The sequence below is a fragment of the Neofelis nebulosa genome, chromosome 3, assembly GCF_028018385.1.
Source record: "Neofelis nebulosa isolate mNeoNeb1 chromosome 3, mNeoNeb1.pri, whole genome shotgun sequence".
Taxonomy (NCBI): Eukaryota; Metazoa; Chordata; class Mammalia; order Carnivora; family Felidae; genus Neofelis; species Neofelis nebulosa.
Window position 1 is genome coordinate 73,758,489 of NC_080784.1, and position 72,089 is coordinate 73,830,577.

The 72,089-nt window shown below is 37.4% G+C and overlaps 1 protein-coding gene across 1 annotated transcript; it reads right to left on the minus strand.

The window, feature by feature from the left end:
• Positions 1 to 21,253: 21,253 nt before the first annotated feature.
• On the minus strand, positions 21,254 to 29,572 carry NPY2R (neuropeptide Y receptor Y2). Its single transcript, XM_058721092.1, has 2 exons — positions 29,463 to 29,572; positions 21,254 to 24,408 (listed from the first exon to the last, which is right to left on the minus strand). Exon 2 carries the CDS (start codon positions 24,397 to 24,399, stop codon positions 23,251 to 23,253), a length of 1,149 nt encoding a protein of 382 aa, XP_058577075.1. The 5' UTR covers positions 24,400 to 24,408; positions 29,463 to 29,572; the 3' UTR covers positions 21,254 to 23,250.
• Between the last annotated feature and the right edge of the window lie 42,517 nt (positions 29,573 to 72,089).

Sequence of the window (72,089 nt, forward strand, 5' to 3'; positions counted from 1 at the left end):
AACTTAATAGTAAATGGTTAACTTTGAAGGCATGGTTTCTAGCAATTTCTTTTTTTTTAATTTTTTTTTTTTTTTTTTTATGTTTGAGAGAGAGACAGAGTATGAGCGGGGGAGGGTCAGAGAGAGAGGGAGACAGAGAATCCTGAGCAGGCTCCAGACTATCAGCACAGAGCCCACGTGGGGCTCAAATTCACAAACCGTCATGATCTGAGGTCATGATCTGAGCTGAAATCAAGACTCAGACGCTCAACCGAATGAGCCACCCAGCTACCCCCTAGCAATTTCATGTATGAAAATTTCTTTATATGATCTTAAAAAAATTGCACATCCCACTGGAGTAAAAGTATGCTTTTACGATTTGTTGATAAAATGCCTAATGGCAAAATGTTACCTGGAACCTCTATTAATCAAAACACAGTCTCATGCATTTAAAATAGACTACAATTGTCTATGCATTCATTATTTATTATTTATTCAATCAACAGTGATTAGTGTACATATGGAGTTACAGACCTCTTGAAATAACTCCAACTTCCAAGAGGCCCCAGCACACCATGTGGTGCTTGATTGTTTTGGTTTAATTGTCACATCATAGAAATAAAAGCAGGAAAATCTTAGAAAGTCAGATAGAACCATCTAACTTCTGATAATTGAAATGCTCTATAAACTTCAAAATCCAATCCATTTAAATTTTTTTTAATCAATGTAATTTTGACATTTCATTGGGAAGAATGTTGCTCCTTATAAAAACCCATATAAGTGGCGTCTGGGTGGCTCAGTTGGTTGGGTGTCCGACTTCGGCTCAGGTCATGATCTCGCGGTCTATGAGTTTGAGCCCCGCATCAGGCTCTGTGCTGATAGCTCGGAGCCTGGAGCCTGTTTCGGATTCTGTGTCTCCCTCTCTCTCTGACCCTCCCCTGCTCATGCTCTGTCTCTCTCTGTCTCAAAAATAAATAAATGTTAAAAAAAATTTTTTTTAAAACCCATATAAGAAATCCTGATAATCCAGAGTTTTCTTGGCTCCAGGATAAATCACAATTATGGTGATCTTCTCATTTTATTAATCTCTGGGTTTACTTGCTTTCAGTGTCTTACATTACAAGACAGTCTTAACACTATGCTCAATCTGAGCTACATATATTTCCATGCAATTTTAATTTTCTTTCATTATTAAAAGCATAAAAATTTTAAATCCTTGACACTATTTATGGAAGTTTCCCCTTCTCATTAGCAAATCCTTATTAATCCTATGAACTGGTGCTGATATTTATTTAGTACATAAAATATTCATTCTCCAACTTAACAGTTAATTGCAGCTTCCTAAAATGTGTTTTTAGATTGTGTTAAAGAGATATCTGGATTAATAGATAGCAGAGCTGAGAATAACAGTGATTTCTAAGTCAGCTGCTAGGTACACATATTAACCTGCCCCCCCCCCCGTGCTATTTAATATTTAAATTCACTGCTTATAACAAATTTTGAATAAAATACTTTTTAAAATCTCACCTTATTTGATGATCTATAGTTCGAACATACACGAAGTCAGGCATACATGATTTGTAATTTTTTTAATGTTTATTTTTGAGAGAGGGAGAGAGAGAGTGTGTGTGAGCAGAGGAGGGGCAGAGAAGAGAGGGAGACACAGAATCCGAAGAAGGCTCCAGGCTCAGAGCTGTCAACACAGAGCCCTACGTGGGGTTCAAACCCATGAACTGTGAGATCATGACCTGAGCTGAAGTCAGATGCTTAACCTACTGAGCCACCCAGGCACCCCAGGCATATGTGATTTATAAAGCCAAAGGAATTATATAAGCAAATGTCTTCTAATGGTTATCATTGGATTAATTTCACCAAAATAATTAATTTGTATTGCTTCATATACTCTCTAAAAGGAACCTGATATTTGTAAACATTTCCTCAAATATAAGCACATGCTTTGCTAATAGAATTTCTTGCAGAATGAAGACAGCAACTTGGATTATAAAGGTCAATGACAGTGCAAGACTTGAACTTTACAGATCATCAAGATGCTGTCTTGTTTGGCCAATATCCCCAGCAGCTTTTGCCCAGGTTAGGACTCTGAGCATCCAAAGAAATGCTGAATATGTTCCTGTCCTGCTCCATCTTTAGCTAAATAAGTTCGTAATGTAGTATCTATGTATGTATGTCTCCTTCCCAGAAGTCTATAACCTACTGAAAAGCCAAATTATCCCTACACTATTTGTTGCAAAATTATTTCCCTATCACTGATTTGAAATCTCACACTTATCAAATGTTGAATGTAATAAGGTCCTTCACTGAACCCTCTACCAGTTCCATTGATACCTCAACCTAGTAATTAGACAATGTGTAATAGTTCTAAATGGTATTGTTTCATACAATGGTTAATATCTGATAGAAAAAGGGTTTGTCATTCTTTTCCATAACATTTCAGGTTATAGATATTTTGTTTTCCAAATGAAATTTAAAATTGTTATCAAGATTCTCCAATCTAATTGGAATTTAAGGAGAATCAATTTTGATTTTGAGTATTTTTCTCTGTGAGTAAAATATATCTTCATTTTAAAATTCATTCAATTCATTCTGTAGAATTTTAAAATGTTCTTCATATAGTTCCTGTGTATTGTCATTTAACATATTAATAGGCTATTTACTTTTCATGCTGTTTTTTTTCTTTTATATTTTAGTTATATATTAATTACATTATTATTGCTAGCCAAGCTACTGATTTTTTTGTCTTAAATCTGTACCAAACAATTGTTTGCCTCTTCCTCTTTTATGTTAAATGTCTGGGGTTTATGCGTATAATTATATTGTCTACAAATCAAACTGTTTTGGCCCTATTTTTCATTGTCTACTTGGTTTTACCTTTCCTTGGCTAATTTCATAGCTAGCACATACAGAATAATATTAAAATTACTGTTCTTCCATGTCTTGTTCCTAACCATAATGAAAATATTTCTAGCATCACATGGTTAAGCCTGATCCCCGAATTTTATTTAAAATATTTTTAAATTTTTTAATGTAAGTATTCTAAATCCTAAAATCTGTTCAAATCCTACAGTACATTAAAATAATAATGCACCATGACCAAATGGCATTTTTTCCAGACATGTTTCCAAATTGGAAAACTTTAATAATTAACTTTGTAAAACACTAATATCCCAGGAGAATAGCCATGATAATATCATAGCTGATGCTGGAAAAGAACTGACAAAATTGCCCAGGTATTTTTCATTTTAAAAACTTTCAAATACTTGTAACCATGTTGTGCTAGCTTTGAAAAAAGAGAAAAATATGAAGGCTCTTCTTTTGTTCATTGTATCATGAAGCCTTGTCTGAATCCATTTATGAAACCATCTGGGACCTAGGCAGGAATGGGATTCACAATATGAACAATTAATAGGGCAAGCACACTGGTGAATCAGAATGGACACAGTCTTTACTATGTAATTTTGGGGACACATCTAGTGGATAAGACCTTTTCTGGGAAGGTAGAGGGTACAGAATGGCTCTTGTTAACTTTCTCAATTTTTTTCCCCGTTTGGCCTATTGATGTCTGTTTGGATTCTATATCATTATTGAGGCAAATGTTGGCAATGAGTATTTGCTAGAGTACCACTTATTTCATTTTTTCGAGTTTACTGTGTGTAAAGTATTGCATGAAAATTATTTGGAAAATTAATTCAAACTTGTAGGTGGCTATTGGCCCAACTGTTATAATTTTGCTTAGTTGAAATTTACCTTTTTTTCGTGATTAGGATATCTATTATCCATCCTAATTGAGGTTTTAGCCAAATATAATATTTGGCTTGATATTATTTGTTGTTTTGCCTTTTTTGTATTAATTTTATTCTGTTATTATTATCATCATCATTATCTCCTTGGTTCTGGTAACTTAGGTTTAGTTTTTTCTGATTTCTTGGGTTGAATTCTTAGATTACTTATCTTCTGTGTTCTTTCCTTTTTTTCTATTTTCTGTTATTATATATATTTAGACATTCTTTAATTTTAGTTAATTCAGAAAAATCTAGAAAATACCCATGAGATAAATGACTAAAACATTCAGCAATTATAGATAGTTACCTTTAATATTTTGAGGTATACTACCCAGATAAGTTTTTATAGTCATCTAAGCTTGTAAGTAGATGAGATTATATCATAATACTTTCTGTTACCAGCGATTTTCCTAAACAATTAAATAATAAACAGTTTATGTTCAGATGTGCACACACACACACACACACACCATAATAATAATCATCATTATCATTATTTTTAATGACTCCAGATAATTTTATTTAACCTACATCCCGTATGTGAACTAATAATTACTTTCAAATTTTTACCTTCATTAAAAAAATACACAGATCTTTATGATCAAATTATTTTCTTTCTCCCCATTACCTCTTTCCCATCAGGTAAACAATCTTAATAATCTAGTATATATTGAAATCCATATTTGAATATATTTGTGTGTATTTTGCTTTAGACATCTCTCAGTTAATAACACATCATGGAAATTCTTATAGTTCATCAGTTATATATAAAACACATTTTATTTAATAGCTGCATAATACACCTGAATATATTCAACCATATTCCTAATTATGGATTTTAGATTTGTTTCCAGTTCTTGGCCACTTCAAAAATATTTTTATGTAGCCTTCTGTAATGCTGTTTTTTTCCCCATAAACAGATTCTCAAAAGTGGGTTGCTGGTTCAAATTTTGTATTTATGTTACATTTTAATAGCAATTGCTAGGTTGCTTTCTAAAATTATTGTAGCAATTGGCATTTCCTTCATCAATGTAAGAAGAGCCTACCACATGGCTTTCCAGGGGAATTCTACCAAACATTTAAGGAAGAGTTAACACCTATTCTCTTGAAACTGTTCCAAAAAATAGAAATGGAAAGAAAATGTCCAAACTCTTTCTATGAAGCCAGCATTACCTTGATTCCAAAACCAGACAGAGACCCAGACACTAAAAAGGAGAACTATAGACCAATTTCCCTGATGAACATGGATGCAAAAATCCTCAACAAGATATTAGCCAACCAGATCCAACAATACATTAAAAAAATTATTCACCACGACCAAGTGGGATTTATACCTGGGATGCAGGGCTGGCTCAATATCCACAAAACAATTTATGTGATTCATCACATCAACAAAAGAAAGGACAAGAACCATATGATACTCTCAATAGATGCAGAGAAAGCAATTTACAAAATACAGCAAACTTTCTTCATAAAAACCCTCAAGAAAGTAGGGATAGAAGGATCATACCTAGAGATCATAAAAGCCAAATATGAACGACCCAACGCTAATATCATCCTCAATGGGGAAAAACTGAGAGCTTTTCCCCTAAGGTCAGGAACAAGACAGGGATGTCCATTCTCGCCACTGTTATTCAGCATAGTATTGGAAGTCTTAGCCTCTGCAATCAGACAACACAAAGAAATAAAAGGCATCTAAATCGGCCAGGAGGAGGTCAAACTTTCACTCTTTGCAGATGACATGATATTCTACATGGAAAACCCAAAAGATTCCACCAAAAAACTGCTAGAACTGATCCATGAATTCAGCAAAGTTGCAGGATATAAAATCAATGCACAAAAATTGGTTGCATTCCTATACACCAGCAATGAAGCGACAGAAAGAGAAATCAAGGAATTGACCCCATTTACAGTTGCATCAAAAACCATAAAATACCTAGGAATAAATCTAACCAAAGAGGTTAAAAATCTATACACTGAAAACTATAGAAAGCTTATGAACGAAATTGAAGAAGACACAAAGAAATGGAAAAGATTCCATTTTCCTGGATAGGAAGAACAAATATTGTTAAAATGTCGATACTACCCAAAGCAGTCTACATATTCAACGCAATCCCTATCAAAGTAACACCAGCATTCTTCACAGAGCTAGAACAAATAATCCTAAAATTTGTATGGAACCAGAAATGACCCCAAATAGCCAAAGCAATCTTGAAAAAGAAAACCATAGCAGGAGGCATCACAATCCCAGACTTCAAGCTATACTACGAAGCTGTAATCATCAAGACAGTATGGTACTGGCACAAGAACAGACACTCAGATGAATGGAATAGAATAGAGAACCCAGAAAGGGACCCACAAACGTATGGCCAACTAATCTTTGACAAAGCAGGAAAGAATATCCAATGGAATAAAGAGAGTCTCTTCAGCAAGTGGTGCTGGGAAAACTGGACAGCAACATGCAGAAGAATGAACCTGGACCACTTTCTTACACCAGACACAAAAATAAACTCAAAATGGATGAAAGACCTCAATGTAAGACAGGAAGCCATCAAAATCGTCGATGAGAAAGCAAGCAAAAACCTTTGATCTTGGTTGCAGCAACTTCTTACCCAACACATCTCTGGAGGCAAGGGAAACAAAAGCAAAAATGAACTACTGGGACCTCATCAGAATAAAAAGCGTGTGCACAGTGAAGGAAACAATCAGCAAAACTAAAAGGCAACTGACAGAATGGGAGAAGGTATTTGCAAATGACATATCAGATAAAGGGTTAGTATCCAAAATCTACAAAGAACTTATCAAACTCAACATGAAAAAACAAACAATCCAGTGAAGAAATGGGCAAAAGACATGAATAGACACTTCTCCAAAGAAGACATCCAGATGGCCAACCGACACATGAAAAAATGCTCAACATCACTCATTACCAGGGAAATACAAATCAAAACCACAATGAGATACCACCTTACACCTGTCAGAATGGCTAATATTAACAACTCAGGCAACAACAGATGTTGGTGAGGATGCGGAGAAAGAGGATCTCTTTTGCATTGTTGGTGGGAATGCAAGCTGGTGCAGCCACTCTGGAAAACAGTATGGAGGTTCCTCAAGAAATTAAAAATAGAACTACCCTATGACCAGCAATTGCACTACTAGGCATTTATCCACGGGCTATAGGTGTGCTGTTTCGAGGGGACACATGTACCCCCATGTTTATAGCAGCACTATCAACAATAGCCAAAGTATGGAAAGAGCCCAAATGTCCATCGATGGATGAATGGATAAAGAAGATGTGGGATATATATATATATATATATATATATATATATATATATATAGTGGAGTATTACTCATCAATCAAAAAGAATGAAATCTTGCCATTTGCATCTATGTGGATGGAACTGGAGGGTATTATGCTAAGTGAAATTAGTCAGAGAAAGACAAAAATCATATGACTTCACTCATGAGGACTTTAAGAGACAAAACAGATGAACATAAGGGAAGGGAAACAAAAATAATATAAAAACAGGAAGGGGAACAAAACAGAAGAGACTCGTAAATGTGGAGAACAAACTGAGGGTTGCTGGAGGGGCTGTGGGAAGCAGGATGGGCTAAATGGGTAAGGAATCTACTCCTGAAATCATTGTTTCACTATATGCTAACTAATTTGGATGTAAATTTTAAAAAATAAAAAATAAAGTTAAAAAAAAAGAACCACCTCAAAAAAAATAAACATTAAAAATTTTTTTAAATAAATAAATTAATTAATTGGGCATGAAGACAAAATTTAATGCACATTTTATTAAACGTCATATGAAGAAAGAATGTATAAAAGTTATAAGAGCTAGAACACAGGATAGAACTGAAAGAAATAAAATTAAATTAACTCAATGTGTTCACCTCCATTTTGTCATCCATTTTGGATAAACTGGCCTATTATTTGATTCCATAAATTAACCTCAACAACTCCTTAAAATCAGGGATCACGTAAACAAATGAAGTGGCCATAAGGCTTTGGAGAGATCTGGTAGATTACTTGTAGCAATAATTTCTCACCAACTGTACTTTTGAAGCATGGCTTTGTGTTTGAATAGTCACAATTTGAAGCTGATCATCACCTCTGTATGTCATTTCTTTATGCTATTCACCTCTGTCACCCTGACTAAGAGAAGACAGCATTTTTTTTTGTCTCCTCTTAAAAACAAAAAAAGAAAAAGAAAAAGAAAAGCTTAGTACTCCTGATCTCACCAGCACTGAATGTTGGTAGCTTTGAAACATTTTTCCTGCTTAGTGAAGCTTACCCATGTATGCACATCCAATCAAGAAACAGAACATTAAAAACATTTCAGAACCTTCCCTTTTGCCTGCTTCCAAAAAACTACCTCACCACCAAGGTAGCCATTATCTTGACTTCTAACAAGATAGATTCATTCTGAGTACTTATTAGCTTTATACAAAAATACTCATATGGTATATAATCCATTGTGTTTGGTTTCTTATGCTTTCATGATGTTTTTGAAATTCATTCCCATTGTTGCATGTGGCAAGAGTTTATTCCTTCCGACAGAAGGAAACTTTTGCAGATGACAGGTATGTTTACTACTTTGATTGTAGTGATGGTAGCATGAGTATGTGCATATGTTATAACTCATCAAATTGTATACATTAAATATAAGCAGATTTGTGTATCAGTAATAATAACTCAACAAAGCTGAAAAATTACTCCCCAGTACTTAATTCCATGAATATACAACTATTTATCTAATCCACTGTTAGGGCACATTGAGGTTACATTTCAGCTTTCGGCTGTTACAAATGGTGCATGTGAACACATGAATATTCTTGTCATGTGTATTGGTGAACATATACATGCATTTCTTTTGGGTATGTAAGTAGAAATGGAATTGCTTAGTAATAGGGTAGGACTATGGAGCTATGGCAGCTAAACAGTATTTTTTTAGTGACTTGACCAATTTATATGCCCATTCATGCATAAGATTTCTAGTTGCTTTAAATCCTCCTTAAAACCAATCTTAATATTAGTGTTTTCTTCCTTTTCTTCTTAACCATTTGGTATGTGTAGTTGTACCACACCATTTAAAATTGATGTCCTTAATCTTTCACGGTGGGGAGTCAATAGATATGCTCTAAAATTGGTAGATCAAGAGATAGTGATTTAAAACACTGGAAAACTTAAAAACAGAATAGAAATCTTAGAAAATATCAAAAATATAGCACATGCATTACCACCACTGTCACCATCACTGCGACTTCAACCAACAAATAAGGAAAGCACAGACCATATAGTTATAGTTAAAAAAAAAAGGTACATTCAATGTCGCAAAACGTATAACATACAGACTTAGTGAGTTAGCATGTCTGCAAATCAATTGATACAAGAAGGATAAACTGAATTGAAAAATAATGAGACTTATATATGAGTAAATTCAAAGCCCAATCATATTCTATACAAAATAAACATGTTTCAAAAAGCAAAATCAAGATATTAAAAGTAAAAAAAAGATGGACAAATATGTAACAAAAAGATGCAAATTAAATTTAAATGAGTTTTGTGTTAGTATGACCAAAGAAAGCAAATTCAAGGTAAAAATAGAGATTCAACTCTCATACTGGGTTTTCTTTTCTTTTTTTTTGTTTTCACAAAGTAATATCAAAATTAATTTTGAAAAATCTATAAAATATTCAAGAGATCTAGACAAAAATTAGTCATAAAATATTTATAGGAAAATTTTAATTTAATTCTCTCAATAGGTGAGATATAAAGTTGGTAAATAATAAATAGAAGATGAAAATTATATACTTCATAATATTGATTTTTTTATCAGAAATGAATATTTTGTTTTGTTACGTGTTTTATGTGTGTCTATTAAAATGATTTTCTTTTTTAGTTTGTTAATATAATAAATAATGTATATTGATTATCTAATGTGAACTCAAATAAACCCCACTAGATCATTAAGTATTTTCTTTTTTATACATTATCGGATACTATTGCTAAAGTTTTGTTTAGGATGATTTCACCTATCCTCATAAAGGACATTAATCTGTGGTTTTCTTTTAAAGGACTTACCCTTACTCCCACCTTCCATCTTTCCCCACTATCACATTTTGGCTTGAGTTTAATTATTTTTAAATCTGCATATTACTTTTTAACGTGACACAAACACACCACTTATATACCAATTATACCCAAGATAATTGCTTAAAAGCCATACTTCTGAGTCCAGACCAAAAGCCTGAAACAGAATCTGTGGAAATAAGATCTGAGAATTTAAAAGCATTTAAAAAAGCATCAGAGAGGGTGCCTGGGTGTCTCAGTTAGTTGAACATCAAACTCTTGATTTTAGCTCAGGGCTCAGTCTCACAGTCCTGAGATTGAGCCCAAGTTGAACTCCACATTGGGCGTGGAGCCTTCTTAAGATTCTCCATCTCCTTCTGCCCCTCTCTGGCTTGCTCTCTCTTTCTCTCTCTCTCAAAAATAAATAAACAAACAAGCAAATTAATAAATAAACATCAGACACTTATACACACTAATATTTGGCCATACTTACATTTTTATTTATATGTTTAATTATTATATTTGAACTTTTATAGATTGATCTAGTAGCTTTTAAAAACATCAGTTGAGATACTAATGAAATTAATCTGTGTGTCCAGTTTTTCCTACCTTGCCTTCACATCCTCTCCCAGCTACTGCATAATAGCATTATTCCTATATTAACAAGAGTTATAATATTTGCATTCTGGGCTCTAATGAGAGCTTTCATATTTTGTTGAATTCCTTCTGTATTTAAAATAGTTTAATATCGTACAGTTAGGTCTTGCTTTTATATCCAATATGTCAATCTCTGCCTTTTAAATTATAGTGTTCAGACTATTTACATTTAACATGATTGCTGATAAGATTAGATAGAAGTTATTTTGCCATTTGTTTTCTGTTCTTCCCAATGGTTTTGTTCCTCTTCTATCTTTGTCATCTTTTGGATTCTTGAGTATTTTTGTGAATTCATATTAACTCTTTTGTTGGGTTATTATCTATCTATAACTTATGAAAACTTTTCAGCCATTACATCAAATATGTTGTCGCTACTTCATTCCTTTGTTGACTCCAATTACACACATTTAAGGTAGCTTGAAGTTATCTCACTGATCACTGATGTTCTTTACATGTTTATAATTTTTTCTTTGTGTGTTTCCTTTTGGATAATTTTTATTGCTATGCCTTCAAGTTCACTAATTTGTTCTACTGCAATTCCTAATTGTCCTTCCATTATCTCAGACATAATTTTCATTTCCAGAAATTTGGTTTGGATAATTTTTTATACTTTCCAGTCTATAAATAAAAATATTGAATATATTGAATAGTTATAATAAGAGTTTCAGTGTTCTTATCTGCTGATTCTAACATCTATGTCAGTTCTTGGTCAGTTTAGTTTGATTTATTTTTCCTCTTATTATGGGTCATATTTTCTTGATTTTTGTGTACCTGAAAATCTTGATCAGAAGAAGGAATTTCTCACTTTTACTTAATGGAGATCTGTATATATTTTTTATAGCTACAAACATTTTTGAGCTGCATCTTGTAATACAGTTAAGCTATTTGGAAACAGTTTAGTCCTTTCAGGTCTCGCTTTTGAGATTTCTTGAGAAGAACAAGAGAAGAATTTTGTCAGGTCTAATGATTCCTCACTACTGAGGCAAGAACATTTTAGGTACTCTGCCCAACCCCCAGTGAATTACAAGGTTTTTCAGTATATTAAATTTTCTACCCTTGCATGTTCTCTGGATACTATAACTCTAACATTCTAAGGTAGCTTCTTTCTATAATCAGGAATATTTTTTTTAATTTTATTTAAATCCAAGCTAGTCAACATATAGTGTAGTAATGGTTTCAGGAATAGAATTTAGTGATTCATCACTTACATATAACACTCAGTGCTCCTCTCAATAAGTGCTGTCCTTAATGCCCATCGCTCATTTAGCCCAACACCCCTCTATCAACCCTCAGTTTGTTCTCTTTATTTAAGACTCTCTTATGGTTTGCCTCCCTCTCTGTCTTTATCTTATTTTTCCTTTCCTTTCCCTATGTTCATTTGTTTTGTTTCTTAAATTCCACATATAAGTGAAATAATATAATATTTATCTTTCTCTGACAGACTTATTTCACTTACACTCCAGTTCCAACCACGTAGTTGCAAATGGCAGGATTTCATTCATTTTGATTACTGAATAATATTCCACTGTGTATATATACCACACTTTCTTCATCCATTCTTCAGTCAATGGACATTTGGATTTTTGCATAATTTGACTATTGCTGATAGTGCTACTATAAACATTGGGTGCATGTGTGACTTTGAATCAGCATTTTTGCATACTTTGGATAAATGCCTAGTAATGCTGGGTTGTATGCTAGTTCCATTTTTAATTTTTTGAGAAAACTTCATTCTGTTTTCCAGAGTGGCTTCACCATTTTTCATGCCCACCAGCAGTGCAAAAGTGTTCTCCTTTCTCCACATCCTCACCAACATCTCTTGTTCCCTGATAATGAGTGATGTTGAAAAATTTTTAACGTGTTTGTTAGCCATCTGGATGTCTTCTTTGGAAGAGTGTCTGTTCATGTCTTTTGCCCATTTCTTCACTGGATTACTTGTTCTTTTGGGTGTTGAGTTTGATAAATTCTTTATAGATTTTGGATACTAACCCTTTATCTGATATGTCATTTGCAAATATCTTCTCCCATTCTATCAGTTGCCTTATAATCTTGGATATATTCTTAACATATAGGTAGCTCTACACTTTGATGAATACTCAAAGGAAATGCCCTGTGGTTCTCTGTAGATCATTATCCTTGAAGTTTTCTTTTTTTTGGACTCTGACTTGCAAATTCTATCCTCCTTTTTCTTCTCCAACTTCCAACTTTATTTCCTGAACTCAAGGATTTTGCTGGACTCTATCTGTGTTCCCTCTCTATGTGCTGAATGCTGAGGATTCTCTAAGTAAAACAATTTGGGAAAATTTTAGTACTAATCTTAAGGTTTTTTCCCCTCTCAGAGATCATTATTTAATGTGTGGTGTAAATAATTGAAATCATACAGAATATGTTTTCTGATAACTAAGGTATTAAATTAGAAATCAATATCAATAATATGTCTAGAAAAGTCCCAAATATTTGAAGATTAACACACTCTCCAAGTCCACAGATCAAGAAGAAATCATAAAAGAAAACAGGAGATAATCTAAGTGAGTAACAGTGAAAATACTATACACCAGAATTTAGGAGGGGAATATAGCTGAAAAAGATTTAAAGGAAAATTTACACATCTAAAAGCTTACATTACAAATAAGAAATTTAAAAAAATAAGCTTCAGTTTTGAGAAGGTAGAAAAATTGCCAATTAAACCCAAAGTATATAAGAAAAAAAACAGCATAAATCAGTGAAATAGAAACATGAAAACAATAGAAAAATTATCAAAGCCAAAGGTTAGGTTTTTTTAAAAGATTAATAAAATTGGTAAACCTTGACAGAAATAATCAAGGAGAAGGAAAAGAGAAATCTAATTATCAAAATCAAGAATTAAAGAAAAGATATCAATATACCTCTAACAGAAACTGAAAGGTTAAGGGAATATTACAATAAATTTATTTTATTTTATTTTATATTTTATTTTATTTATTTGATTTAATGTTTATTTTTGAGAAAGAGAGAGAGACAGACAGACAGACAGAACAAGAGTGGGGGAGGGGCAGAGACAGAGAGAGACACACACACAGAATCCAAAGCTGGCTCCAAGCTCTGAGCTATCAGCACAGAGCCCTGACGTGGGGCTCCAACTTACGAACCATGAGATCATGACCTGAGCTGAAGTCAGGTGCTCTATTGACTGAGCCACCTAGGTGCTCCTACAATCAATTTAATGTAAAAAAATTTCAATAGCTTGGATGAAAGGAACAAATTCCTTCGGAGATATCATATACCAATACCAATCTAAGGGAAAAAAAGAGAAAATCCGTAGAGTCCAGTATTTACTATACACATTGAATTTGAAATTTGAAGAAAACCTTCCCACAAGGAAAACTCTAAGCCCAGATGATTCCCATTGGTGAATTTTAGCAAACACTTAAGAAAGAAATAATATTAATCCCATGCAAACTCATTCATAAAATATAAGAGAAAGAAATACTACCTAAAATGTTTTATGAGGCCAACTTAATACTGATATGCAAACTTGATAGAGTTTGCAAGAAAATAATTATATAGACCAATATTCCTTATGAGCATAGATGCAAAAATCTTCAACAAAGTATTAACAAAGTGGTTTTAAGAATATATTTTTAAAAAGACAATACATCAAACTTATGTGTGAGTTATACCAGGAACCTAAGGTTTGTTTCCCATTAAAAATTCAATCAGCACCTGGGTGGCTCAGTCAGTTAAACTTCTGACTTCAGCTCAGGTCATGATCTCATGGTTCTGCAAGTTCAAGCCCCATGTCAGGCTCTGTGCTGTCAGTGCAGATCAGATCCTCGTAGATCAGATCCTTGTTCTCCCTCTCTGCTCCTCCCCTATGTGCACTCTCTCTCACTCTGTCTCTCTTTCTTTCAAAAATAAATAAACTTAAAAAATCAATATAATTCAAATTCATACATTACAAAGGTATTTCATAGTTGCAGAAAAATTGAGAAAATGCAAAACTCATACGTAATTTTTAAAAAAGAACTTCAGCAAACTAAAACAAGAAGATAACTTCCTTAATCTGATAAAAGTTATCCACAAAAAAACCTATGGTTATCATACTTAATGGGCAAATATCAAATGTTCCACCTAATCATCCCCAGAGGTTAAAAACAAACCAAAGATATCATCCCTTCTATTCACCACTTTACTAGAAGTCCTAGCCAGTGCAAATAATTCAAGAAAATGAAATAATAGGATTCAGATTTGGCAAGAAGGATGAAAACTATCTTCATTCACAAAAGGCATAATTGTTTACACAGAAAACCTTAAGGAACTTGCAACACATTGCTAGAATTAATAAGTGAAGTTTCAAAGTTTAGAAAAAAATTAACTGTATATAACAATACCTAGTTGGGACATGATATTAAAAAACAATTCCAATTTTAATAGCATCTAAAAGCATAAAATACTTGATTAATTTAACAAAAGATATATTAGACAGCTATGCTGAGAAGAACAGAATATTAAGACAAATTAAAGAATACAAATAAATGAAGAGATATACCGTGTTTGGGTATTAAAAGAAAATGTTGTTAGGATGACAATCCTCCTTAAATTGATCTATATAATTAATATAACCTCAATCATAATGCCAGAGTATTTTTCTACAGAAATTGACAAGCTAGTTCTAAATTTTATATGGAAATACAAAGACCTGAGAATAGTCAAATTAATATTGCAAAACAAGACCAATCTGACAGACATAATTACGATATTTTTAAGATATTGGTATAGGTATAAGGATAAACAAATAGAGCAAACAGATAAAATAGCCAGAAATAGTTCTAAACAGTCAACTAAATTTTAGCAAAGATGTCAGGGCAATGCACTGTGGCAAAGTAAAGCCTTTCAAATGATAGGTGTCGGGAGAATTGAATAAATATATGAAAAGTAAATAAACCCAAATACAAACATTAATTGAGACAAATCATAGATGTGAAAGCTAAAACTCTAAAGCTTCTTGGAAAACACACAATATCTTTCTGGCCCATGGGTAACGGCCAATTGATATAAACAGACACTTCTCTACAGAAGACATATGAATGATGAATAAGCATATCAAGAAGTGATCGACATCATTAGTCATCAGAGGAATGCAAATCAAAGGCACAATAGGATTTCCACTGCAACGGAAAAAAACAGAAACACTAACAACACCAAGTGTTACAAAAGTGTGGAACAACTAGATCTATCAAACGTTTCAAGTGGGAGAGTCACCATTTGGGAAATGCACTGGCTATTTCTCAATAAGTTCACGATATATCTATGCTATGACCTAGTAATTCATCTGTTTTTTTTAAATTTTCTTGAGGAATATAAAAATATAGATCTACAAAAAGACTTAGGGAAGAATATTTACAGCAAATTTAGCCATAAAGGCCAAAAACTTGAAATAATCCAAACATATATTAAAAGAATGGATAAATATGGGGCGCCTGGGTGGCGCAGTCGGTTAAGCGTCCGACTTCAGCCAGGTCACGATCTCGCGGTCCGTGAGTTCGAGCCCCGCGTCAGGCTCTGGGCTGATGGCTCGGAGCCTGGAGCCTGTTTCCGATTCTGTGTCTCCCTCTCTCTCTGCCCCTCCCCCGTTCATGCTCTGTCTCTCTCTGTCCCAAAAATAAATAAAAAAACGTTGAAAAAAAAATTAAAAAAAAAAAAAAAAGAATGGATAAATAAATTGTGGTGTATTCACACAAATGAATGTGACCCAGCAATAAAATAAGAATGAATTAATGATATACACAGCAACATGGATGAATCTCCCAATCATTGTATTATGTAAAAGGCACCACATACCAAACGATACATATTCTATGGCTCCAAGAGTATAAAGTTGAAGAAGAGACAAACTGAATCTATGACAACAAAAATCAGCACAATGGTTGCTATGAGGATGGGGCAGAGACTGACTGGAAGTGGACATAAAGTGATGAAAAGCCTGCTTCTTGACTGAGGTAAGTGATCACATGTGTATATACCGGTCGAAACTCATAAAATCATATACATAAATCTGTGCATAGAACTGTTAATTTTATTTTAATTAAAATATAAAATATAAAAATAGAGGATTTATTCCGAGTGCAGGGGCTGGTTGGGATCTCAGCAATGCTGCAGACATTCAGGGAATCTTCCAGTGAGTCGGTACCCATTTGATCTACTCAATGCAGACAAACAGAACTGGTGGTCTTCTGCCCCATTTCTTTAAAATGTTGCTGCTCTTTCCCCACCATTCTTACTTTCCCCTCCATATCTCCCTCTCCCCACAGGAAAAACAGCAAAAACAACAACAACAACAACAACAACAACAACAACAAACCACTTGCTAGAGCACGCTCTCACATACATTTCATCCCTAGCTGGTAAAAAGCAGGAACCAATTATCACAAGAATTTGCTATGTTAAGGCTCAAAAAACTTATGTAATTATTTATTGAATGAATGAACTTCCAGCTATTAAAAAAAATCAATGACTAAATTAAAATGTGTTTCCTTCCAGAGAATGATGAAAGCTTGCAGGTGATTTTAATTAAAAAGAGTCAGTGTTGGTCTCACAAGTACACACAATCCAGGTAAGGAGATGCTTGTCGAAGATTTTCCACCTTGCTCCAGGACACTTTGCTCAGCATTACAGACCCTGTGGTGCAGCCATTACTTTGCTCCTGCCTCCCTCTCTTTTCAGCATTCCTTGTTTCTGGTTCAATCCAATCCCTGCCCAGATGCGGCCACTTAGTTCCATGGCACTGCTCCCTTGGACTTGGCTGTTGCTCTGACCTTCCTAGATTCAGTTCTAAGCTTTGTCTGATGTAGACTGACTTGTGGGCCTCTCCTGCATTATGGAATTCATTACCTGCTCCTGGGATTTCCATTGCATTGCCTGTTCTTGTAGCCAGTCTCTGGCAATGGAAAACAGAACTAGGGAGGAGGATGATAGGAGAGAGAAGCTATGAGAAGGACATGGGCTTGGGAGTAACAGAACCTATGATAAGAAATAATGAATTCTCTGCAAGAATGACATAATTGCACATTCATGCAACTGTCTTTAAGAATGTGCTGGTGGGCAAAGTGTATTTAGTAAGACATGGTGAATATATTAGTACAAACGATTAGTACCAGTAGCACAACTGTTCAAGATATATGCTCAACTATGCTTTGCACAAAAGTAGCAACACATCACAATATTTACAGTTTCATAATTCCACTTGTACTCTCTAATTATATCCACTAAAAAAGTAGCTGTTGGGACCTGTTTTTTTTTTAAGTATAAAACTCATGACTCTAATTATCTGTTTCATGTCTGAGAATATAATGACAAAAACTATTCACTTGGGTTTTTTTTCCTTTATTTTTTGAGAAGATAATGCAGCATTTTAAAATTTTAATGTTATAACATATGCCTGTATCATGACAAGCTATGTGGTGTTTGGCAAGTAATTTGTTAAAGTGTTAAGTCTTGGCAGTGATAGGGCATCTGGATGACTCAGTAGGTTGAGCATCTGACTCTTGATTACAGCCCAGGTCACGATCTCACGGTTGTGGGATCAAGCCCCACATTGTACTCAGCACGGAGCCTGCTTGGGATTCTCTCTCTCTCTCTGCCCTTCCCCTGCTCATTCTCTCTTTCTCTCTCTCTTTCAAATTAAATAAATAAACATTAAAGAAAAAACTTTGACAATGATTTATTCATAAAGGACAGTAGATTCAGAGTTAGTCATTTTCACTTACTTCCATTCAGTTACATATTCATGGACTAACAAGAAAGAGTTGGAGTTACAGATAACATGTGAATTGTCTAACCCACATTCCATCTTTCCTGTAAGTTCACCCATATCCAGAACTTGTGAAGTCTGTGAACATCTGACTAGTGGACCACTGCAGAAAAAAGGTCAATGATCTAACAGATGTCTTTTACAAATCCTCACAAGTCGATCTTTAGTGACCCTTTGTTTAAAAAAATTCCTACCTTTGATGTCATAAAACATAATCATGAAGATGTCTGCATTCTTTACTCTTGTGTTGTTTCTTTAGGCTCTCTGTTTTCCTATGGAAAAGTAAATGCATTGTTTTTTTGCAGCCATATATATTAATATTTCATCCCTTTATCAACTTGAAAATGTCAAAGATTATTTTCTCTGTAAGGCATCACGTCTTTTGCTCATCCCAGGAAGTTAATCGAGAATTTATATTCTTCTGTGGACTTTAGATCATTAAATCTTGATATAATTCTTTACTCCTCCATTCCAATCAACATACCACAGGAAGAAAATGGTCCTTCCTTATACTTTCCTCCTCAGTCCATCTGTACTAATGGGGAAGTTTTAAAGAGAATCTTTAACACACTGGCCTTGATTACAGAAAAAAAAAAAAGAAAATATACAGTCAACATGCATCATTGTAACTCTGAAGAACCTGGGATGAGGCTGAAACTAGAAATTTCACCATTTGGGCAATTCTTAAGATTGCCAGATTGTCTGATAGCAATTAGGCACCATATTTTCCCTTCCATGCTCTCCCTATATCTTAGGGGCTGGAAACCTAAGAACTACATTTTCCCCAAATCCCCGACAGCAAGGCTAGAGTTATAGTCCACAAATGAGAGATACTCACATGAATTCTGAGATGCAAAAGAGAAGCAAAAGACATTATTGATTCTATGGCAGGGGTGGGCAGGACTGTGGGCTTATCCGGAAGCAATAAGATTTTTTTTTAATTGAAATATAGTGGACACACATTACATTAGTTTCAGGCTCAAAACATAGAGATTTGACAAGTCTATATGTTATGCTGTGCTCTCCACAAGTGTAGCTACTATCTGTCATTGTACAGTCCTATTACAAAACCATTGACCATATTTCTTATACTATACATTTTATCCTCTTGACTTACTCATTCCATAACTGGAAGCCTGTACCTTTCACTCCCCTTCACCCATTTTGTCCATTCCCCTACCCATACCCCTTCTGGGAACCATCAGTTTTTCCCTGTAGTTATGGGTTTGCTCCTGCTTTTTGTTTGTTCATTTGTTTTGTTTTCTAGATTCCATATATAAGTAAAATCATATGGTATTTGTCTTTCTTTGTCTGACTTATTTCACTTAACATAATAATACCCTCCAGGTCCATCCATGTTGTCACAAGTGGCAAAAATCTCATTATTTTTTATGGCTGAATAATATTCCATTGTGTGTTTGTGTGTGTTTGTGCGTGTGTGTCCATTCATCTATCAATAGATATTAACAGGCAATATGATAATAAACCCGAACTCTTTCCTGTGTATCATCCACTCTCTGTTGCAGGCATTAGCAGTGGTTTCATACAATTATGTGCTTCCTGGTTTCTTCAATGCCGGTGGAAGCTTTTCTTAACCTTCACTTCTCCAGTTCTTCCAGTGATTTTCCAAGACTTTAATTTCCTGTATTAAATGACTTTTTGCTTTAAATACTAGCATGGCTTCTCTTTAGCTATCTGAATCATGACTAGTACAGTTTACTGGCCCTTCCATGCTTCCCTTGTGCAATGTTCTAGATAATTTTTAGTGAACCCTAAATTATGTGTATGTATAGAGCCCTTTCCAATTATGCAAGTGTCTATACTTAATGGTCTTCAAAAAAAACTTAATCCTGAACAAATATACATCTTTACTTGACTCCTGTATGGCTAAAACTCTACTTTCCTGCAAGTTGTATAATAAAACTGGGAAAAGTTTATGGTTTACAATCTTAAAAATCTTTCTTCAAATCTTGGCTTTAGTATTTCCTTGACTCATTGACTTAGTTTCCTTTTATTGATCACAGACTTGATGCCAGAAGCTGCAAGTACCTGTGATACCACAATGATTAAACCAGTCCCTGTCCCCTGCCCTCATATGCTTAAAATCTAGCAGCAAAGATTAGAGAAACAGAATTTGCAAGGGATAAAACATAGAGGTAGAGTCAGGTACTAAATAGCCTTCCAAGTCATAAAAAGATTTTGACTTTATCATAACTATGATTAGGAGACATTGAAGAGTTTTTATCAGGAAAGTGATGTGATAAAATTTCAGGTTCTGAAAAATCACGCTGGCTAGTGGGTAAAAGTTGGATTTGATAGGAAAATGACTGGATATAGAGACCAATTAGGAAGCTGCAACATTAAACCAGAGGAGAGATAATACAGGTCTGAGAAGATAATCACAACTTGTACTATGGTGGGGAGCATAGGGATGAAGAAAAATGAATTGATTCAAGGAACATCTAGAAATTAGAACAAAATGTGGGAATTGTTTGGACATGTGTACTGAAGAGACCCAAGAGTCAAGGGTGACCCCAAAGTATAAGACCTTGGGGAACTAGGTGAGTAGCAGTGTCATGATTAGGACAGAAATACAGGAAAACAAAGTGGAGGTGAGGTGGGGTGTGGATCAAAATGGCAGGTTCTGTTGTAGACATGTTGGATTTAATTTGCTGATGAGATACCCATGTAGATGTGTCAAGTCAGCTGATAGGGATACAGGTTTGAAGTTAGTTTAGGAGAAAGGTCTGGTCTTAAAGATTCAAACATTGTCAAAATACGGACTATAACTGCAGCCACAGGAGTGAATCCATTCACTCACGTTCAGGTACAGGAAAGAAGGAAAGCTAAACTGCCTAAAAGCCACCATTATTTTCCTTCTTTTGGTTGTGTCAGAGGCTTACGATTTCGCTTTGGACAGAAACTTCGATATAAAATATGACGCAATTTCTCTAATTTCCCAATGTCTTTTATTTCAACAGATAAAATCACAACATAAAAAGATCAATTACATCACAAGTATTAACTGGATCATTAAATGATTCTGATAATTTACTACTACAACCGGTAATACAGTGGCATACACATACTTTACAGGGTAAGAATTCTCCAAGAGGGAAAACAAAACAAAACATTGTAACCACGATTATCTATTAGCATCTTCAGCAAACTAACTGCTTTTTACAGGACAAAAAGTTTTTTCTTGAACAGTTATGTAGAGTCCCACAAAAAAAAACGAATTTGTCCGTTACATGGTACATTACATATATATATATTATTTTTTGTTTGCTTCTTAATTAGTCTTCCGCTGTTTTCATTCTCTTTCAGTATTCCAGAAGTACTTCAAGATCTTTACTTCTACATCGGAAATAATTCAACAAGAGCCACAGTATGACTTTTAAATATATCCGTAAAGTTGAACTCTCTCCGTTCATGAAGCTCACGTTTGTACCTAAACGTAATATTCATGCTGAAGTTTTTTAAACTTTAAGAAATCTATTCCCAAATCCAGTCATACTGACAAAAATATGATTGCAATGAAACTTCTTTAACAGAATCCAAAGAAGTACAACTATTTTCACATCTCAGTGTGTTTTCATAAACATACTAGGGTTTTAAGCATCTTTGACTGGGTACTATTGAAATAAAAATAGTATTCACAAAATCATTCAATGAAGAGTACTATAGCGTCTACACTACACTATTTATAGGTAAAATTTTATTATGTATATATTCATGAGTTATCCAAAAATACATAGCTAATTATTTTGAGAAGAGGATAATTTATGTTGAAATTGGTCCAAATAGAACATTTGCAAAGTGGAATGCATGCAGTGTTTTTAATATTTCTTACCAGATGGGTTCCATTTTGATGAAATTATATTGTTTTATTAATCATGAACCATGGAAAATGAATTCCACGTCCATGGAAGATGAATTTCAAAAAAATAACACTACAGTGTTCTGTAAACACAATAGAGCTATGTATCTGTGCAAAAACTTTACCAATAACCACAAAATGTGGCAAAATGCCACAAAAATTATTTTTTAATCTGAACCAATTTTAGTGAAGACAAATTCAACTCCAACATAGGAATAATACATGTTCAGAAAGTTATAACAGTTAGCAATGGTTAAAAGTATTGAGCTGTATGTTCATTTGTTGTCACATAAATAGTATTTACAAAGCAGCAACAACTTGAAATGAGAAGCTAAATGATGGGTTACATTTCTAAAACTGAGAATTTCAGCTTTCAATTTTGAGTTGCAGAAACTTTTCACTAAATGTGTATTTGGTTTTAAGAACACCTGGTGAACTCAGTGGTAAAGATTTCCCTCATCACTCGCCAAAATACTAATTATACAGCAAATTTCAGTTTATCACCTGGAAGTCATTCAAATAGCTGGTAACGTTCCCTGAAGGACTGGTCCATTGGAGGAATAATTAAAAAAAAAACAAAAACAAAAACAAAAAACAATACAAAAGAGCCTGCAGCTCCCTAGGGAAATTGGTGTTGGGTAGTCTTTTCATCAGATGAGGGGGCAGTGAGCAGCACATCACCCCCAGTCCATGCCCTAATATGATTTGAAAGGCAATTTATTTAGCCAACCACTTCTAGCAATGCTGATGTCATGTTGATTCCTTGTTCAGGTTTCCTTCACTCTGAGAAATAGTCAAAAGCATTCCTCTGCTTTTACTCATAATTTGACCTAGCATCCAAGCAACTATAAGCAAACTGTTCACTGCCCTATCTTTGAAAAGGAGTATTTTCACGGAGGCTCTGCCAACCAGGTTTCTTTCCACAGATCACACTGCAATTGCTTCCACTCGGATCCTCTTCTCCTGCCTTAAAATGGGAAATCAGGATGCACCTGGGAGCCCTTCTCAACCGATTTATAGCTCTGGTCGGAATTCATCTACATATTTTCACACCAGAGCTTACTTACACGTTGGTAGCCTCTGTGAAAGAGTCATTGGGGCCATTGTTCTTTTTTACCTCCAGGTTCTTTTTAGTCTTGAACGTCACAGACACCTCAGAGTGAATGGCATCCAACCTCTGCTCACAGCGGAAGGCTGCTAGGAAAGCCTTTCTATAGTTGCTGTTCATCCAGCCATAGAGAAAGGGGTTGGCAAAGGTGGAGCACATGGCGATAATGTGGAACACGGTGAAGATGAGTTTGTACTCCTTCAGGTCTAGGACTTGGTTGTCAATGTCAACAGCAAGTTGGAAGGCATGGAGAGGCAACCAGCTGACTGCAAATACCACTACCACGCACACCAGCATTTTGGTCGTTTTTTGCCTTCGCTGATGGTAGTGATCATTAGCAGCTCCAGGGCTGACATGGTTCTTAAGTTTACTCCAGATACGAGTGTAGGAAAAAGATATGATGCCCAGAGGCAAAACGTATAGGATCAACAAGGAAGAAAGACTGTAAATGGTGCCATAGATGTTCTTCTCCTCACCAGGCCACTTCTCAGTGCAGACCACAATCTCAAAGTCGGGAATAATCTCAATCAGCGAGTACTCGCGGAAGATGGCCAGGGGGCTTGCAAGCAAGGCACTGATGCCCCAGGCCAGGCCAATAATCAGGAAGCTGATTCTCTTGGAGATCTTGCTTTCCAGGTGGTAGACAATGCAACGATGCCGGTCCAGGGCAATTACCGTCAAAGTGATCGTGGACACTTGCACTGCCAGGCCCTGGGCATAGGGTACCAGGTGGCACAGGACAGGACCCATTTTCCACTCCCCCATTAAGGTGTAGGTAAGAGTGAATGGCAAGCACAGGGTGTTCACCAGAAGATCTGCTACAGCCAGATTGGCAATGAAAAAGTTGGTTACTGTGCGCATGCTCTTGAATTTGATCACCACGTGAATCACCAGAGAGTTTCCAATTACCCCGAGCAAGATGATAGAGCAATAAGCTAATATGAGGATAATCTGCACCTCAATCAGCATGGTGCTGTCTAGAAGCTCTGGCTCAGGGTCAGGGGCCAGCTCACCTCTAGGAGTGGTTTGCCGTGGATGGTACTTCTCCACCTTCATTTCTTCCACTGTCTGGTTCTCATCAGCCTCTGCACCTACTGGGCCCATTTTCAGCACCTAGCACAAGAATATACAATTTGAGGAAGAAGAAGAAGAAGAAGAAGAAGAAGAAGAAGAAGAAGAAGAAGAAGGAGGAGGAGGGGGAGGGGGAGAGGGAAGGGGAGGAAGAGGAGGAGGAGGAGGAAGAAGGGAAGGAGAAGAAATAACATGGAGCAAGGAAAACACAAGGGTGACGCAAAGGAATATCACAAATGGATTGGTTTCATTTTGGTTAGGGCTCAAAATACATGTCCCCTGATCCCTGTAACTGCGCATAGTGTAACATTTTAATAAAGCAGGACCATTATAATAGTTTATTCACAAATATGGATGAATTAAACCAGGTCCCTGAAATGTATATTACAACAGTAAAGTGTAATACCTATAGTGTAGACATAAATCCAGTGTGAATGCTACCAAATTGAGTCAATCTATTTTGAGTGGGATAAATGTTACAAACTTTACCGATTAATTTTATAACTTCTATTAACTCTTCAAATTTATTTTAAGGTAGACAAAGAAAATTACCCTCAATATCTTAACTACTTCAAATTTCTAAATACAGCAACAAATTTCACAGAAAAGAGAAAAATATTAAAGCCCTTTGAGTGGGGCCTGGACTTTGGAAGTATAACATGGAACACATAAATATAAACTGAGCATATTCATTTTATAGCCATTTTTTCTAGTGTTTGGGTTAGTGTTAAAACTAGGTAGCCTGTGTAAAACGGTTGCTTTTTTTGAAGATCTGAAATAAACTTCCTACTGACACACAGCAGAATCCCACACGGGATCTACATGAAAAAAAAATATGTCCAAATCTGAAGCATCTCTCTCTCTAACCTCTAAATATAAAAGTTTTGACGCTTTTCTTCTCCAATCACACGCCCTCAAGACTTTTCTTTCTGCATGCCCTACTTCAGTCAATGTTATCTCCAATGATTACACCATGGGGAAGGTTAAAAAGCAGGTAACCATTCTAGACTTTGTCAACTCATTTAGTCTCCACATTTTTTTTTAATTTTTTTTTTAACGTTTATTTATTTTTGAGACAGAGAGAGACAGAGCATGAACGGGGGAGGGGCAGAGAGAGAGGGAGACACAGAATCGGAAGCATGCTCCAGGCTCTGAGCCATCAGCCCAGAGCCCGACGCGGGGCTCGAACTCACGGACCGTGAGATCGTGACCTGAGCTGAAGTCGGACGCTTAACCGACTGAGCCACCCAGGCGCTCCTAGTCTCCACATTTAAGAGAACCCTCAGACTGACTTTTTTTTAAGTTTATCTATTTATTTTGAGAGAGAAAGAGAGTGCAAGTAGGGGAGGGGCAGAAAGAGATAGGTGGGGAGAGAGAGAATCCCAAACAAATTAATGAAATCATGTATGCATGGTATCCGCAGATCGTGCAAAACAGAACCTATTCAAGAATGTAAGGGAGGGAAAATTAAATGCAGAGTACCTAGTGACTAGGGCTATCCACTGGAAATAGAATCACTATGGACTAGTCCTGTGGGAACGAGATCCAGAGAGAGGCTACTGAGGCACTGCCCAGAAGAGAAAGGGAAGGAGAAGAATACAGGGGATTTTCCATTCCTCTGCCTTCTAATTACCTGCCAATGCCTCCTATGACCAAACTCAGCCAAGTGCCCGGTGACTTGGGAGCCTGAAAATCTAGTCTGCAGGAGTCAGCCCTCTAGAGGAAGGGTAAGGAATGGAGCTGAGGGCCCAACTAGGCATTGTCTGTGGGCTGAATAAATATGACTCACCTACCAACGTAGGTAGATGCTATTATGATTAATAAAAACCAAATTTATTTAAAAGAGGTTCAGAATTAATGACAGCAGCCTTTTGTCATTGTGAATACATTCAAAAATTACTAAGATGTTGGGCTCTGGATGTTTTTACAAACTTGAAAAAAGAATTTCACATTAGAAACCAACATATATTGTTTTCAGCAATCTGGAGACATGGGGGAAATGATATGATGACATTCGAATTTCAGAAAGACCATTTTAATGTCAGAGTAGGCTCTTTCTAGTAAAAGGCAAGAGCCTGAGAGTGGAGGCACTACCCCGTTGTTATTCCTCCCCTCTCCCTGCACAAATCCTGGTTCCTGGCATAGGTTTTTAAATGCTTGCTAAATGCATGTTATAATAAGTGTAAACATCACGAGGGTGAAGCCATGCCTGGCATTTTGCACATGCTCAATTATTATTGCTAAGAGAATGAATGAATGAATGAATGAGAAGAGGAAGTGACATAAGTCACAAGACTATTAGAGTAATTGTGGTAAGAAATCGAGGACAAAGCCAATGTGGTAGGAATGATGAGGACCCGTGAGAAAGGTGTATAAAATCAGTCTAAGGGGCACCTGGGTGGCTCAGTCAGTTAAGCATCAGACTTGGTTTCAGCTCAGGTCATGATATCACAGTTCGTGAGTTCGAGCCCCACACTGGGCTCTGTGCCATCCTAGTGATTCTATTTCCAGTGGATGGCCCTGGTCCCTGGGCTTTGGTCACACCACCTACTCCCTGTGTCTGTCTGGCTGGAGGTACTAATGACTGTGTTCTTGCTAATCCTTGAGTGGCTTCAATATCCTCTGTTTGGCTTCCATCACTTGTGTAATCAATTCTCTGCATTTAATTTTCCCTCCCTCACATTCCTGAATAGGTTCTGTTCTGCATGATCTGCTGATACCAGGCATACATGATTTCATTAATTTGCTCTCCCACTAATGGTTCTGCACCAGCCTACAGAAGATAATCCAACTCCATTATATGACATTCAAAGCTCTTCTTGAACCCATTCCTGCCTATCTACCCTCTGGCTTCATCTCTCCTGACACGCCAATAGGTATCTTATGCTTCTGTCATACTAAACTACTTCGGATTCCTTCAATACATCAGCTTTTCTCATGCCTCTCTGCTTTCCCATTCTGACCTGGGAAGCCTCTCGGTTACCCAACAATCTGTGCTGACTTCTAATACTACAAGAAGCACAAGCCCCAATGCAATCATTCCCCCACCACAGCAATCTCTTTAAGGACAGAAACTGGATCTTTTCCATCCATTGTGTAATCCTTAGCACGCTAACATGTTAACAGCACCCAGTAATTTGGCAAAACAAATAAGAAGCTACAGGAAAGCATAATTCCTTGTTCTGATATGACATCCTTGAGCTTATTTTCTTGTTCTTAGGTAACCGCCCCTGCAAGAAAATTGTTCCAAGATCCCTCTTAAATCAATCCCTGATTAGAGCATTAAAAACTGCCAGTCAGTATAGACCATAAGGAAACTTTCTGAGGGGCCTACCACACACACACACACACACACACACACACACACACACACACACAACCTTTCAAGGAGCCTTACTGCAGAGAGAGAGAGAATTCCATATACTCATATTTTGCTTTACTGATATTTTCTAGTTCTGTCTGCATAAATTTCAAATAGCATGTTCCAAGGAGCCTTGACTCTCTTTTGTATTTGCCTCCATTCTTTAGAAATTAGGGGGAAAAGTGCAACTAATTATCTAAATCTTGGAGTGTATATTTAATAGGCTACACCTTCTCCCTTAAACTAAAAGAGACTTTACAGAGTACAATTAATCAATGCTGACAAGTCATTAACAGGATTAACAAGACTCCATGAGGTCTGAGTTTGAGGTTTGCCACAAGCTAAATTGAGAGTAAGCCTGAGATAGAAGGATATGAGTTTGTTTATTAACTCTTTTTGCTTTTCCTGTTCAGTTCCATTTTCTTCATTTCAAAGCCCCTTTATTTAAAACTTCTCTGCAGGAATGGTTATTGATCTACAGGCAATTAGCGTATGGATACTAATCACAGTTCTCAAGCACACTGCTGGCCCTCAGCCAGGGCAGAGCATTGCCCAGAGAATGCATCATTTCATGTTTAGGCTTCTGGAAAAGTGGAAGAGGAAAAGAGATACATAGAGGGAGCTGACTGATTTAAACTCAAAAGCACAAACATTAAAAGATAAGTAGGTGAGGGAAAAACCCTTTCTTTGAAACAAGACAATATGAAGCATTCACATCAGTTGGGTCTTTTAAGAACTGTGAATGGTGCAGTTTTCTTGAACAAGTGAATCTTTAGAGATTCTGTTACAGAAATATTTTCCTGTTTGTAGAATAGGAAAATGACTTCAAGTTTCTTTTTTTTTTTTCTTCCAGAGATAAAGAACTTCAAATCACCTGAGTGACAAACCAGTTTATACTTTCACTACATGTTTAAATTTGTGGGGCTTTTCTTTTTTTTTTTTTTTTTTTTTTTTTTTGCTACAGTACCTTAATTGCCACAGATTGGCTTTAGTAAAACTTAACATCTGATCAATCACAACACCTTCCAGGCATTTGTCCCGGGGAAAAATCCCAGAAATCATGCTACATACTCTATACTGGTTAGTCCTGGGGGAGGGGAGTGGACTCCAAGAATGCTGCATATAAGACAAGGATGTTTGGTTCACAAGCAGAAAGTTGAAAATATTCACTGAAGAGTCTGGTAATAAATCACTTTCCCTATGTTTGAACTTCTGGCCTTTCCTTGCAAATAGCATGGTCTATTTCATGTGATTGCGTGTAAATGACATGCCCCTATTGCAAAACGTCTTAAAGCTTTTACTTTTGCCTCCTCCCTGTGCACCATATGCTCCTACCCAGTGGGTGAGCCCTTCTGGTGCAAAACCAGTCAGTGCTTAAATAAATGTATTCATTCTCGACCAGCTTTGGAGAATTCAAGATGACCTCCTGCTTTAGACAGGTGTTTGATTTTTTTTTTTAAGAGAAACAATAACAACTTGCTGCTCTGGAAAGATGATAACTTCTCTCTAAGAAGGGTCAAGGAAATAGTGAAGAACCTCCAGCAGAAAGGGAAAATTCTAGCGAAAGTAGAAAATGGGGATGGTTATCACCCCAACCCCCACCTTCAGCCTAAATGAGAGAAAAAAAGTCCCCACATTCATGAGGACCTCCCCCATACCCTCTTCTCAGGACCAGAGCTCTTTGGGGGTATTCTCGTTCGCCAGTGTGAATCCGAGTTAGGACTTACTTACTTACCCGGTCTTGGCGTTTCTGCTGAGACGTGGAAGCAAGACGTGTACGGCCCGTCCGTGCAACGACTATCTAGCCCTCGGAGCTGAAGACGGCACTGGAAGGTCCCCAGACGCAAGCCCAGTTCCGTCCGTTCCGATGGTGCAGGACCGCCAGCGGCGCGCGGAAGCGCGGCGGAGCGCGGCGTCCGCCGGTCAGTCGAGCCGCTGCGAGCTGGCGCTGCTCCGCTCTACCGCCGACCTCCGGGGCCAAGCGCGCTGGGGCACCGCGCTGCGCGGCACAGAGCAGTCGGCTGCGCTGGTGAGGATGCGAGGCTGGTGGGGGGCGGGGGCACGTGGGTGCGGGGAGAGGCAGCCCTTCCCTGGGAGAAACAACAACAACAACGACAACAACAGGTACAGAAGGGCGGGGGGCGGGGGTCCCGCCGCGCAGAAAGCTGGACGGGAAGTTTCCGTGGCGAGGGAGGGGGACAGCGTCCACGGTGTCGCCGCTGTCTCCAGGTTTCGAAGCCCGCGCAGCGGGACCCTACTCAGCGCGGCGCCCCCTAGCGGATCCCAACTATCGCCTGCAACTGCTAGTTTCACCCCAGTCTCCGGCGACCCCCAATTGTGATATTCTGGCGGTTTGCACCACTCCAACCTCCTTTCCCTTCCACGAACCCCTTCCTTTGCTCTCCGCTTCTCCGTTCCGCGAGAGATGGCCCTGCAAAAAGCTCCTAGATTCGGGGTTCACCAAATCAGCCAGGGAAAGTCGAAGGCGAAGGCGGAGCGGGGGGACTCAGGTTCGGGCGAGGGTGCTGAGGTCACGGCGCAGCGAGCAACGGGAGACCTCGAGCTGGAGGGAGGCGGACGTGGAGGCAGAGGGCCGTGCCTTGGAAGGGCTGAGAAAACCCCACAACTTCCAGCCAGGAGTTGCTTCTTGTTTTGCTTGTTTGTTTTTGTTTGTTTGTTTGCTCATAGGAACAGAGTGGGGACCCGGACCCTCGCAGAACCACAGAAGAGCGTCGCACAACTGCGCCAAGGACAAACCCAGGGCATTCACACCAGGGGCTGGAGCCGTCGCCGCGCTCCCACGGGAAGGTAAAACGAGTTCAGATGCCTGTTGCCCACCACTGACAATTCCCCTAACGGGTGTCTGCTGACAGACAGTTGGGTATTGCGAGTTCAGATTCAAAATCCGGCGGGCAGCGTGTGTGATGTGCACTCTTCCTGCAAAAGGTAAAATAGAGAAAACAATGGGTGACAAACAATCTTTCTGCAGTTAGTTGACTTCCTGATCCTTCGCTCTTTGATCGTGACCCAAGCCACTAATGCCAGGATGAGTGAGTGCCTGTGGAATACTCTAATCTTTTTGTGGCGAAGCCCTTGTTAATGCCTTGAGCCATCAAGCTGAGTTAGTGGATCAGAGCAAAACAGGGTTGTGGCATCAGTCCACGACGCTGAGGGGTCTGTTTCCTCGGGATTCCTCCCAGAAACTCTAGTTAGAACCATTCCTTATAGAAATTTGCAACCAGCTTCTCTGTCCCTTGTTCAGTTTTAGAGGGGGAAGCAGATCCTGCCAAGTTAGGAAAACAAAGGCCTGAAATTGGAAACCAAAGTCTTTCCTAACTAGCCCATGTTGAGGTTTTGCACACATTACTTTCCCTCTATTCATTAGTGTCTTTATTTCTGAAGTGACGATGGCCATACTCAGTTCACTTGGAATTTCTCTTAAGTAGAAAAAAAAAACAGTTTAAACAACTCAAAATAATATTCTTTCCAAAAATATTAGTTATGGCTTCCCCTAAAGAAGATTGGATTTTCAGTCTTTTCTGGGCTTGCCCACACCTTCATAATATTGCATGTATAAGTATCTTTATACAGCTTAATCTGAAATTGATTATCTGGTTAATGTAAAATTATGCCTACAGGAGCATAGACGTTATTTATAAAACAAAGCAGCTTGGGCTTCTCAGTTACCATGAAAGAAAAGTAAACTGAACTGGAAATATACAAGATGTTCCATATAATTCTACTTAAAATATTTTTGTAAATATTTCTTAACTTGGGGAAATATTCCTTGTCACGCCTGTGTTTTGTGCAACAGGTTCCATGCTTCCTAATATATTTGCACCTGTGAATAGTGAACTCTGTACCCAGGAGTTGTAATTTTAGAAGAGTAGGAGTGGCTTGAAACAACAACCACAAAAACATATAGAAAGCACAGAAGAGCAATCAGATTAATTGCTTTGGAGGGTTTGACTGACTTCGATGACATTGATTCTACAAACATTTTTGCCTCCCATACAACTGCCTTTTAAAAGCAGCCTAGCAGTCTTATACAAATATTTATCTTATTCCCTTACAGACATGCGTGTCTTAGGAAACACCCATAGTTCCACAGACATCTCGTCAACAACTTTGAGAAGACTAAATGACCTCTCTCTCTCCCAATAAAGTACAGAATTGGATGAAAAAATGGATTTATTGAAATTAAAGTTGCTTTAGTGTGTGTCATATTATCAAGGATAGCTTTGGCAATGAACTCATGACATTTTTGTGCATTCAAGTCTGACTGATACCTTTTGATGTGCATACACTGTGTGCTATCATAACAATGAACCACTCTGATGAATGCCAATAAAACCTATCAAGACAATAGTAGAAGTTTGTGGAAGGAGTGATGAAATATGGATTGATCCATAGGGAGACAGGACAGGATTATTGCTGCCTGATTTCTCTTGTGTCAAATCACGGAATTTCTCAGGCAAGTTCCACAGCTAAGAAGAATATACGTTGGTTGTTCCTCAGACGACCAACAGGGAACAGGGAACAGACTCAAACTCAGATGCCTACCTGGCCTGGGCCAGTGACATAAATGCCCAGCTAAGTTGTGGGAGACGGTGGGGAGTGGTGGGCACTGCCACACCCGTGAAAGCCCAAAAGTACAAGCCTTTTCTGAAGGAGGAGGCTGCTGATTCCACTGAGCTGCCCTGCAAAAATCTCAATTCAGTATTGTCAGATCTGACATTTTAAGAGAACAAAAATGCATATTCTTAAAAATCTTTCCAATTTTAAATGAAGGAAACTAATTTTTAAAAAAGTCAAACCCCTTGGATGCCTGGATGGCTCAGTAGGTTGAACGTCCAACTCTTGATTTTGGCTCAGGTCATGATCCCAAGGTTGTGGGGTTGAGCCTCTCTCTCTCTCTCTCTCTCTCTCTCTCTCTCTCTCTCTCCCTCTCCCTCTCCCTCTGCCACTCTCCTCTCTTCATGTTCTTTCTCTCTAAAATTAAAAAATTGAAAAAAAAAGCTTTTTTAAAAATAAAAGTCAAACCCCCAGGTGGGCCAAAATAAATAGACACGGATAGATAGAGCAAAACCTGTAGCCTGGCCTGTGGGCCTCCAATATCTGATATTAGTATGTGAGGTTTGATAAACCTCCTAAAATACCTAAAACATAACTCTATTATCATTTCCCCTACCTCACAGACCATTCCTCAGTGCACATGAATATAAAAGGAATACAACCAAAGATTAATTGCCAAGTAAGTGTTTTTCTTTTCCACTTCTGGTTGAATAGATATTCCCAATGAGACTCTGAAGTAAAGGACCTGGTCAATAACTGAACAATCAGTATTTATATAGTTACAGTGAAGAAATTTCAGACAAACTCTTTGTCAAAAAAGACAAAGTTAGATCACATCAGTAGAGAAAACCACTTGTGATGCACTTACTTTAGATAAAGTACATGATGATATGGATTTCCTTCCATCTAAATTTATTTTGAAAGCAAGGAAGCTTCCCCCAAGTTGTAAATAATTTCATTGTTTACACTATAAAAACAAAAAACAGAAAAAAAAAGCGAAGAAACGAACACACATGATCTAAAACATCACTGTCCGATAGAACTTTCTGCAGTGATGGTAATGTTCTATCTCTGCATTGCCCAGTAAGGTAGCCACCCAATCACACGTGGCTATTGGGCACTTGAAATGTGGCTAGTACAACTTAGAGAGTGAATTTTACATCTAAAAATTTTTCAAAAACACCAAGAAGAATAAGTATGTTTTGGTTCCTAATGGAAAGTCCTCCTGGGGTCATTTCTGCCAGAGAGCTAGTTTGTTTGTTTGTTTTCTCACCTTAATGTCAAGTTTCCCTGAAAGACTATTAAGTAACTCTCAATTCATACCAAACCAACCTAAATCACAGAACAAAACAGTGGTGCAGCTGGAATGTGGAAGCTGATTCCAGAAGAAGAAAGAAATAAGCTCCATAAGTCAGGACAGCAGCCTAGGAAAGGAAGAAGATTATAGCACCAAAAGAGAGTAGCAAGCCCAAGCAAGGAATTCTCTAAACCCCAGTAATGGAAGAAGAGCTCAGTGAAGCTAATAAAATAATGTACTTAACACAGACTAAACAAACAGAGCCTAATGACAAGTCCCTAGTAAGGAAATAATAATCACATTAACTTAACAGTTAGTTACAGTGTTTAGTATATTTGAAAATGATTCTGCCTTGCTTTATTCAAACGTTCAATAGGAGCACCTAGGTGGCTCGGTCGATTAAGCGTTCGACTTCAGCTCAGGTCATGATCTCTCAGTTTGTGAGTTGGAGCCCTGCATTGGGCTCTGTGCTGACAGCTCAGAGCCTGGAGCCTGCTTCAGATTTTCTGTCTCCTCTCTGTCTGCCCCTCCCCTGCTCACACTGTGTGTGTGTCTCTCTCAAAAATAAATAAACCTTAAAAAAAATAAAAATAAATGCTCATAAATTTATTTATTTATTTATCGTCAGGTTTATTAGGTCCTTACAGAAATTCTTTGTAAAGTTTCAATAATACTCCCTTGTAGTAAAAATTATGGAACCTAGATATCCTAATGGCCATTTGGGTATAATAATGATGTTCAATTGGTTGTAAATAGATTTCTGATTGGATGTGTGCCCACCTTTCCTTTCAGGCAGGAAAAAAGCACAGTGGGAGTGAAGTTAATAACTGATCAGAGATGATGGAAGTTGCATCAACTTGACATAGAAAAAAGAGACCAGTTTATATGAATGGAGCTGGAAGTGTGTTAACTTCTTAAATAAGTCTTTAAATAAACTAAGTTTTTAAAAACTGGTCAGTCTAATCACACTTGTGATGAAAAGGCTGTACTTCCATCTACATCCTTACAAACTTGGTTCATTTGTAACAAGTGGACCAGTAAACATGTGAATGGATAAGAAGTGGTCAACAAATAGTTTCACAAAGCTGATGGGCTAGATTTTCTTAAAAATTTTGTGGGCAGCAGTATGTTATGAAGACAGGTGTCTCAGTCAAGAAAAGCAACTAGTCATTCAAAGTGAAATGTATGCTAAATCCTAAGTTGAGCATAAATATCATTTGCTATGATTTGTATTTCTATGGATTTGGAGTTATTTTTGTTTTGAATTTTTAATTGCAGATTCAACGTGATTAAACAGGATTGTAAGCACTATATGCAGCATTTTGCTGAGATTTTTATCTTTCAATGATCATCCAAAGTATACTGAGACTGGTAAGGAACAAAATCTAAAAGAATATTTAAATGCAAATGATTCACAGTTCAAATTTTAACATAGAACAAAGGAAGGGAGATTTTTATGTGGAATTCAGAATTTAATCAATGCAAATTTTCATTTGATTATCTGAAACATGCACAGAAGGCCCGTGGCTAAAGAGGAAACATGCACCCTCTTAGAAATTTCAATTTTATTTAATAAGTGTTTATCCTTGTAGCATATAGAGACATAATTTGATATATATTTTTTGAGTCATACACTCAAAACAAATTTAATTTTTAATTTTTTCTCAAAAAAAATGCAAGCAAAATTAAAGCTCTCTCTCATACGAAATTATTATTGGTATCTCTTGACAGATGAGAAACCAAAGATTTCTATATAATTTTTACATATCATTTTGGAGATGGTAAAATGGCCATTCAAAGTAAAATTTTTAAAACATTAATTGTATAATGCAAGTAAGACTTAGCTTAGGACTCACTACTCTTTATTATAAAAATGAATTATATACAATCCATATAAATGTTTTATTACTCACAACTCCTACCGATAAATCTTTATTGAGTGTCTAATTTGTTATGGACACTATACTAGACAATGTCCATAACACCATGAATTACACACAGACCTGCCACTGATTGTCTCTAGTCCATTAAAGGTGTACAGACTTTTAAATAAAAAAGTTCCATAGGAGTGCCTGGGTGGTTCAGTTGGTTAAGTGTCTGACTTCAGCTCAGGTCGTGACCCCATGGTTTGTGGGTTTGAGCCCCGCATTGGGCCCTGTGCTAACATCTCTGTGTCTCCCTCTCTCTCTGCCCCTCCCCCTATCATGCTCTGTCTCTATCTCTCTCAAAAATAAATAAACATTAAAAAATTAAAAAAAAAAAAAAGAAGTACCATAAACAGAGTAAGATTCTCTAGTAGACTCTGACATTATAGATTTGGGGCCACAAGGAAGGAATGGTCAGTTTTCTGTTTGTTTTTTTTAAGTGTTATGTGTTGGGAGAATTAAGGAAATGCTTTGTAGGGGGGGTGACTCAACTCAGTGTAAACCTGGATAGAAACGATTCTTGGCTTTACCCAGCACTAGGATGCCATTTTCTTCTCCACTGCATTAACTTGGATGTGTGCTACTGGGACAATGCGGAACTTTCTGAGGAAGAACAATCACTTACACATGTCAAAGTGAAGTTTTCAAAGTTAAAAACATTATTCTCAAACAAAATGTATAGTGAGCACATATCAAATATTTAATTGATTAATAAGAGCACCAGCACAATGGTAAAGCTGGATTAAAGTAGGATCACAAAGGTAGATACCTATATCTAGCCAGTGTAAGACAAAGTCTTGCATAGAATTAAGATCTTAGATATAAAACAGGTTGATCGGGGTGCCTGGGTGGCCTAGTTGGTTTAAGTGCCCGACTCTTGATTTCAGCTCAGGTCATGATCTCACAGTTTGTGAGTTCGAGCCCACATCGGACCTTGCATTGAGCCCGTCCCCTCTGTCTCTGCCCCTCCCCTGCTCACACTTTCTCTCTCAAAAATAAATATTTTTAAAAAAACAAGTTGATGGCCTGCTGTACAATGAAGCAATAAGTTACAAACTTATATTTTCCACCAGACAGAAATCATTTGCATGTCTACTGGACAATAATCAAACTTAATTTTCTAAAAATTTGTATCAAACTTAATTTTCTATAAGTTTGCATCAAACTTATAGAGCTTGGGCTCTAATCAATAGTAAATAATAAGTCAAATTAAGTAAGTTACCATCACCTGACAAGTCAACTGATCTTCAGGCTCATAAGGCAATGCTCCAACCTGACATTGAAAAAGCATACAATCGTTTCACTCTGCTTTTTCATTGCCTGACCACCCCAAAACCTAGTGACATAAAACAGTTATTTTATGCTGCTCCATTGTGGGTCAGAAATTTAGGAAATGCTTAGTTAGGTAATTCATCTCCGACCGACATGGCCTCAGCTGGAGACGTAGGATTCTCTTCTAAGATGGTACCTTCACTCACATGCCTGGATCTGGGCTGGCTTTGCCATAGTAGCTGGAGGATGCCTCATATGTATCTCTCTTCACACATGGCAATCTCAGAGTTGCCAGACTTAATGCATAGCTTTTGGCTTCCCCTAGAGAGGACTTTCTAAAAGAGAGTATTCTACGAGACCCAGGCAGAAACTGCAAGGCTTCTTATGATCAAATCTCCCAAGTCTTAGAACATCTCTTTGGTTACATTCTTTTGCTGAAGCAAGTCTCTTGGGTCAGCTTATAAAATGGGAGAAGAGGCATATACTCCACCTCTGCATGAGAGAAAGGCATGTGTGTACCAGGAGGAAAGGAATTGATGACCTGAGAGAAATGTCATCACACATCCCTTTGCCTTATACTATTTTGGATGTATTTGTGTGTATGTGCGTGCACACATGTGCATGTGTGTGCATGCATGAGTGTGCAATACGTCCATTAAAGAGGGGCTTTTCTGGGAAAAGAACAGCAGCCTCAGAAATACCACAATGAATTTTTCTGTTTTGGCTTGCATTTCATAAATTATCCGAGATCTTAGACTGCAAAATCTGAGATCATCTCTGCCAATGGAAGCCCTAAGGCAAGAATATATGATGGAAATAGAAGAGGTGCTTCCAACATCTGCACTTAAGTGAACACAGTGATTGTGATAGGTACAAATAAATAACTTTAGGTAGGTTTCCCCCATAATGATTTACTTAATGCAAATAGTACTCAAACTTGTTCTCAGAAACCCCAGGTAATATGGCAGCATAACATTGCCTGATAGCCAATCCCAACATTTAACCACCACATTCTCAACACTGCTTTCATCGACCAATATAGCCCAGGAGAGACTGGAGACCTCTATTCTCTACATGGCCTTATTGCTCAGTAATGCACACAAGTTGGTCTTGGAGAACTATATTCAAGAGTGAACACATATTACGTTCTTTCAATTTATGCGCAATTTCTTCTTGCAAAAGGCTATTAAACTTTTAGAACATACAAGCTTATAAAGTTATTTGTACCTAACTACCTGATAAATGGCACTGTTAGCTGTGTTTTGGCCTAGAAGTCATCATGAAATTTCTGCCCTCGGGCCTTGTCTATCTGGGAGTAACATTTTGTTCATGTAGGAGGCGTTCATTTAATTTAGTTAATCATGTTAGTTTCATAATACTTGAAACATTTGATTTGAAAGCTATTTTTCAGTGAAAGATACTATTGGGAAACTATTCGTTCACTTACAGAAAAAGGATTTAATAAAAGCTTGTGTGCAGGTGTAGGAATGCAGCGCCTATATTTTACAGAGCTCTTGGAATTGTTCTGCTTCATCCCACCCTAGCATGGACAACAGAGAGCTCCTCCTAGACAGGAAAGTAGGAAGGAAGGCAGGAAGAGACATAGGCACATAAAAGAAAGTAGAGAGGGTACACTTCATAACAGAAATCATAAGTAGCATGTACGTATGTATGATATTGTAGTAAGAACATTTAATTTAGGTCTATTCTCTTAGGGTTTTAGGAGTATGATACATGATTGTTGACTATAGGTACAATGTTGTACAGTAGAGTTATATAGCTTATTCATCCTGGTTGACTAAAACTTTGTCTGGTGAGTACTAAATCATACATAGTATTTAAACTCCCAAGTTGTGACTAGGTTTATCCAGTAACATGATATCTATACAATATAATAATAACACAGGTATTATAGTCCTACTAAAATCATTATCAGGAAAACCATATGATAACGTGGAAAATTTTAGTGCAAACAAATATTTATTTTTAAATGCAAAAAATGCACTTGGGTGACTCAGTGGGTTAAGCGCCCGACTCTTAGTTTGGGCTCACGTTATGACCTGACACTTGGTGGGTTTGAGCCCCACATCAGGCTCTGCACTGACAGTGTGCAGCCTGCTTGGGATTCTCTCTCTGCCCCTCCAGTGCTCATGCATGCAGTCTCTCTCCTCTCTCTCATGAAATAAATAAAATTTAAAATATAAAAATAAAATAAATGCAAAAAATCTGTCTTTAAAGTATAACCACATATTTTTAATTATGACTATGAAAAATGACTGGAAGGAAAATATACTCCAAAGCTAACTATATTTATGCCATACAAACTATATGTGGTTTTTTTCTTTCATCTTTCTTCTCGCATTTTCTTTCTTTTTTTTTTTAAGAATTTTTTTTCTAATGTTTATTTATTTTTGAGAGAGACAGAGACAGAATGTAAGTGGGTTAGGGGCAGAGAGAGAGGGAGAGGCACAGAATCCAAAGCAGGCTCCAGGCTCTGAGCTGTCAGCACAGAACCCGACACGGGGCTTGAATTCACAAGCTGTGAGATCATGACCTGAGCCGAAGTCGGACACTCAACCAACTGAGCCACCCAGGCACCCCTCTTTTCTCATTTTCTTAAGTTAACCTATTTTGAATAATGAAAATATGTATCATATAAAGTTTATTTCAACAGAGGTGGTTCTGGCAAAGTGAAACATATAGAATCTGTTCTTCAGATATTCCTGAAATCTCTCAAGACTAATAGATTTACTGTTCTGTCCACAGAGTGCTCTTCAAACACCACAGCCCACGGTAGCTCTTCCCAACAGGGAGCCCACGTTAGAATCGCACATGGAACTTTATAAATACAAAGATGAGAGGGTCTGATCTAGTGGCGTGGTTACCTTTGTCTCTTCCCTAATTCAAACTACTACTCCAAACTCGAATCTAGAACCAATTACAATCACACACTAAAAGGCCACAGACACCTTTCTCTCAGACTCCTATTTATTTTCAGTCACTCCAGCCATTCCAAACTCCCCTGAATTCAATCTATAATCTCCCTCGATTTCATTTTCTTTGTGGCCAGGATTGTGCAACTTCTGTTCAAGATAATTATGTTAGTGTATGTCCTTTCTCTTCACTGTCTTTCTTTCCCTCTTCCACAACCCCTTAAAAGTTTAAAAGATAAAGGACGTGAATTTTCTCTTTGGTGTTTTTTTTTCCTTCTCTTTCCTTCCATCATAACCTACTCTCAGGAAAGCCTTAGAGGTAATTCGTGTTGGCTTGCCTGCCATCTTACCAGAAAGGTGCAGCAGAGAGAAAGGTGCTCTAATGGTGGAATGGTGAGCACCAGCCAGTCTGTAGAAGGGATGTGCTTCTGCTTTTGTTTCTATTTGGAGATTTTAGCAGCAGAACCTCCTGACCTTCTGAAAATCGCATGGTCGTGTGTGGGTGATCATTCAGGATTTTGCGCTAACTCTTAGAAATAGTCACTAAGATGTTCAATGTTCAATTTAACCCTTTAACATTTAGACCACACTTGAGTGAAAATTCCATTTCCTGGGATTTAATCTATATTTTCTTTATCACCACTGAGTTATTCCCTCAACACTAATAAGCAAGAGCAAATATTATAGAGTATTATAGTCTTCTAGCCGATCTGTCCTCTGGCATTTTTTAAAATGTTTTCTCTTATGTGGCAGTATAAAAAATAGCTCTAATAAGGGTTTTGACGGATTCATTCATCTTGCTCTTGGTTTGTGAGCACATCAAATCTGATAAAGAAATTGTTTTGTTTGGAGATGCCAATTACTTACTTAAGTTTACCTGTCACAGTGAAAGCATACAGAAAATGCAAATATGCCTTCTGTTGAGTGGATTATATAGGTATAATACTAAGATTACGATTGGATGAGCATAGTGGAGACAATACAAATGTGGAATACAATTACATAAACCAGGGCTATGTTTGTCAAACCATGGTGCTAGGCTTCCCTTCATCAAAGTCATCTGAGGTCCCTCACAGCAATGCAGATTCCCAGACCTCACCCCAGACTCTGCAGCCAGTGAATCTCTTGGAGTGAGGGATACGATCAGCAATCAGCAGGCTTCCCAGATCATGGGAACGTATATCTAGCTTTGACCAGTGCTAATCTAGAGGAGCATCTTGTTAATATGCAAATAAGTAAGGGAACAAAGAAATGAATAAGTAATAATGGCAGAGAGAGAGATAGAATTGTAGTACCTGAATTATTTAGACTTTTCTGTTCTTCAGAGATTGCTGGGAAATGCTTCACTTCCCATGGCTCATACAGATTTAATGTGTCAATGCATCTTGTTTCCATAGAGAAAATTATTTGTAGATATAAATTATCCAGTGTAAATTTGTGGGAATACATCTCTTTGCTTAATTAATTCTTTAGCTAGAAGTCACGAACTAGAAGTTACTTCCTTAGGGATATAGTACCTCACCAAGCCTTGCAGGTCAAATATTTCTGTCAGAGAGCAATTACCCACTTGTGTCTCTCTCCCAACACTTGGAATACCTTCAGTTTTACATCTTATGTGATTATTTCACTCCCTGATGAACACCTGTCTTCCCACCTTGAAACCCTGAAGGAAACAAAAATCAAACAATACTCATTTTTAATGCTTTTTGTGTAAAAAACTAAAGAACTAAAATGGGAAAATACCAATTTGCTTTATTTCCTCTAAGTAAGTGGCTTCGATATTGACCCACCTGTTTGTTCATTTGATCAATGTAGATGTAACCTTGTATCTTAAAGTTCTGAATGAACACTCAGATAAATTCCAGGTAAATTGCCATTGATATTTGGCAATCCTGACTTAGGTCATTCAATGAATTTCTAGGTTAATTTTGCATGGAATGTTCATTTACATTTTCCCAATTCCTAAACCGTATGTACCTTTTGTACAGAGAGCACAAATTACAAGTGTTTAATTTAAAAATTACATAGGAATATCTGCGAAGACAACGGGAATATATGACAAGTGTCTTCATTTGATTAACTATCTGTCCCCTCCTCACCAATAAGAGACAGAGGCAGGGTAAGGCCACAAATAATAGGAAAGTGGCAGAGAAATTGTTGCCTGTTGGTTCTTGAGTAGCCTCTCCTTTATTTAATCCACTTCATGATTACAAAATGTGTTTTCAATACCTTGCTTTTCTTAAAAGCTTAAAACTAATAGCCATGTTCTTGACCCTTTCACTTAAAGGACCTAATACTTGAAAATGGGCATCTAAGCCACTTTCAAGTACTAGAATCATTCTATAATCTTCTAAGTATTTTCCTGGTTAGGGGCACCAGAAAGATGGCTTTTTCTATCGCTTGAAATTGGAATTTTTAAAATTTTTATTTGCATTCAAATATGACCCATGCAATTCTTGTATTGTCATTGCCTCATTTTCAAAACTCATCTAAAATCAGTTTCTGTACGAACTTGAGCTGCATCTTCTCCTCTGGGGATCTAAAAACCAAGGTATTAGTCCTGATGTGTATTCAGAGACTAACACAGAGGAAAAAAGCCTTTGTTCAGATATACAATTTGAAAGGCAAAATTCAGATGAGCTCTGCTTTAGAGACAACTCAGTATAACTTAAGAGCAAGAAAGACTAAAGTATATAGATAATAACTTTGTGCTTTCAAAAGGATTCTTTGCTTAACAAAATATTTGCTAAAGGATTCCTTTTGGTAGTGAAAGTCAACCATATTATTTGATTTATAAAAACTTGAATTACCAGGAAAAATGCATATGTTAAGGATAAGGGCAACAGCAAGACGGTGGGTCTGGTAGTTTATAAGCAACTGGGGCTGAACACATATTTTTTATTCTTTCTGGATTTCACTGAGCAACGACTTTGTGGCATGAATTTTACTGTGTGCCTATGATTGAGATCTAATCTTTAACAATGCTGCTATAAACAGAGATTAATGAAATCAGGCCTTGGCCATACAAAAGCTGACAATCTGGTGCACAAGAGACAAATTATTAAAGTTAATTGTATTGCAAGGTGATAAGTCCTATAATAGATGTGTGATTCATAGAGGAGATGAAATTTTATTTGTATCCTGCAGATACAAATGAATAGTCTGCTATTTGATGGAAGCTGGGATAGAGGATGGAAATTCTAAGCAGTTGAAACAGCAGTCACAAACCTATGGAGATATGAAAAGATCTGACAGGAATTTTGGTATGTTTTTTATAGGAGTGACTAGGAAATTATAGGGGGAAACATGTAGTAGCCACGTAATTGAAGGCTTTGTACTCTATCCTAGACAGTTGCATTTTATCGTGTTGGTAATCTGTGGTCACTGAGAGATTTAAAGCACACAAAAAGTGTTATTTTCTGAGTTTTGATAAGAACATTCTGGTAGCTATGTAAAAGTTTTTTGGAAGGGTTGGGTATGTCTTACAGCAGTGATTTACAATAGAGACAGATTCTAAGAAAAGAATTACATGGAGAATTTCAAAGTACTCTACAGATTTCTGCTTTTCATCCAAACTTAAAGAATCACATGGGACTGGGTCCTGTAGTTTTTAAAAGTGCCCTTATTGTTATACCTTGTTGCATAACAAATTAGTACAAGCTTTTCAGCTAACACAACAGTTACTATCTCAGAGTTTCTGTGGATCAAGAACTGGAGAGTGGTTTAGCCAGGTTTTCCGCTTTCAAGTCACTCACAAAGCTACCATCAAGATGTTGGCCAAGGCTGGGGTCTCATGTGAGGCTCTCCTGGGGGAGGATCTGCTTCTAAACTCAGATGGCTGTTAGCAAGACTCAGTTCCTTGTGGGTTGTTGGACTGATTGCCCAGCTCCTTGCTAGTTGTTGCCTGGAAGCTTCTCTCTTTCTCTCCTTTTTATGGGCCTCTTTATATGGAGGCTTACTTCATCAAAGCCACCAAGGGAGGGAGAGAGTCTACTAGCAAGAGGGAAGTTACAATTTTATGTAACATAATCATTGAGGGGACCTTCCTTTGCCTTCTTCTACTGGTAAGAAATAATCCACATGGTGCCCATACTCAAGAGTAGGACATTTCACAGAGCTTGAATACCAGGATTGAGGGAAAATGAGAGACACCTTAGAGTCTGTCTTTGACACTCTCCACGTGATTCTGCTACTCATTCAGGTTTGAAAACACTGACCTAGAGACTTAGGGAATACACACAAAAACATGACAAGGATGAAACTTCGAGGGGAGATCTCAAAAGGTTGGAAAAGAAATATCTAGGGTTGCCTGGGTGACTCAGGCAGTTAGGTGTCAAACTCTTGATTTTGGCTCAGGTTCTGATCTCATCAGTTCATGGGTTCAAGCCCCACATTGGGCTCTGCATTGACAGTGTGGAGCCCCCTTGGGATTCTCTCTCTCTCCCTCTCTTTCTGCCCCTACCCCACTCTTTCAAAAAGAAAGAAAGAAAGAGAAGAAAGAAAGAGAAGAAAGAAAGAAAGAAAGAAAGAAAGAAAGAAAGAAAGAAAGAAAGAAAGAAAGAAAGAAAGAATTAGAGTAGGTGATTATTTGTAGGGATGTAGGGGATAGCTTGATTATCAAACTTTGAACTTGATGATTGAGGATATAGCGATGGCTTTAATCAAAATAAGAAGTCAAAAAAAAAAAAGAAAGAAAGAAATCTGTCTTGAAAGAATGACAGTTGAGTTAGTTTTAGATCTGTTGGAGTTGATGTGCCCATCAGTTGATGTTATGAAAAAGTATTTACAACTGTGAAATATGGCCAGAAAAAAAAAAAAAGTGAGTAGCATGTGTTTTCAATGATATACAGTGGCATTGTTTACCAGGCCCTCCAAAGGTTTAATTTATTACCTAGGAAAATGTTCTTTGTTCAACTATCTATTTACAACTGATTAAAGTTCCCAGACTTAGTTAGGTTACACGTTAACTTATACATTTTTGACCGGTAGAGTTGCAAATGATTTCTTTCTGGTGCAAGAGATAACCCAAAGGTTGTAGCTTATTTTGCTGTAGGACGTTAAGTGCTTTCTTTACCAAATTAGAAATCTTATGTTAATATTTCTTCATCAACTTGTCTATAAATAACTAGACCCTCAAATGCTTTCTGAATCAACCCTATCATCTCACTGTTTCGGCCATTTTTAATAAGTTGAATAAAATATTTGACACGTTTATATTTGTGTGATTCATGTTTCTTATTTTAGTTTGACTTTTTGAAATTTATACTTTAGTGATTGGGGAGGTACCACCAAGATGCCCAAGTACACTCTTTTTTTTTAATTTTTTTTTTTTTTAACATTTATTTATTTTTGAGAGATAGAGACAGAGCATGAGCAGGGGAGGGGCACAGAGAGAGGGAGACGCAGAATCTGAAGCAGGCTCCAGGCTCTGAGCCATCAGCACAGAGCCAACACGGGGCCTGAATCCACGAGCCATGAGATCATGACCTGCGCTAAAGCCAGGTGCTCAACTGACTGAGCCACCCAGACGCCCCCCAACCAAACTCTCTTAATGGAGCCAATTACACTGTACTGGCCAACCAAGAGATCTCTCTCTCTCTTTCTGTCACTTCCTCTCCTTCTGAAATTATTTTAACTTGCAATCAAACTTTACCTTTGCTGACTCTTTGATACCCTAGGTTTTATTATTTCTACTGATTTTTTGTTTGTTTCCGGTTCTTGTCTTTTATAGATTCTGGTTTCAGTTTGCACATAGGAAATGTTATTCCTCAATAATGGCAACAATGAACAGAAAACAATGATCTGGCCATTGGATGATCCCTACCAATATGATGGGGATCTATTCTCTGTTGCGTGATAAGTGACAGGGAATTCACTTTCTTATTATTTTGTGATCATTTATCTACTTGTATACACAAATCAACTAAGGAATCATTCTGTGCCCACTAGAAAAGAGAACATCTTTTTGAGGTCTGGAGTAGTGTATTTTTGTGTTTCTGTGTTCACTTTACCCATAGCTGAGGTTATGGGAGTGAAGTTGAAAGTTGTGTACTTACATGTCAATAATAAGGCAAAGTCTTTATCTTTTGTAAGAGTGTAAAATATTTCCTATTTCCATTAGGTAGTAATTAATTAGATTTTGAAGTTCCTCTAATTAAAGGAGCTTTGTTGTAACTGGTTTTCAGAGAATAATAAGAATAATAATGTAAATCTCATATTTCCCCATGTTTGTACAAAATAAAGATGCTGAACTATTCATATTTCCATATGTTAGACTTTTAGAAAAAAAATTCCTTTTCACTGAAACCTAAGAAATATTTTTATGTAAGAATCCAAGTTCAGGGGTACCTGGGTAGCTCAGTGGGTTGAACACTGACCCTTGATTTCAGCTCAGGTCATAATCACAGGGTTGTGGGATTGAGACCCTGGGTGGGGCTCCATGCTGAGTGCAGAACCTGCTTAAGATTTTCTCTCTCTCCCCCTGCTCCTCTCCTCTCCCCCTGCTCCTCTCCTCTCCCCCACTCACATCTCTCTCTCAAAAAAAAAAAAAAATGAAAAAATAAGAGTAAAGCCAGTATTAAAAAAAAAAAGAATCCAAGTTCATGTAATCAAGGCAAATCCTGAGATAGATCAGATTACTTAAATAAGTGTGATTTAAAAGCACAGTTATATGACTTTTCCCTGATGTGATTACCAGATTTGTGTTTGTTTTGATACTAGTTTATACTAGCTCATCTAAACTGCCTAGATTTCTTATACTGCTTCAGTGATCAAAAACAAAATATTTATAATTATGGGTAATGTAAAAATTGTGTCCCTCTAAATTGGATCACAGGGCTGAAAAATTGTTTTGTATCAGCAGTCATAATATTTTCTAATGTGTAAGCTTAAAACATGATATCCAGGATTGTTAGTTAACTTTACAACCTCAGACTAATATTAAACCTAGTTAATAAATAATCTTTGAATTCCTAGATAACTTTTTCAGTAAGAAGGAAGGAATATTGATATCTTGGTCATAAAGCATAGTTTTTAGTATACAAAACTTTTGTCCTTAGTTCAGTATATTACAGAGTGGCTATCTTCTTGGGTCTTGTTCATAAATATATACTGTTATTTTTGTCACATTTCAGAGATATAAAAGTGATGTGTGGGGCCCTAGTTGGTGAGTTTTGCTTGTTTGCTGAATGGCCTGTATGTGATAAATAATCATCCATTATGTACTTCCCAGTTAAATAGAAGTTAGTTAATTTGGTTAAATTTTGTAGTTCTTATGGGTAATTTGAGCCTAGGGCAGGAGCATATATGTATATGAAATAGAATAGTGTATGAAATATGAGGTTCTTCTCTTGTTTTCAATGGGAAAGTTTTGTCCTAAAATAAAGTATAAGATTGTCCTAAAGCCTGAAAGAACATACTGAAAGGCAAAACTTGATTTTGTACAGTAAGTTGGAGAAGGTTTGAGAGAAGTGAAATTTATTTACTTTGATTATATTATATTACCTGAGATATAAAAGAATTATGTTCAACTCTTGGCAAAATTCACCCAGATTGATGGGCTTATTCAGGTGTTATTTATTTATTTATTTATTTATTTATTTATTTATTTATTTTGAGGATATTATAACCTTTTTATTCCCAGATATTGTATGAACACATCTAGAACAGTTTTCTTTCTGGTAGGATAAATTTGTTTAAAGTATTTAGTCTGCCCGTAACAACGTATAGTAAAAGTATGTTTGTTTTACCTTCTATGCAATCCACCCAGATGGTAAATAATATTTTGTGTTCCATATTGTATCATGCCTTTGATTAGTTAAAAAAAAAAAACACAAGATGAGAATATTAATTTGCATTTTTAAAAATAGGATCTAGGGGTGCCCAGGTGGTTCAATTGGTTGCACGTTAGACTTGTGTTGGAACCTTGTGTCAGGTTCCATACTGACAGCACTAGGCCTGCTTGGGATTCTCTCTCTCCCTCTCTCTGCTCCTCCCCCAATCATGTGCTCGCTCTCTCTCTCTCTCTGTCTCTGTCTCTCAGTTAGACACCTAACTAACTGAGCTACCCAGGCACCCCAGGCTCACCCAGGGTGAGCTACCCAGGCACCTTACCCTATAAGTAAGTAGACTTTAACAATCATCATCATCGTCATCATCATCTGTCCCACATTTTACCAGGGCACAAGTGGACAAATTGGTTATGCAGTGAAGGCCATCACAGAGTACAATATTTGAGAGTGAATCTCATTTGTTCGAGTATGGCCGGCTCAACAGTAAGAAGTAAGGATTGTACTTTATATGTGGAGCCAGTACCTACAAAGCCAACCGAGTAGTACAGATCTGGTAACTCTTTTATGGCTTAGGAGGGGTCCCTACTTCACAGTTTAATGAAAGTCACTTCTGAAAGTGTATGTTGTAGGATCTATAAGAGGGAGAAATGTACTCAAATTTATTTATAGGTTGAGAAGGTTTACTGGGCTTTGTTTCTTAGCCTTGACATGAAAGCAAATAGCATGGGCTTTTCAAAGTCCAACATTAAATACCCTAAAACATTTCCAAGTAGAAATTATTTCTCTGGCACCAGTAATCATTCTACATGGCTCTTATCCAGTAAGATTTGGTTCAAAGAATGACCTTTGGATCTGCAGGGTAAGGGAGACTTGAGAAAGTGATGATAGATGAGTTAGGGACTCTGTCATAAGACTTAGCTGGGTATGAAATACCAAATACATTTACAAGGCAAATATTTGTATTACCAAATACAAATACATTTGAAGGCAGAGGGTGGAATTTACTAAAGATGTACCTTAACTGCTGTTATTTTATAGATTTTTTTTAAGTTTATAGATTTTTAATAAGTTTATTTATTTATTTATTTATTTTGAGACAGTGGGGGAGGGATAGAAAGAGAGAGAGAGAATCCTAAGCAGGCTCTGTGCTGTCAGTGCAGAGCCTGATGCAGAGCTCCATCTCACAAACCCTGAGATCCTGACCTGAGCCGAAATCAAGAGTCAGGTGCTCAACCCACTAAGCCCCCCAGGTTCCCAATAGTTGTTATGTTAATTATGAAGTAGACGTCATGTTGGCTTGTTTAATGTGGGTTTGGGATTCAGTTAGGGGCTTTGGGAGAGGTTTGGGCTTTGCAGAGGTAGTCTATGTTGTTGAGTCCCTGTGTAACTTCTATCCCATCACTGTTGGTGCTTTGCTCATGCACCCAGTAAGGAATCGCTCTACAGAGTAGGTCCTCTTATCCACCTGATTACTGAGTACTTTTAGTCTTGGAGCAAGCATTGACATGGTTCACAAGTGTCCTCACTCTAGGACATCTCTCAGATATCCACGATCCCTTCTTCCTGCAAGCCTGCTTCTTTCTATTCCTCTAATCCTTTCAAATAATCATTGGAAATTTCCTGTAAATGTGTGTAAACCCATGCTTCTGGCCATCTCCTCTTCCAGAAAATCTTGGGAAAACCATAGGCTCCATTTGAAATTATGCCCAACTTGAAGTAATTCCTCCTAGACTGTCTCTCAGGGCCACCCCTTACTGGCGAATGCTACAGTTTTTCACTCCTGGATGGAGCCAGTTTATTATGCAAAAGAATTTGGAAATTAAACTCACATTTTTCATCACTGTGTCAGAGAGAACTCTCCCAGAGGTTATAAATATGTACTGAAAGAGAGGCATCCAGGGGCGCTTGGATGGCTCAGTTGGTTGAGCATCCGACTTCAGCTCAGGTCATGATCTCACAGTCTGTGGGTTCGAGCCCCATATCAGGTTCTGTACTGACAGCTCAGAGCCTGGAGCCTTCCTGTTTCCCTTTCTCTCTGCCCCTCCCCTGCTCATGTTCTGTCTCTCTCTGTCTCAAAAATAAATTAAAAAAAAAAAAAACATTTAAAAACATTTAAAAAAAAAAAAAAAAGAAAGAGAGGCATCCATTGGCAAAGTAGGCACAACACATAAAGAATGTGGGCCAATTGCTTCTGCAACTTGTAGATTCATTATTTGTTCAGGCCATGGAATTGCTCTTAATACATTTATTTGGGGATGGAATGCCACTAGGAGTACTCAAGTTTATGGTTTAGCAGATTAGCTAAACCCAAATAGTCATGATGGGAAACGGATTGCATGTTCTCCTGGTGTCCTGTGTCACTCTCTTCAAAGCTCCTATTGAAAACCAACAGCAGTATCTCAAAATAATATTTCTAACCAAGAAGACTTTACTTGAAAGCCCAAGGGGCTGTCATTGTGATTCTCTTGTTGGGGCCTCGGAGAGGCTTTGCATAACACACATACATAAAGCATCATTAGATCTGTTGGATCAAATTGCCAAGTGACATTAGCTTACACTTCTCTGTCATCCAGTCACAAATGCTTCTCTTTCTCTAGGATCTATTCAAATTTAATGGTTTCTAGATTGTTGGTAAATTAGTTGGGTGACTCTGACCAAATGTAGTTTTTTGTTATCCCTAAACTCCAAAGATATCCACCAAGTGACTGAAGTACATCACTTTTAGTGGTAGTTAATGCAACTAATCTTACATTCCGATGGGGTATTTCTACATAACTAAGACCACTACTGCCCCCCCCCAAACATTACTAAAGTAACAGACCCTGAATTTTCATGGGATTTATTTCTCATTCTTACTAGAACATTTAGGGTATGTTGTTTCTCAGTAGGTCCTGTCGGTATGAAGTCAACACATGTATAATCCTGTAGTATGATGAAATAATCAAAATTTCTATTGATTTACTTATGGCCCAGAGTCAGGGACCTGACACAGTCTTGAAAGGCCAGAGGGTGATGGGGCGTGGCTGTATCTGCCAGGCAAAAGCAAACCTCTTGTGATGTTTTCTACTCACTGTGATCAAATTATGAAATATGTGATATTGAAAGCTGAATTCCAGGTGCCAGGAACTGTTTTGGCTTACTAAACCAAATAGTAAATGAAATATACCTTGATCACCTTTAAGGAGTTACTGCCTTATTGAATTTATGTATAGACTAAATAGGGGAGTTAAGTGGGGAAATATAAGAATCACTCCTTCTGAATCTGTGTTTGATGGTGACACTAACATCTGTGATTTCCTAAAACTTCCTTTTCTTCATTTTTGGCAAGGAAAGAGGGTCCCACAAACTATTACTTGGTACTTCATGATATCTCTCATTTCACAGAAGAGACAAGCAATGTGGCTGCCATGAGAGTTGCCAAGTAGATCAACACGAACCATACATTCAGAAATTGGGATGATTGCTACATTCTGGAGTCACAGACTATGACCCAAACTCCTTAAACCAAATCACTCTAATTACCCTTTACTGTGATTAATGAAGCACAGTGGTTTCTGGCTCCTGAGCCCCAGGAATTACTAATTTGCTCCTCACTGAAGAATTATGGGTCTTTGAACTGATTCAGACTCAAGAGTTGAGTTACGTTCCATGGTTTTCCCTCATGACAACTCAAATAAGTTCCGGTTTTCTTTTCCTGTTTCTTTTCTTTTTGTGGTCGGGGGTGGGAAGCAGAGCAATGTGGCAGAGATTAAAAAGTTATATAATTTAACTTAGGCAATAACTGAGAGGGATAACAACTCTTTTGGCCCTAGGGATCCCATACTGATTAGCCATTAGTTATTAGGTGGATAAAAACATTCTACTTACTCTTCTAGGACTAATGCCATAATTTCCACAATAATGGAAATCACACCCACCTTAAATGGTTAAATTCTATTGTTTGGCTTCTTCCATTGGGAATCCCATCATCCCCTACTGAAACCAGGAAGCCTATTTTAGTGGCAGCCTCTCCATGTCTCTCTGGAGATAAACTCTATGAAGAATAGCCTCCACCATGTTTCTCAGGGGAGTTTGTGCTGTTCTCACCAGTGTTTTTCTCAGTGTTCTGGTTAGGATACTGTTCTCCATTCTCTTTTAGAAAAGATACTTAAAGGGACAGATAAGTGGTTGGTGCATTATAAATACCAAGATTTATTTCTTCCTAACTCTTTGAATAATATTTCAATCTACAGGTGATGCCATCCTAAAGAATACACTTAAAAATGTTGTGAGGGGTATTTAGAGGCCACAAGGATGGGGATTGAGAAGGTACTACTGCCATTTATTGCGTGAGATCAAGGGATTCTAGGCGTCTTCAAGTATCAGGACAAATCCTCACTACAAATATCCTGTGTACCATATAATTTCTGAATGTACCATGAAGTAATTGTGCAAGTGAAAACTTAGATGAGTCTAGGAATTAATTTCCTTGTCTTATAAAAAGTGCAAAGTGTTTTTTCACAGTTTTAAAACATTCTGACTTTTCTAGTAATACAGAGACATATAAATTGAGGGGGTACTGTAATTTGTTTAAATGCTTAACTTTACTAAGAGTCTTTCACCATTTTGGTAAATCTCATCACTAGTAGGCTACTTACATTATTTGAATTATCACAAAATAATTTCATGAGTCCAAATTTATAGGTGTTACTATCACAGAGAATCTATTCATCTGTCCATGCTTCTATTTGTCTATCTATATCACATAGTTTTAAACGTGTCAATATTCAAGTAAATATTTAATATTAAATTTTTGAATTTTTCATAAAAATGGACAGTTACTAACATTCCTACTTAATACAGGAACTATGAAAACAAAAAGCTTAACATTTTGCAAAGAAAAAATACGAAAAATCAAATATATAAATTAGAGTTCCCAGGTTTAAAGGAAGATTGTTTTTCCCTAGAATATTAAAAATAATCTAGGCATAAAGGTAAGGATTTCATTGTTTCTTACAAAATAACAGAAGGAATCACAAACTTTATAAGCCATACAAATTGCTGAAAAATCAATCTAGCCAGCTGTATGAGTAATACAACGATGAAAGAAAATCCAAATTAAAATCATTCTGTGTATTCCACTGAGCAGTTATATTGTTTCAAGATGAGGAAAAATGTAGAAAATCATCTGTGTAATGAATTTCATTCAAGCAAATTTTTAGGACAAGTAGATATGAGCACCTTTTGTGTTAAAGAAAACCACTTCCCCAATTGCACACATAGGGCTTATAAGCAATTAAAAAAAAAATCACAGAGGAAATGTTATTTTTAAAATCACTGATGGCAGCATTTCCTTCCATGTGGAAGTAACAGAGTTTGGAATTACCTTCCTGCTGTAAACAACTAGAAAACTGAACAAGATATAGAAAACAGCTATCCTTACAGATAAGAGAATAGTGCAGGACCATGGTCCCTGGTACAAAATAAACAAATGAGAGGACGTCTATAATTCAACCAGCTTTCTTCCCAGAGAACATTTCAAGAGAAGAGTATGAAATTCTAAATATGGCTCATTTATCTCATTGAGTTGAGAAGACAGTGATCAGAGTTTGGAGAGGCCATAAGGTCAAGGATTTACAGGACAGAATATAAAAAAAAAAAGAACTATAAAACCTGTCCTTTGAATTTTTGATTGAACACTAATCTGTGAATGCATAGGGGAGGTCCTCATGAGACTAGAAAAATAACACTTCCTTGGAAAGAACAATTACTAGAGAAATGTGAGACAGAAACTCTCCAAGAGCTCATACAGGGGCTGAAAATCTTTTGAATTCTCACTATTTAGAGTGGAGAGGGCTCACCTGATATACAGGGCAATCAGTAGAGATTTAAAAAATGGTCATGGCTAAGAAATAGAGCTAAATTAACCCAAGGTTAGAGGATACTAGAAAAACTACCCTGAAAAAAGCTTAAAAGCAAACCTTAAATAGATCAGACTGTCCCACAAGTTAGTCATCTACCTACCAGAACAAATTCCAACACTATTCAAAGGAGTACAATAGAATCAAGTACTCAAGCATGTAAAAATTATAATATCTGGCATCCAGTCAGAAATAAATAAATAAGCAAAGAGGTTGGAAAACGTGGCTCATAACAAAGAGAAAAATCAGATAATAGAAACAGACACCAAAATGGCAACTATAATAAAATTAGCATATTAAGAACATTCATACAGTTACCCTAAGTGTTTGAATATACTCAGATATGTAAATGGGTACATCTTAACGCTCATAATTAAGAGGGAGATGGAATATATGAAAAAAGAAACTTCTAGATAGGAAAAATACAGTATTGGAAATAAAAATCTTACTAGATGAACTTACCATCAAGTTAGAGCCTATAAGGGGTGGGGTGGGGAAAGAACAGTGAGTTTGAAGTTAAAGCAAGCAAAACTAGCCAAAAGGAAGAAAAATACTTATATGTATATGTATTTATGTATGTATATGTAGTATATGCATACACACACACACACACACACACACACACACATATTTGAAGAAATGATGTCTGAAAGTTTTCCAAAGTTAATGAAAACTAAGACCAAGCAGACTTTAAAACACAAAATATTAGCATAGACAAGAGGGACTTCTAAAATAAGTATGTCAAGTGTTCTATTTACCAAGAAGTTATGATAATCCTAAATGCATAATATGCTTCAAACATTCTTCAAAAGATGTGAAACAAAAACTTAAAGAACTAAGATGAGACAGTTGAACTGACAGAAAGAACTAAATGAAAAATACAGTTATAGTTGCCTATTTCAACCTCATTCTCAGTACTTACAGAACAAGTAGAGAGACAACCAATGAATTTATGGAAGACTCAAACAACATCAACCAACTTGTTTTTATTGACATTTATTGACAGCTCAGAGCCTGGAGGCAGCTTCAGATTCTGTGTCTCCATCTCTCTCTCTCCCACGCATGTTCTATCTCTCTGCCTCTCAAAAGTAAATAAACATTAAAAAATTAAAAAAAAATAAAGTATACATGTAACATACATCAAGATAGTCCATACACTGGTCAATAAAGCAAGTCTCAATTAGCTTAAAAGAATTAAAATACTCTCTGAAAAAAATGAAATTATATTTGAAAACAAAAGAAATATATAGCTACTGCCACTTTTTTCCTGTCTCGAAGCTGAAACTTTACCACACTGTCTCTTCTGGCAGAGCTGCTACTCACACAGACCCATCTCCCCCATCACAAAAATAAGTATATGACCTAGACTGACCATCATATAAGCCTCTCTCCATGGGCATGTGTCCCAAGCAAGATCAAACATAATCCTTTTGTGGTGATTATTTGGACATTAAAGGAAAGAGAATTGTGTTCTTTCTGGGATCACTAAGGAATAGAAGTTTTAAGTGGAATTTCCACAGAGACACCAAGATGCAAGAAATGTGAAAAACCAAAGCTAGAATGCTATATAAAAGAAATGGCCAAACAATACTTTGATCCCTTCACCAGATAAATTCTGCAAAAGTTTCAAAGTGTTAAAAAAAAGTAGGATGTTGTAAGATTTCCTTGGGGATCCTCATTGCCATCCTGTGAGTCCTTAAATCCACCTAAGAGGGAGAAGGTATGAGATCTTCACCTCTAGGCCTCTAGAGAAGGCTTCCATGGGACCTCTCAGAGAGTTTGGAATATATTCCTGCAATTGGGAGACACAGGACTGTAATAGCTTCATTTCTAAAATAGCTGTAGCAGCCTGTGCTAACAAGAGAGAGGGAGCTGCATTGGGGTCATCTGGAACTCTTAGAGTATAACGGGGCAGCAGACTCATAAATGTCTCTTGTGAACCAAAGTGGATCACAAAGAAGAATGGAGGCAGTTCAGAGTTATTTAAGGGTCTAGCTCAACATGGTTGCCTAGAAAGTTGCAGAGACCTTAGCAGCAGGGAGTGAGATGTGAATGCTGAACCTTTAGGGGCTGTCAAAGAATTTGCTAGTAACTACCTAAAACTGACACCCATCTACCAGGTTAAAAGAAACGTCAGTGGGCCCCAGTCGAATAAACTGGAAGTGCCTCAAGGACAAAAGATTAAGTTTAATCAGCTGCCATATACAAAGCCTGTGAAGACATCCAGCCTCTTAAGAGCTATCCTCACCCCACACCTCTCTTCTATCTCCTTACATTCATCTTGGTGTGTTTGAAACAGTACGTACCATAATAGGGAAGATGTGAATGAGGGGAAAATCAGATGACCCCAGTTTTCTTCCTTGGTGGAAGGGGAAGAGAGGTGGAACATTTGCAGAAAGATTAAAATGCAAAACTTTATTAAAAAAAAAGAAAACAAGAAACTAAATTCTTGGTAGACACATTCTTATAACTGAATTGAAGCCATTCTGTGACTACATATGACCACAGAGCTGTCTATCATTTACAGTGAGCAAAAAACTCATAGAAGCTGTCTCCAACCAAGGTAGGAGAGAGAAGTGGCACTGAGTAAATGTTAAAGAGATGCCGCATGACAAAACTCTGTTGTACTGTGCATATGTCACAAGCTTTGTGGTTACCCTGGGTATAAGGGAGGGTGACCATATGCTTTATGGTCCAAGAAAGACACTTCTGAGAGTGAAAGGGGAGACTATCGACATTGCAATACAATAGGCACAAATTCAGACGGTCCTAAGTGAACCAGGATGTATGATCACTATGGGAACACTGTACTCCTTGAACTACTGGTGGACATTCACCACAGAGAAAGACTGCCTGAGAATGAAGCCAACCCAGCTGAAGGTAGCACTGAGAGATGGAGGGAGAGAGGCATCACCCTTGGTACTTCTCATGTATGTGACCCGTTAAATTCTCTTTTTTGGCTTAAACTGGTTTGAGTTTAAATTATATTACTTGCAACAAATAGAAAACTAATATACATCATTTCTTAGAAATGCAACCCAGCAGTAACTAGTAGTTTACCATCTTGTCACTTTTAGTAGCAACTACACTTTAGACCAGCCCTTTAATAAAAAATTATGCATAAAAAGTGACAAGGCACCATCATCTAGATATTGTAATTAACTGTCTTTACCAACATTAAAACCCACGAGTTGTATATGAAGCAAAATGATCTCTCCATTTCCTCAGCAATACTGAGAAAAACAGACTGAAGACAAGGCTATACGGGCTGGGTATTTAAAGACATGATTACACAGCAGGGCTGAGGTTGGCTTTAATAGAGATAGAATTATTTTCCCTATTGGGGCTTAACTGTTATTCATCTAGAGCAATCTCGTTTTCTTCAACTTTGAAAAACTTTTAAAATAATGCCATTTTCGGGGCGCCTGGGTGGCGCAGTCGGTTAAGCGTCCGACTTCAGCCAGGTCACGATCTCGCGGTCCGTGAGTTCGAGCCCCGCGTCAGGCTCTGGGCTGATGGCCCGGAGCCTGGAGCCTGTTTCCGATTCTGTGTCTCCCTCTCTCTCTCTGCCCCTCCCCCGTTCATGCTCTGTCTCTCTCTGTCCCCAAAATAAATAAAAAAAAAAAAAAAAAAAAAAAAAAAAAAAAAAGTTGAAAAAAAAAAAAAAATAATGCCATTTTCACCAATTGCATTTCCCTTGTGCATTAACAAATACGTGTGCAGATGTCACAAAAGTTCACATCCCTTCTTTTTCTTTCTTCATATTCCTTGCAATTATTATGTAAAGCCACACTTTGTTTATCTTCAAATGGTACTTGGTTAACCATATTTGCCTTAATGATACGCTAAAATTACTTCTGAAGATGACTGTCAAGCTAACTATGGGAAATTGGTATAGAATGAGGTATCTCTTCCCTCTCATTAGAAAGATTAAGTAGAAGTAGAAGATTAAGATCCAATTCCATTTTTAAAGATTTTTAAATTTTCTACCAATTAGAGAATAATTTCAGAATAACTCAGTTCTATTCTGTGCAATTTCCTATCTTTGTAATAAAATAGTCATAATGAACAAAAATCGGTCATGGCTAGATTTAGTATCGTGAGATGATCTTCATGTTATCATAATTAATCATTTAAATCATGGCAGTGGCTTAATATCAGAAAGTTCTCATTAATATCCTCATGTCTCTTGAACTTCCCAAATTGTACACTCTCAAACAGACTCTTCCAGACTCTTGCTGTTGTTCTCAAAATTCTTTTCCATTATGATTATGTCTCAGGGTATTTAAGGCTGAAGGAGAACTTTTTTCTTAGAATGGGTTAGTATAGTTTCAATTTCCAAAAATGCATTTTTCTTAATCCACAGTCTTCTTTTTATGCTTTACATGACAAAAGTATTCTTCTTAGGCTGTATATTTAATTAAACATATCTTGATCCAAAGATTTAAAACAGATTTAAATGTAGGGATTTGAAAAACTATATATATTTTTAAGTGTGGCATGTGATATCTCAAATATCCCTGTCTAGATAGATACGAGCTCTGTTGCTCATCAGCTTGGGAAGCTAGGTTTTCTCACGCATAAAAAGGAAATAGCAGCCTTTGAAAAATAAGAATAAAATATTTGTGAGGAATAATAAGATAATAAGTTAAAAGTATTTAGCAGAGTACCTGGTAATATATATTTTAGTTAATTTGTATCTGGAGTTAATTAAGGCAAACTTAGTTCTTAGTTTCTTCAAAACCAATGACAGCTAGAAATTCACTATTACCATGATCGTAAACCTGATTTTCTTGAATAAGATCAATGTGAAACTCTTATCAGAAGGCTAGGACAACCCTGTTATCCAAAGGCAAGGGAATTAAAAGCAAAAATGAACTACTAGGACCTTATGAAGATAAAAAGCTTCTGCACAGCAAAGGAAACAACCAACAAAACTAAAAGGCAACCAACTGAATGGGAAAAGATATTTGCAAATGACATACCGGACAAAGGGCTAGTATCCAAAATCTATAAAGAGCTCACCAAACTCCACACCCGAAAAACAAATAACCCAGTGAAGAAATGGGCAGAAAACATGAATAGACACTTCTCTAAAGAAGACATCTGGATGGCCAACATGCACATGAAAAGATGCTCAACATCGCTCCTCATCAGGGAAATACAAATCAAAACCACACTCAGATATCACCTCACGCCAGTCAGAGTGGCCAAAATGAACAAATCAGGAGACTATAGATGCTGGAGAGGATGTGGAGAAACGGGAACCCTCTTGCACTGTTGGTGGGAATGCAAATTGGTGCAGCCACTCTGGAAAACAGTGTGGAGGTTCCTCAAAAAATTAAAAATAGACCTACCCTATGACCCAGCAATAGCACTGCTAGGAATTGACCCAAGGGATACAGGAATACTGATGCATAGGGGCACTTGTACCCCAATGTTTATAGCAGGACTCTCAACGATAGCCAAATTATGGAAAGAGCCTAAATGACCATCAACTGATGAATGGATAAAAAAATTGTGGTTTATATACACAATGGAGTACTACGTGGCAATGAGAAAGAATGAAATATGGCCCTTTGTAGCAACATGGATGGAACTGGAGAGTGTTATGCTAAGTGAAATAAGCCATACAGAGAAAGACAGATACCATATGGTTTCACTCTTATGTGGATCCTGAGAAACTTAACAGAAACCCATGGAGGAGGGGAAGGAAAAAAAAAAAGAGGTTAGAGTGGGAGAGAGCCAAAGCATAAGAGACTGTTAAAAACTGAGAACAAACTGAGGGTTGATGGGGGGTGGGAGGGAGCGGAGGGTGGGTGATGGGTGTTGAGGAGGGCACCTTTTGGGGTGAGCACTGGGTGTTGTATGGAAACCAATTTGACAATAAACTTCATATATTGGAAAAAAAAAAAAAAAAGAAGGCTAGGACAACCCTGTTATCTAATGCTCAGAAAGGAAATAAATGAACTACCTAAAGTTGCCCTAAATTGCAGCTTGTACTGACATTTGAACAAATGATTAACTTGGACCTAATCCCAAAATGATTTGAACAGTATAAATCCATGTTTTGTGAAGCTTTAAAACATTTATTAAAGCACATGAGCACAGGGGTTAGAAAAACATCCATTTACTGGTATGAATTCAGACCCCAGGAAAAACGAAGTCTTCTTTTAAGTAACATAAAGAGGTAAAAACAAATTAATCAAAACTAAGATAACACTGCTTTAAAAAAAATCACATTTTGTTACCCATTTATGTTTGATAGGTTTCTATGAGAATTTGTGTCTGTGGCTTAATCTGAATGAATATGGTTCCCAAAATACATAATACTTATGTCCTCTTAACTATAAAAGTTAAAAAAATAAAAACAAACAATAAAACCAGGAGACATAGCTGAGAGAATTTGATGTGGTACTAAAATTTACTGATATGAATAAGCATATAATGATGATAATAGAGCATAAAATCATGCTTTGCAACCCTGGTTACTTACTGAAAATCCCCAGAAATACTTTTTAAAGCTATATAAATGCCTGAGCTCCAAATCCTGGGATTGTGATTTAAATTAGTCTCATATATGGCCGAAGTATTTATAATTTTGAATCACCTGTGCAGGTGATTCTTTTGTTTTTCTTTTTTTTTTTTTTTTTAAATTTTTTTTCAACGTTTTTTATTTATTTTTGGGACAGAGAGAGACAGAGCATGAACGGGGGAGGGGCAGAGAGAGAGGGAGACACAGAATCGGAAACAGGCTCCAGGCTCCGAGCCATCAGCCCAGAGCCTGACGCGGGGCTCGAACTCACGGACCGCGAGATCGTGACCTGGCTGAAGTCGGACGCTTAACCGACTGCGCCACACAGGCGCCCCTTTTTTTTTTTTTTTTGAGAGAGAGAGAGAGAGCACGCGAGAGAGAGCAAATGGGGATGGGGCAGAAAGAGAAGGAGAGAGAGAATCCCAAGCAGGTTCTTCACTGTCAGCACAGAGCCCAACATGGGGCTCGATCTCACCAACTGTGAGATCATGACCTGAGTCAAGATCAAGAGTCAAGTGCTTAAGCCATTGAGCCACCCAGGCACCCCAGCCGTGCAGGTGATTCTTATGGGCACCAGGATTGAGAAGCACTAGATGAAGGCTTTACTGGGTCCAATTGTCAGGGTTTCAATCTTGGCTCTGTTTTGTACTTGCTGTGTAATCCCGAGAAAATTGCTTGACCAATCCAAGATTTACTTTCAAGGATACATAAGTTATTACTCACTGCTTGGCAAAATGCTGATTTTTTCCAAGGCTGTTGATTTAGGAAATATTTTCCTAAAGATATTTAATAGACAGTCCTTCACTTTGACCTGTCAATGTATATGTTTCCCAGGCTCTGAGTACTGGTGGGCATTCTCTCTCAGTGAAAGCTAACATTAGAGACTGTGGTCATCACTTTCCAGTTTTAGTTGTTTGGGCAAAATACCTATAATCTGTCCACTAATGAGCATGGTATCTTGGTAAATTGGGTGTTTTGCAACAAATGTTACTTAGTCTGCTAAGTCCTCACTTTCTGCATTTTTTTTATTATTTTAGGGAAAGAGTACATATGCATGTGCGCAAGTGTGTGAAAGAGGGACAAAGGGTGAGGGAGAAAGAGAATCTCAAGCAGGCTCCGTGCTCAGTGCACAGAGCCCAATGGGGAGTGGATCCCATGACCATGAGATCATGAGCTGAGCCAAAATCAAGATTTGGATGCTCAACCAACTGAGCCACCCAGGGGTCGTGAGGTTTTGCCATTTACTTTATATTTCAGAGAACTTAAATGATAACATGGTAAGAATTCACTGCTCATGATTACAATGACCTATGTGTACCATTGCATCACTTTAAAGCTAACCTGCAGCTAATTAGAAACTAAATGCTTAGGATCAGGTCGTTTTCTCTGTCTCTCTCTCACCTTCCTTTTAGAAATGTGATTAAAACAAAATAGTTCAAAGTGTACTGAAACAAGGTTAATGAAAATTTTAATTAAGTTCAATATCTGGGTTTAAATATATCTTTGACATGCAGAACTTTATCACTAAAATACACGATCTTGTAACCAATATGAATATGTGAATAAAATACTAGAAATCTGTATTTTTCATCAATATAGTCCAAATAATCCAACAGAAGATCATTTCAGGCTCAGAATTTTTTAACCTTGAGAGGGAATTTACTACTTATTTGAATAGATAATAATAATAAGGAGTAAGTACATTAATAATCTTTTAAAATATATTCTTTCTTTTTTTTTTTAATTTTTTTTTTCAATGTAAAATATATTCTTTCTAAAGTAGTTGAAAAGACATTCCCCTTTTGCAATATACTTTATTATGAAATTATTAAATAATAAACCTTAACCCAAAAAAGGCAAGCAACCTCAACTTTTAGATCCTGCAACTTGAATCAAAACTCCAATGCATATACATGGACAAATTATTTAATCTTTCTAGGGCCACAATTTTCTCATCTGTAAAATAAAGGCATTTATGGTACTTATGTCACAGAGTTATTGAGAGTAAGTGAAATAGTCCATGTAAATATGTATGTACCTGGGGAGGAAAGGTAGCCCCCAACCCCATAATCCCCACCAAGATGTTCATGGCCTTTTATGGTATGCTCCCCTTTAGTGTGGGTGGGAACTGTAACTTGTTTCTCGCCCATGGAGTGTAGCAAAAGTAATGAGAGATGTGATTACATGTATATGATTATATTATATCAGATTATAGCATCCATTTTGAGAGGAGACTCTTCCTTTCTGGATTTGAGGAAGCAAACAGCCACACAGGGAAGGTGCACATCTCAAAGAACTGAATAGTTTGACCTCTGCCCAAACTATTAGGTATGTACAAATTAGAATTGTTATGGATATCCAATAGGTTGAACTATTTATTATGAAATATTTCTGTATCTTTGATAGTGCTTCCTGTCATTAGACTTTACATGTTCTCATCAGAAGTGAATATTCAGAGATTATAATTATAGGGAAAATTTAGGATGTCAGTAATTTTTACTCGACACTTAATATTTAAATACATTCTTTCCTAAAAAGCAATAACTCTACAATAAATTGTTGGGGGGGGGGGGATAGGATCAGAATGGCATGAAAAAGATATCTCTAATCACTTGAAATTTTGTTTTTTTATTTTTTTATAGTCTTGAGGGTTTATTTATTTATTTATTTTTTACATTTATCGTGCCATAAATTTATAGGGAATGGGTTCCAACAGCTCAGGCTCCTTTCCATTGGTTCTCCCAAAGTGTGCTTTTCGGGGTGGGGCAGGCTGGCACTTCAGTTTAACCCAAGTCCCTTTCTCTTTGGCTTCCTTCTTTTTCTGATCATTTTCCTTCACACATTTCAGGAAGCTCTCTTGGCTCTTTGAGTGCTCAATATGCTCAATAGCTACCTTCATTCTCTCGGCAAGAATCTTGCCCTTAACTTATTTGTTTACAAGAATGCCAACAAGAATGCCAACAAGAATGCCAACAAGAATGCTGGGTAACATTGTAGACTCTTCCAGTTTTGCTATGGTAACATTTGTGGGGCACTCCTTTCTGAAAAGTGCCCATTTCCTTGATGTCCACAATATCACTTTTCTTGTAGATTCACATGGGTGTGGCCAAAGGATTAACTCCATGTTTCTAAAAGGCCTAGAGAACATATAGCAGGTACCTCTCCCCTTTCCCTTTGCGTTGGTCATTTTGGTGAATTACTGGAAATAGTGGTTCTAGCCAAAATGTAATCATTTGAAAAACTTAAGTGTATCTTAAAACAGGGTTTACAGACCTTGAAGTACTGTATAGTTTTAGTCTGCACTGAAAACTACACGAAACTTACATGTAAGTAGCGAGAAGTCACCTATTCAAACTGCTTGACTCTGAATCCTAGCAATGTAATTGAAACTGAAACACTTCCCAGGGCCCCAGAGATAGCAGCCATTAGACTCCAACTCCTGCAGGACCCTTCCTCCTCCCCTTGTCACCTTCTTCCTGCTACCCCCTGCCTTCCCTCAGAAAAAAATCCAAAGAAGGAAAACATTTTTTCTGCATAGCAGTTGGAGAGGCATTGCTTATCTTCTCATAGTAGGGTTTTGTTTTGTTTTGTCCTGGTTCCAGGGGAAAAATGAATGGATATCTCTCCTTGGGAGAATAGACACATTGAGGGTAGCGCACTAGCAGGCTATCTGAAAGAATCAGTGTCTATCTCTGCGCATGAGGCTGAACATTTCCCTTCCCACAACCATCCCCCAACTGACTATCTCCATTCCACCTCAGTTCTCTGCAAAGCTTAGAGACTGATGGCTAAAGTTCTGTTTTGCTCCTGAATCTGCTTGATTTCTGGGGCATGATGGCAGAGTGAGTGGCGTGGGTTCACCTTTGTGGATAAAGTGGAATTTTGCAGTGCAAAGGAGCTTCAGGCAAGAGCGGAGAGCAATGAAGAAGGAGGAATTGGTGGACAAAGTACATGAACTTAAGGCTGAGTGTAAAGACAGAAGTTTAGAGGGGTGCCGGGTGGCTCAGTCGGTTAAGATGCCAACTTCAGCTCAGGTCATGACCTTGCAGTCCATGAGTTTGAGCCCCATGTTGGGCTATGTGCTGACAGCTCAGAGCCTGGAGCCTGCTTCATATTCTGTGTCTCCTGTGCTCTCTGCCCCTCCCCTGCTCGTGCTCTGTCTCTTCGGCTCTCAAAAATAAATCAACATAAGAATTTTTTTTTTTAAAAGACAAATAAAGAAAAGTGTTATGGGGGCATACCCTTCTTTGAAAGGACACAAATATTTAAGTGCTTTCCTTCTTGAGATTCAAGGGAAAGTGCAAAATAGGATTTTAATTTCTTTCTCCTTAAGTTGTAACTCTTTTAAATTTACTCTAAACTAGGGTGGCTTGGTCAGTTGAGCATCCAACTTCTGCTCAGGCCATGATCTCAGGGTTTGTGAATTCGAGCCCTGCGTCGGGCTCTGTGCTGACAGCTCAGAGCCTGCAGCCTGCTTTGGATTCTGCGTTTCCCTCTCTCTCTGCTCTTCTCCCACTTGTGCCCTGTTTCTCTCTCAAAACATAAACATTAAAAAAAATTAATTAAAAAAAATTTAAAAATAAATTCACTCTAAACTTTCCAGTAAGACATTTGCCTTTCTCTGTATAGACTGTGTTGGTTTTCAGACTGAAAGGAATAGTGTGGGAAGGAGGATGAGAACCTCACACGTGGATGACTGTTTTCTGGGAATTGGGAGAGACACCCTTCTCCATCAGAATCACTGCAGTTTGGAAATATTAGATTACTACCCCAAATCACAGAGTTGGTGAGAAAGAACTGGGACCCAAGCCCTTCCAAGTCCAGTTCATACTTAACCTATCCATGTTTTTCACTTCAACACGTTGTTATGGCTGAATTGTGTCCTCTCAAAATTCATATGTTGAAATTCTAACCCCCAGTAACTGAGAACGTAACTATGTTTGTAAATAGGTCCTTTAAAGAAGTAACTGAGGTAAAATAATGTCATATGGGGAGGCCTAATCCGATACGACCGGCGTCCTTATAAGAAGTAATTAGGGCACCGACACGCACAGGGGAAGGACCATGTAAAGACACTGGGAGAAAATGACCATCTTTAAGCCAAGAAAAGAGACCTCAGAAGAAACTAACTCTCCCGACACTTTGATCTTGGACTTCTAGTCTCCAGATCTGTGAGGAAAACATTTCTGTTCATTTACCTAGTTTGTGGTATTTTATTGTGCCAGCCCTAGGAGATGAATACACATTTTATTTGGGGTTGCCACTTTTCTGAGACAGAATGAAGAAAACAAAAATATTATGTTTGTAAACTATTTAAAGAATAATATTTACAAAGAAAATTAAATGAAAAAAAATGAAACAAAAACACCAAAATTCAATATTTGCAATATTCACCCTAAGGAGAATTTTTCTAGTTGATTTAGAAATGTGTGGAAATCAGCATTGTAAGGGAAATGCTGAACTGGTCTTTGACTATGCCAACTAAAATTGATTTTTCTCCTTTTTTCTGTTCTGATTAATTTATTTTCCCTCAGAAAGAAAGTGATTTAGCACAAAGATGCATTTTAAACACACAGCAACAGCATTATAAGTCTTGATTTAAGCTGGCTCTATAGAATACTCAGCCAGCGCTCCAAGTCCTACTTTTACTGAAGCAAGAGGTATATCAATAGCAGGGTCACACAGTATAAAATGGGATCTCAGAATATGTGTCCAATTTATTGGTTTTGTGGCTTTCACACAAACTTGGGGTGAAAATCAGTTTTGTAAAAACTGTTAGATCATCAAACACAAAAGGTTTTACTAAAATATATTGCCGTGAAACACCTTTAGATGGACAGACAATGGGCTTTATTCTAGAAATGTAACCCAGTCCACTATAATCCTGGTTTTAAAAATATGAGTGTTCCAAAAGGACTGATGTGTTAGGAAACAAGCAGAACATAACACTAAATTCGTGTTTACTTATGTGCAATCTGAGTCCAGAAAAAACACTGGACAAACACAGAAAACGAGCTAGCTGAGGAAAAATGAGTAGAAATACCCAAACACAGGCACAGACACACATCTCTAAACATCTACCAGCTAGCACCATTCACTGCATGTTATAAACCACGTCCATCCCCATCTGGCATTAGAATGTTCTGGCCAATTTCAGATAACCCTCTTCTACCACTTCACAGTAACTCACAAGCTATATGCCTTCCAATGCCCCCGTAAGACAAGCATACTTTGGGTCTTTTTCAGGGTAAAGTGATGAACTTACTATAATATCTATGGATTCCTTAACCATTTAGTATATATAAAACCGTGCTGCCATTTTTCTTATGCTCCTTTTTATGTTTATATGTAACTGACAGTTTTTGAGTGTTATGCCCCTAGCCTCATTTTCCCCATAAGCTCTGTAGTTTTTGTAGCATGATTTTGCATAGCACAGTGAATTTTAGGAACATATATGTCATATTATAGCAGAAATAACCAGACCTTGAATAGACACTGATCCTGCTCTCTGTAAGTCTTTCTCCATTGTTTTGTGTGTTGGCTAGCCCAACCCTCTGGGAGTTTATTTTTTGTCCGTTACCCTCCTCAGCCAAATCTAAAGTAGATACTTGTGGTCTGTGCCCTCTTCGAAGACCAACCAGGTTTATTAGCCTGTTTCCTGCCCAAGGGGATGATGTTGTATTGAAAAAAACCAAAAAACAATCCAGTGTACCAGAGTAAGGGAATATGATAGTTTCAGCTATATTATACACTCCTGAGGACAGGGAGGTATGTTCAATTAGCGAAAGGTGAGAAAAAGGTAGCAGGCAGACATAAATATTAATTACTATAGTCACTAAAGCATGAGTGTGTGTCCGACCCAGCATCAGAGCCAACTCTCACTATTTTTTCCTGAGCCTCTTTAAATCCTTGTGACTCTCCTAGAATGTATAAGGATAAGCGATCTCATACATGTAGTGCCCATTCCCCTAACTTTATGCCATCTCATCTCAGCTGGTTCTGTGTTAGGCTTGTCTACTCATACAATTGGACTCTTCAAACTTTGTTAAAGAGGCCAATGGAATTCAAGAAACCCCCCCCCTTTTCTTCTAAACCATCCTGCTCCTGTAACTGGAGGTCAGGGTATTTTTCTTCACAAATTCCATCTTCAATAACTTGACTTTATTTGCCTCTATACTTTCCTATTCTCATAATTTAATATCTCAGCCAATAATTACACTTCTCTTATTTTTTTTAAACTTTTTAAATGTTTATTCATTTTTGAGAGACAGAGAGGCAGAGCACAAGCAGGACTGGGACAGAGAGAGAGAGGGAGACACAGAATCTGAAGCAGGTTCCAGTCTCTGAGCTGGCAGCACAGAGCCCGACTCAGGGCTTGAATTAGCAAACTGTGAGATCATGACCTGAGCCAAAGTCAGATGTTTAACCGACTGAGCCACCCAGGCGCCCCTATGTTTCTCTTATTAAACCACCAACACCTCAAATTGCAAATTTCTCATCAAGGGAAGATGTTTTGTATTATAGAAAATGAGAATGCCACATTGCCTCATAGAACCTGCTTTAATAGAGGGAAGATCATGAAGTCCTACAACTTATGATCAGATGATCATCTGCATGGAGAGCTCCTCAGAGACCAGATAAGTAATGTCTTTGGGTCAGAGTATCATATTGGGAAGTTCTGACATGGCGAGGAAACTGACAGGTTCAGAGAAAATAAGTGACTTTCTTAAGATGACCCAAATAGTATGAAAAGTCTTCAAATCTTGTTTGGGTGCTCTTTCTAATATATTGTAGCATGCTGTCTCATTGAATGGAAACTTTAGACCTTGTTTCATATAGGAAGACTCAGAAGAAGCAACCTTACAGCTTTTGGATCCCTAAAAGAGCATCACGACATAGATGTTAGGCTTGAATTGTGTCTTACCAAAAAGATGTGTTGAGGGGCGACTGGATGACTCAGTTGGTTGAGCATCTGACTCTTGATTTTGGCTCAGGTCATGGTCTCATGGTTTGTGAATTCAAACCCTGCATTGGGCTCTGTGCTGGCAGTACAGAGCCTGCTTAGGTTTCTCTGTCTCCCCTCTCTCTCTCTCTCTTTTATTCTCTCTGCTTCAAAAATAAGTAAATAAACATTTTAAAAAAGGTATGTTGCAGTCTTCACTCCAGGCACTTATGAATATGACTTTTTTTGGAAATAGAGTCTTTGTAGATGCAATTAAGATGAAATCATTAAGGGGGGGCCCTAATCTCATATGACTGGTGTTTTTATTAGGAAGGTGTTTATACAGGGAAAAGACAGTCATGTGATAACGCAGGCAGTGATTGGAATGATGTATCTACACCAGAAGTTAGGAAAACACCATGAAGGATTCTCCCATAGGTTTTAGAGACAGCATGAACCCATCAACACCGTGATTTCAAACTTCTAGCTTCCAGAAATGTGACACAATCAATTTCTGTTGCTTTAAGCCTCCCTTCCAAGCATCCCCATGGTACTTTGTTATGGCAGCCCTAGGAACCTAATACAACAACCATTTTCATATTAAAGCAGGGCACAAGAGGGTTGTAGCAGACATTGTTAGTTACCTAGCCACAGTCCATCTGGTTCCCATCACTTTTCTTCCTTGCTGAGAGAACACTGAATCAGATCAGACACTGAATATCCGTTGTGTACCTGGCCACTCCCAGTGATTCCATTTCCTTTACAAGTAATTTTTTTTCTTGCCACGAGCGCATTTGCAGTACTATCCAATGACTTGTCTGCTGTTGCAATAATCTGCTGTGGGGCTTCTGGGAAGGTTTACTTTGTCTTAGTAAGCAACATAAGACAGATATTACTCTTCTTTGCCTTTGGACATTATAATGTGAGAACAATATCTAATATCTGTGCAGCTTCATCCAGTTTATATGGTTGTTCATGTTGTTCAGCTATGAAGGGAAAACCAAAAAGAATCACAGAGAGAATTCAACCTGGTTTCTGGACACCCTTAACCACTGAATCCACCACACCTGTAACTGCCTTATTCTGGGCTTCCTGCTGTGCCACATAGTATCTCTGTTGTTTATTTTTTTATTTAAAAAAAATTTTTAATGTTTATTTATTTTTGAGACAGAGCATGAATGGGGGAGGATCAGAGAGAGAGGGATACACAGAATCTGAAGTAGGCTCCACACAGAGCTCGATGCAGAGCTCAAACTCACAGACCATGGGATCATGACCTGAGCCGAAGTCAGAAGCTCAACCGACTGAGCCACCCAGGCGCCCCAGTATCTCTGTTGTTTAGTTGGATCTTCTGTTACTTGTTCCTGAAAGCATGCTAGTCGATACATATGTAAAGGCAACAGAAAGTGCTAGATTTTCCATGTTCTCATTCTACTGTTCACAGGCAGGCAGTGTCTAGGGGCCATCTTTCACTGGTGCTCTGCAATTCCAGAGAGTGGCTGTGTTTTCTGCTAGAGGATGCCAGTTGGCTTATAGAAATCAAAATTTCCCCATTTCAGATTATTTATTTTATGCAAAGTGCACTGGCAAGATTTTTATATTATTTGGTAGAAGGAGCAGCACAGGAAATAATATATTTGGCTTATAACAAATGAGAACATGAAAATACTTCAGGTTTTTCAACAGTTTCTATTCTAGAAACTCCCTTTGTAACCTATAATGGTTTCTGACAATCATTCTCTCTCTATTCTTCAAATCCTTTTCTGATTGCCCACATGATTCTAAACCTAAATACTATAAAAATATCAGTTTGGGGAAAGATCAAAACTTCATTTGACCCCACCATTCGATATATGATTCTCTCTGCAATATCATTACTGAAACCATTTGGTCTTTTTATTTCCCTACCAGTGACAGGAAACTCACTTCAATTTGGGGAAGCCTCCCTATCTTCAGAGAGTTTTGATGTATAAAAAGTTCTCTTTTCAAAGTGAAAATACCTCTTCTTGGATATTTTCTAAGTGGTCTTAATTCTACCCACTGGCACCAGAGAAAAGTTTAATTCCTCTTGCATGTGATAGCCCTTATTGTTTGAAGACAGCCACCTAATGAGTCAATATCTTTTCCCCATTGGACCAATTCTTATCTACAGATAAAAACAAGTCTCCATTCTTCCAATTGCTTTATGTAAAACCTGCAAATTACTAAGACAACAGGTGTTAATGGAACTGCCCTGAGCTAATCAGAGATATAGTATATGGTCATATTATTCATAGAATACAGGACCCAGTTAAAAATTTTCCGTTTATTACATTTCTCTGAACTCAAACCAGTTTAAAGTAAATTACATTACAAAGAATGACCACCACCACACACACACACACACACACACACAGACGCACACACACTTCACTACTATCCTTCCAATGCAGTTGATTAGGGCCATCCTTTTCTTTAGTCACTATAATTTTATTAATGCATTATAATGTTCATTGGAGCTCTTAACTATACTCTCTGCAGCTAAGCTCTCAGGCTCTACTCGAATATTTATATTATGCTCACATTATCCCCATAACATATCATCTTGATGGCTTTGACCCATAGTTCCAACTATTTATTACTTTTTGGATCGTGTGCCAAACACCCACACATTTACAATCTCACATGGTTTTGTTATTTTCCTAACTTTCATATACATCATATACCTAACTTTCATATACATACACTGTATACATATACAGTGGAGCCAATGTGAGCCTCTTTATTGGTTTTATCACCCAACTTAAGTTGACCCTCTCTTCCAAGTGGAAAAATTGAATCTTTGTAATTGACATTGACATTATCTAGTTGACATTACCCAGTTGACATTATCTAGAATTGCCTTTAAATTCCAGAAAGGTTCGAATGATGCCAGTGAGATATGAGGCAGATGGTGGGGGATTGGCAGGAAAGAATGTATCTCAGGTTGTCATCTGACCATGTTGGAATCTGTTGAGCCCTTCTCATGCTCATGACAGCTTAGGTCTTGTTACATGCAGGTCCTGCCATATTATACTTTGTTCCCTTCTAAAAGTTCCCTTCAGATCCACTTCTTTTTCTGTGACACACTGGACCCTGCACACAATTCAAACTGTCGCTCTGTTGCAAATATGGAGCTCGTGGAGTCTGGGGTAAGATTCCATGGAATTTCCATCTGTCTAGACACAAGAGGCAGTTATAGCTACTCTATTGATATCCACTGTATCCAGGAGACGGCACACAGTTCCCCACTGCCATATCTCCCTCCACTCATCCTGGTGGGGCATGAAGTCAGGGCCCAGGCACCATTTATGAGGAAGCTACCATCATCAAAACTCACATCGCTATTTCTCACCCAATTCTCCTTCTCCAACCAGAACCTTTATCTTAGATGCCAGAATTCATGTTTTCTGTGTACTTACACAAATGCATTATCTTATTAGAATACTGTAAGACCTAAACTTTAAACTCAGGAGCCAATAAAGAATACTTTTTCCCTGTTCTACATTCCTCCCCTATAGCAACGAATACAGGATTACTCACTCAGCTGACTGGGTAGGAGAAAAACTGGAGGTATCAGATGAAAATACTCAGGCTAATATTTCCAAATATTATAATAATGCCTATCATTTATGACTAATAGATAATGTTACAGAGAACAGAATTGAAAATAGAGATCTCTGGTGTATAACCGGAAACCATCCTTGAAGTCAAAACGATTCCTGAATTTTTACCTATATAAACATTTTTGATATTCAAGAAGTTATTTTTCAAAGATAAAATCTCTCTCTTTGTATATTTGATCAAATAGCTCTAATTCTACCCATGGAGGGGAGCCTGGGTGGCCCAGTTGGTTAAGTATTGGACTTCTGCTCAGGTCATGATCTCATAGCTTGTGGGTGAGCCCCATGTCAGGCTCTGTGCTGACCGCTCAGCCTGGAGCCTGCTTTGGATTCTGTGTCTCCCTCTCTCTCTGACCCTCCCCTGCTCATTTTCTGTCTCTGTCTCTCAAAAATAAACAAACATTAAAAAAGTTTTAATTCTACCCAGGGAGCTACCAAAATATATTCTTTCATGTAATAGCTTTTATTATGTGTACATCATTTTGCCCTAATATAAGTTCACCAACTTTTAATACTCCTCTTATATTTTCTATGATCTCCAATAATAATAAT

Coding starts and splice junctions, on each gene's coding strand:
- NPY2R (XM_058721092.1), bottom strand. CDS start 24,399: ATGGGCCCAGTAGGTGCAGAGGCTGATGAGAACCAGACAGTGGAAGAA.